Source organism: Nuphar pumila, chromosome 2 (assembly GCF_984573655.1).
Source record: "Nuphar pumila chromosome 2, dmNupPumi1.hap1.1, whole genome shotgun sequence".
Classification (NCBI taxonomy): Eukaryota; Viridiplantae; Streptophyta; class Magnoliopsida; order Nymphaeales; family Nymphaeaceae; genus Nuphar; species Nuphar pumila.
Window position 1 is genome coordinate 66256042 of NC_143250.1, and position 72089 is coordinate 66328130.

At 36.8% G+C, this 72089-nt stretch overlaps 1 protein-coding gene and 1 pseudogene across 1 annotated transcript; one reads left to right on the top strand and one right to left on the bottom strand.

The window, feature by feature from the left end:
- Positions 1-515: 515 nt before the first annotated feature.
- Positions 516-16034, top strand: LOC149845627 (ferredoxin--NADP reductase, embryo isozyme, chloroplastic-like; annotated as a pseudogene).
- An 8932-nt stretch (positions 16035-24966) lies between these two features.
- On the bottom strand, positions 24967-35998 carry LOC149845628 (malate dehydrogenase [NADP], chloroplastic-like). Its single transcript, XM_089995872.1, has 14 exons — positions 35712-35998; positions 35363-35477; positions 30029-30115; positions 29096-29180; positions 27529-27710; positions 27355-27425; positions 27191-27281; positions 27019-27093; positions 26780-26881; positions 26513-26635; positions 25721-25789; positions 25558-25626; positions 25409-25462; positions 24967-25311 (listed from the first exon to the last, which is right to left on the bottom strand). Exons 1-14 carry the CDS (start codon positions 35915-35917, stop codon positions 25258-25260), a joined length of 1383 nt encoding a protein of 460 aa, XP_089851998.1. The 5' UTR covers positions 35918-35998; the 3' UTR covers positions 24967-25257.
- Positions 35999-72089: the final 36091 nt, after the last annotated feature.

Consider the following 72089-nt stretch of genomic DNA (forward strand, 5'->3'; position numbering starts at 1 on the left):
ACGGAAACGGGGCGGTCCCTTTAATTTTTGGGTTTTAGCGTGATTTTCTGGTTAGATCGATTTTTCTTTTGGTTTTTGGCATGATTTTTCGGTTAGATCGATTTTGGTTTTCGATTCCTCTAAGGTTCAAGTATTTGTTCACGATATTTATTTTTTGCCCATTGTTTCTATTTAGCTTGAGTTCGATTTTTAGTTGAAAATTTTTATTGTCCTCATGTTTCATCGTGTTCATTGATCTTCTTGCCTGCGTTAATATTTCCTTTTTTATTTTAATTTACAGTAGAGAATTTATCGCATATATATAACTTTGAAGTTTACTTCATTCTCTTCTATTCCTACTATTTTTGCCTTTTTAGCCTTTTCGATTTCTGTTGGAGCTTTTAAGGTGGATTGGATTTTTAGTTCGTTTCATTCGCTTTTTTATGTTGCATTTTTCTTTTTGAATGTTTCTTTATGTCTGTTGTTTCCGATTGATCATCTATTTGTAGGCTGTCTATTGTGGACAGTTTACTAATGATGCAGCTGTGAGGAGATCAGGATTTAAGGTATTATACGATTTTTTTATCAATTCCCTCTATTTCTTTATTCAAAAGTTTGAATAATGATGATACAACCATATCGGAAGTGTAGTTTTGTTATGTTTATGCGATCGGTTTGTGTAGCCAAAAGGCTTAGTTTAACAAATGGTTGAATGTGGAATGGCTCTAAGCTGACACTCTATAATACTTGTTAGTGTTGTACTAGTTAATTAATGTAAGATATAGAATCAGATAAGTTTTATGCACAATGCATTATCACTTGTGCAATTTGATGTGTATGAATTGATCCTTTCGATCTGCCTGTCTAGAATTAAGTATTGTATGCGAGCGCACCAAGAATGGCTTTCTTTATTTATACTGTTGAGATGCAAGTGTACCTTTAATGAGTCTTTTCTTGTATAAAATGCTATGTTATCATCAAATGGATCTGAAAAATGATCAGATCATATCAACTAAAGGCCATACTAGTTGCTGAATTGGTTCTCGGAGGTAGCTTGACACGTACTAAGACTTCTTATGCCAAGTCATAAGGAGAATTAACCAAGACTCAAAGAGTTGAATATTTGGTATCTTGACGTGCACGTTGAACGCTCAGGGAGATGCCTGAGGACTTAGTTAATGGAGTCTCAGTTTGTCTTACCAAAGACCTTAAACAAATTTCATGTTAAGCTGTGTTATGAAGTGAACAGAAACTGTTAAATCTGTGAAACCATGCAGAATAATAAATAGAAGGACAATAAGAATCGTGCATATGAAAATCTTTGTTCCAATCATGTGGGGTTGGGTTTTTTGTATTTATGTACTTGCTAAGAAAGCTTTTCATTTTATAAAACTGTAAAAGTTCTTGATTTCGATATCTGTTTTCTCTCTGTTTTAGAATTTTTTGTTCATTTTATCTTTGAATTGAAAATTTCTGTTAATGTTTAGTTCATCCCTTTTGTGAATGTAGGCACATGATCTGAATTTTCGAGGCAAAGCATGTCTTCTTGTCTTCTCTGTGAGTTTGAAATCCAAGAAATCACTTTCAGCAAATGGGTATCGAGATTGCATGTCTGTGCAACAAGCAAGTGAGGTCAAAGTCTCAGTCTCACCCTTAGAGCTCGAGAATACGAAAGAACCTCCTCTAAATGTTTAGAGACCCAAGGAGCCTTATACTGCTACTATAGTTTCAGTTGAGAGGCTTGTTGGTCCAAAATCTCCTGGTGAAACTGTTAAAACATATGTAATAATACCATAATACCCGATAGGGGTATTATGGTCATTTCATAAAGTACCCCATAGGGGTACTTATTTTGTTTCTCGTATTTCACTATTTTTTATTTTTCTTTTTATTTTTATTTTTGTATTTTTTGGATACCGAAAAGGGGCCCCACAATGGAGTCGTTGGGGCCCCCAACGGTCACATATGTGACCGTTGGGGGCTCCCAATGACTCTATTGGGAGCCCCTTTGGTCTCCTCTTCTTATAAATAGGGGGAACCCCCCATGTATGTTGCATTGCTCTTGAGAGCTCCTCTTCAATAATAGTGATATTATTTTTCATGTGTGTAGCCTTTTTATAAGGCCCTTTGTATATCCCTTAGTGGATTTTCTCTCTTGTGCTTGTTGCATTTGTCCGTGTGGGACATAGTGAATGCTTTAGCATTCTTGGTTTCTTCCGCTTATTTCATTACATGGTATCAGAGCCAATTGATCTTCTAAAGGTAAAATCTTGTCTCTCTCTACTTCCTTTCTTTCTCACATCTTCCTTGTGTAGCAATGGAAGTCAAGATCGATCTATCATTCAAACTCAATGGAAAAAATTACATGATGTGGGCATCCGCAATGGAGAATAATCTCAAAGGCAAGAAACTTTGGGGTTATGTAATGGGAACCATTCCGGAACCCCAACTTAAGCTCACAAAGATGGAAGGAGATCAAGAGAAAGCACTTGAAGGCGATGCTCGTCTCAAAGCCATTGAAGATTATAATCATCAAATGGAAGATTGGGAGAGCAACCATGCAAAAATCCTTGCATGGTTTATGAATAATGTCGAACTTAAGGTATGTGCAAATATTGCAAAATTCCGCCGGGCAAATGAAGCTTGGTTTTTTATGAAGGGTATGTTTACCCAAAAGGATCTTGCAAGAGCTTATTTCTTGCAAGAAAAAGTAAGAACCACAAAACAAGGCGACATGAGCATACAAGATTACTATAGTGCTCTAAATCCTTTGTGGGATGAATTGGCTCTTTTAGAGCCTAAATGGGTATCTATGGAGGATGTGGTTCTAAGACAAAAACAAATGGAACAAGATAGATTGTTCCAATTTTTATTTGGGCTTCGTCCCGAATTTGAACAAGTGAGATCCTCACTTCTCCATAGATCCACGTTTCCTCCCTTAGAAGAAGCTATTGCCGAGATTACTCAAGAAGAGACTAGGCATAGCATGGGTAAAAGCATAGAGGAAGTTCTTGCCGTATCTAAACCCGGCAATCATGTTAAAACATACAAACCACCTCATTTTGGTAAGCAAGGGAGTGGTGGAAGAAAAATGATTATATGTCACCATTGTTATGAGCCGGGACATATTAAACCCGTTTGCCCAAAGCTAAATGGGGCATTCAAGCCAAAGGTGGCTTCCGTTGAAGAATCCACCACCAAAGAAGATGACGGCAAGAACGGGGATCTCAAAGACACTCTTGGACAAATCTCCTTGGCTCTTCAACAAATCTTAAAGGTTACTTCTTCCACCTCCGGTGCCGCCATTGCCTCATCATCACCTCCCGGTACGTACTCTTGGATTTTAGATTCCGGAGCTTCTTTTCACATGACCCCTCATGAAAATGCATTAACCAATGTGCACACCAATTCAAAAATGTCTTGTGTCTCTACGGCCGATGGAACTTTTCTCAAAATAAATGGTGTTGGAACTCTTGATTCTAAAAATGTTCAAAATTTCCTTGTTCCAAAAGTTAGAATAGTTCCAAAATTAAATCTTAACCTCTTTTCCGTTTCTCAAATAGCCGACCATGGATGTGAAATATCTTTCTCATCCCAAGGGTGCTTTGTGCAGGATCTCCGGTCCGGGAAGCGGATTGGGCAAGGCCATAGGAAGGGAGACCTTTATTTTATGGATAATTTAATGCTTCCAAATACCTCATTTTGTACTTATGTCCAAGACAAAAATATTGAAACTTGGCATAAAAGGCTTGGACATCCAAGTTACTCTAAAATGTATCTTTTTCCTTTTGGAAACAAGTTTTGTAAAGAAAAAGATATCAATTGCAAAGATTGCATTTTTGGCAAAATGAAGTCTACTCCTTTTCCTATTAGATCCTTTGTGACAACAAGACCTTTTGAATTGGTGCATTCCGATGTTTGGGGGCCATCTCCGGTTCTATCTAAAGGTGGTTATTCATATTATGTTACTTTTATTGATGATTATACTAGATATGTATGGATTTATTTTCTTAACTTTAAATCGGAAGTTTTTAACTTTTTTAAAGAATTCCATGCAAAAATTCAAAATCAATTTCAAAGTCAAATATCCATTCTTAGATCCGATTCGGGTGGAGAATACTTATCAAATGATTTTCAAGCATATCTAAAACAACATGGCATTTGTCATCAAAAATCTTGCCCAAGAACTCCTCAACAAAACGGTCTAGCGAAAAGAAAACATAGGCATATTTTGGAAACCACTAGATCCTTACTCATTTCTAAAAATATTCCTAAAAATTTTTGGGCCGAAGCCGTGTTAACCTCCACCTATTTAATCAATAGGATGCCATCTTCAAAATTGAATAATATCTCTCCTTATGAAAAACTTTTTAATATGACACCCGACTACAATCGTCTTCGGATTTTTGGGTGTAAATGCTTTGTTCTTTTACATAAAAGAGATAAATTGTCACCTAAAGCAATAGAATGTGTATTTTTAGGATATGGTGAAAATCAAAAAGGCTATAGATGCTTTGATCATAAAAACAATAAGTTATTTGTCTCCAAAGATGTAACCTTTTTAGAAGATGAAAATGGATTTGACATATTGGAAAAATCAAATGAAATTGATTATATGTTTATCAATGATCTTTTAGAAGATTCAAATGATGACTCTTTGAGTCATCCGGAAATTTTAGAAAATACTCATGATTCTCATGATGATGATGTATCACCAACTAATGGTGACAATCTCCAAGTATACACTCGGCGTGAGGAAGCCCAACCTATTAGTGCTTTAGAAAAATTCTTGCGGCTTAATGAACCCCTAGAAGAAACCTCCCTTAGGCGTTCTTCTAGAGAATCAATCCCACCTAATAGGTTTGTCTCATATGAAATTCTTTCACCTAAATATAGAGCTTGTCTAATAGCCTTGCATTCTTACTATGAACCCTCCCATTATAATCAAGCAAAAAGTATACCTCATTGGGTTGAAGCAATGAAAGTTGAACTAGATGCTTTAAATAAAGCTAAAACTTGGGAAATAGTTCACCTTCCTCCAAATAAGAAAGCTATAGGATGTCGATGGGTCTACAAAGTCAAAACAAAAAGTGATGGTTTCCTAGAGCGCTATAAAGCTAGATTAGTTGCTAAGGGATACTCACAAGAATATGGCATCGATTATGAGGAGACTTTTGCTCCCGTGGCTCGCATGACAAGCGTTAGAACTTTAATTGCGGTAGCATCATCTAAGAAATGGCCTATATTCCAATTAGATGTTAAAAATGCCTTTCTTAATGGTCAGTTGAATGAAGAAGTATATATGGATCCTCCGCCGGGAATCAATGTTAACCAAGGTCAAACCCTTCGGTTATTAAAAGCCTTATATGGTCTTAAACAAGCCCCTAAGGCTTGGTATGATAGATTTAGTGCTATCATGTTACAATTGGGATTTCGCTCATGTTATACTGACACTGCTCTTTTTGTTAAAAATGCAGGTAATAGTATCATCATCCTTTTGCTTTATGTTGATGATATGATCATCACTGGCAATGATGAAAGCGGTATTCTTAAAGTTAAAAATATGTTAAAACATAATTTTGATATGTCTGATCTGGGTTTTCTCAGGTACTTTCTTGGCATAGAAGTTGCATACTCTCCTCGAGGGTATATATTGTCACAGATGAAGCTTGCTGCAGACATATGCTCCAAATCTGGGATTTCAGATGATAAAAAGGTGGAGACTCCCGAGGTTATCAATGCTAAACTACGACTGGAGGATGGAGTTCTGCTGGACGATCCTACGCCCTACAGGCAACTCATAGGCTCCCTCACCTATCTGACTATCACCAGGCCCGATATTGCTCATGCTGTGCACTCTGCAAGCCAATTTCAGCATGCTCCTACATCTGTGCATATGAGTGCTGTGCTCCGGATCATTCGATATATTAAAAATACTTTGACTAAAGGGCTATTCATATCCTCAATCTCTTCCTTAGATTTACTAGCTTATACTGATGCTGACTGGGGAGGAAACCCAAATGATCGAATCTCAACTACTGGCTTTTGTGTATTCCTAGGAGATTCGCTAATTGCTTGGAGGTGCAAGAAGCAGCAGAAAGTCTCATTGTCTTCTACTGAAGCAGAATACAGGGCTATGGCAACCACTACAATGGAGCTGGTGTGGCTTCGAAGTCTTCTTCAAGATATGGGAGTCGAAATTACCGGGGCTTCGAAGCTTTGTTGTGACAACAAAAGTGCTATCTACATTGCCAGCAACCACACTTTCCATGAGAGGACGAAACATATTGAAATGGATTGTCATTATGTACGTGATGAATATCTTCGTGGGACAGTAACACTGCCATATGTCACTTCAGAATATCAACTTGCTGATTTCTTCACCAAAGCCCTGCCTGCTCCTCGCTTCTTGTTCCTCCTTGGCAAACTTTCGGTCATTCCCCCGTAAAGTTTGAGGGGGGGTGTTAAAACATATGTAATAATACCATAATACCCGATAGGGGTATTATGGTCATTTCACAAAGTACCCCATAGGGGTACTTATTTTGTTTCTCGTATTTCACTATTTTTTCTTTTTCTTTTTATTTTTGTATTTTTTGGATACCGAAAAGGGGCCCCACAATGGAGTCGTTGGGGCCCCCAACGGTCACATATGTGACCGTTGGGGGCTCCCAACGACTCTATTGGGAGCCCCTTTGGTCTCCTCTTCTTATAAATAGGGGGAACCCCCCATGTATGTTGCATTGCTCTTGAGAGCTCCTCTTCAATAATAGTGATATTATTTTTCATGTGTGTAGCCTTTTTATAAGGCCCTTTGTATATCCCTTAGTGGATTTTCTCTCTTGTGCTTGTTGCATTTGTCCGTGTGGGACATAGTGAATGCTTTAGCATTCTTGGTTTCTTCCGCTTATTTCATTACAGAAACATCCCATATTGTTATCGAGAATGGTGGGAATGTGCTATACAGGGAAGGACAAAGCTATGGTGTTATTCCTCTTACATATAAAATGCAGGCTTGTTAGAGATGTTATTGAATGTGAGATAGCAAGGTTAATTATGCCTAAAGAATAGAGAATCAGCTACTCATCCTGAGTTGATGGGGAACCAAGACTTGTACCCTAATCTGGCTACAGCTGCAGGAGATTTTGTGCTTTCTGAGTTCACTGAATCCATCAGTAACTTGCCTTCGCTTGCCAGTTCTGAGATCAATCTTCTTTTTTTCTATACTGGTCAGACATGTCCACGGATAAACTTTGCCATATAATGGGACATTTTAGGTCTATCATCTTAATGTTTGATGTTCTATAAGCATGCAAATATGTTTAAGAGGATTTGTGACCATGATGTAACAAATTTATTTGCCAAAGGGGAAACTTGTTAATCTGTTTGCTTCTTTTGCAAATGAAAGACCCCTGTAATTCTAGAAATGTGAATTTTCCAGAATTGGCAATACAGGTTAAGAATTGGTTTTATGCATCGTTTTCTTAAATGGCCAAAATACTGATTGTTTAGAAAGCTGCGTTGCTTTCAATTTTATGTTTTTTTTTCAGTTTGTGTGAACAAGCCATCAACTTTTCTAGTCAATGTGCCTTTGAATTACTGATTGCTTGGTCTTTCTCATCTGGTTGGGTGGCTCTGTTATGTTGTACTTTCCTGAAACTATCTACTATGTCTCTTTGCAGGGCGAAAATCCTAAGAAACCTGGTAGTTCCCATGCAGTCTGGCTCTACTCAATTGCCTCAACCCGCTATGGGGATGCTTTTGATGGAAAAACAGCTAGTCTGTGTGATCCCGAGACCGGAAAGGAAGACCCTTCAAAGAATGGAGTTTGCAGCAATTTTCCTTGTAACTCCAATCCAGGCGACAAAATCAAGCTCACTGGTACAAGCTGACTTCTGTTCAAGTAGCAAGATGTCTTGCTTTGCATTCTCAAACTTTTTCATTACTATAATGCACCCAAAGCCATGCCTTTTGTTTATATTACTAAACAAATTTGAATTATGAAAAAATTTTGCATCACGATACATAGACTACTCACTGTGCTTGAATAGTCCAAAACCGAAATATTATTTTTGAAAAGAATGGAGTTTGTAGCAATTTTCCTATAACGGTTGGGTTACATCAAGGATCTGCTTTAAGCCCTTTCCTATTTGCTATAGTGATGGATGAGCTTACGAGATCAATTCAAGAAAATGTGCCTATGTTGTTTGCTGATGATATTGTTTTGATTGATGAGTCTAGAGCTAGGGTTAATGCTAAGTTAGAATTATGGAGTCAGACATTGGAAGCAAGTGGTTTTAAGTTGAGTAAGAGTAGGACAAAATATATGGAATGTCAGTTTAGTAAGCAACGAAGTAGTGATGGGAGTGTAGTGAAGCTTGGTGAGCAAGAAATACCGGTGGATGATTGTTTCAAATATTTGGGATCTATCATTCAAAAGTATGGAGAAATTGATTGAGATGTAAATCATAGGATAAATGTTGGGTGAATGAAATGGAAAAGTGCAATTGGAGTGTTGTGCGATCGTAGAATGCCATTGCGGTTGAAGGGAAAGTTTTATAGGACTACTATTAGGCCCGCTTTACTATATTGTACGAAATGTCGGGCTGCCAAGAGACATCATATTCAAAAAATGAGTGTAGCTGAGATGCGTATGCTTAGATGAATGTGTGGAAATACCATAAAAGATAAGATTCAGAACGAGGAGATACGTAGGAAGGTAGGCGTTGCACCCATTGAAAATAAGATGAGATAGAATCGTTTACGGTGTTTGGACATATTCGACGAAGGCCTAATGATGCTTCAGTTAGAAGGATGGAGAAATGGGAAAATATATTAGTTAAAAGAGGTTGGGGTAAGCCTAGGAAGACTTGGATGGAGATGATAGGAAAGAATATGAATGCTTTGAACCTCACCGAGGACATGGCATTGGATAGAAATGATTGGAGGAGAAGGATTCATGTGGAAGACCCAGAATGATTTTCTTTGTTGGTTCATATTGCCGACCCCAATTGTTTTGGGATGAAGGCGTAGTTGTTGTTGTTGTTTGTTGTGGGCTTTAAAATACTTGGTTCTGGCAAAGTGATCCTATTACCTGAGGATGATCCAAATGCCACCCACATCATGATTGCCACTGGAACTGGTGTGGCGCCTTAGAGAGGATACCTTAGGTGCATGTTCATGGAGTCTATCTCCTCCTTTAGATTCACCGGTCTCGCATGGCTTTTCCTTGGTGTGGCAAACACCGACAACCTTCTCTATGATGATGTGCTCAAGAAGTATCTACTCGAGTATCCTAATAATTTTAGGTACGAGTTAGCATTGAGTAGGGTGCAAAAGAACAAAAAATGGTGGGAAGATGTATATATACAGGATAAAATCGAGAAGTACAATGTCTTCAAGCTTTTGGATCAAGGGGCACACATTTATTTCTGTGGGTTGAAGGGTATGTGTGAGATTAAAAGTCCATCAAAAACTAAAAGTGGATTGAATCCATGCCCTTGTTAAATCGTTAAGATAAAAAATAAAATAAAACTTAATGCGGAAGCGATACCTGAATCCATAGTGCTTCAGTTGATCGTTGATGATATGATCTTTTAGAACTTATATGTTTGGCCATTTTCCTTTCTCTAGACTTAATGAGAGAGAGACTGAATTCTCTTTCTGATTTATGGAGAATCTGAAGAGATGACCTTTATATATGGTTTGGAGACCATGACTTAATGTATTTAAAAGTTTGTCTCAAATTCGACTCATTACAGAATTGTAGACAGAGCATGTTTCTTCATATAGTGTACCATACCATATGAGAGCCCATCTGGATTAGATCACATAAACCGGGCCTGAACCTTAGATAGTTTTACGTGTGGTTCAACGTATATAGGCCCACACGATTTTTTAACAGTCTTTCACTTGGGTCACGTGCGTAACCTTATAATCACATGTTGTAACCTTATGAGCTCAAAAATATTATCTTATCCTCTACCAATTCGGTCCATTGATCATGTCAACATAAAACTAAAGCAATCTTCATTACAAATAACGTAATTGGACCCCATCAATGATCATATATATCGATTCAACTAAATGATATGGATCAAGTATGGATGTGAAGTATGAAAATTACATGCAATATGATCAAACATGCCTATTTTCAATTGGTCCTTTCTGAAAACTTTTGTGAGATTACAACATAATGAGTACAAAATGAAACTAAAACTTTAACTTTATACCAAAGTGGCAAAATAAGACTTTATTATATCATAGAATGTCCAAATACAAACTCTCACTAAACTAGTATATTATAAAATGATAAAACACCCATGTGAGCAGTAAGCTCATGAAAGACCTTAGGTGGTAAACCTTTAGTAAGCGGATCTACAATCATAGAGTTTGTGCTAATATGTTCTATTGATATTTGACCATTCTGCACTCTTTCTTTAACAAGGAATTTAATGTCAATATGTTTTGACTTCGATGAGTTCCTGTTATTGAAATATAACACTGTTGAATTATTGTCACAAAATAACTTTAGTGGTCTTTCAACATTATTCAAAATATACAGCCTTATGACAAAATTACGTAGCAATATCTCATGGTTGGATGCCTCATAACAAGCCACGAATTCTTCTGTCATGGTGGAAGATTCCTCCAGGAAATAGCTCTCCCAACCAACAAAAAAATATAGTCTGACGTGGATATGCGACTATCTTGACATCCCACAAAGTTAGAATCAGAATACCCAACGATCCCCAATTGATCTTACTTTCTATATGTGAGCATGTAACCTTTTGTTCTTTGCAAATACTGCATAACCCATTTGACTGTTTTTCAATGATCTATACCTGGGTTACTAAGATATCTGCCCAACATCTCAATAATGTACGCAAAATTCAGATGCGTACATACTTGAACATACATAAGACTCTCTATAACATATGCATATAAAATCTTTTTCATAGCCTTAACTTTAAACTGGTGTTTGAGGCACTAAGTCTCCTTTAGCAACAAGGGTGTCACCTGGTTTACAATCCTTCATGCCAAATCTATCCAGAATCTTTTTTGATATATTTCTTTGGTGATAATCCAAGAATACCTCAAGAATGATCTCGATGTATCTAGATCCCTAATACAAAAGAGACATCCCCAGGATTTTTTATTTCAAATTTTTTTGTCAAAAATCTCTTGGTTTCATGCAGTATGCCTATATCATTACTAGCAAGCAATATATCATCTATGTGCAAAACTAGAAAAATGAATTTACTCTCACTGAACTTATGATATATGCATTCATTCACCACATGCATCTCAAAACCAAACGAGAGGACAACTTGATAAAATTTATGATACCACTGACGAGAAGCTTGCTTAAGTCCATAGATGAATTTCTTTAGTTTGCAAACCAACTTCTTGGCATCGCCTGAGGCAAAATATTCTAGTTGGATCATGCATATTATCTCATCAATGTCTCTATTAAGGAATGCAGTCTTAACATCCATTTGATGTAGCTCTAAGTCATAATGAGTCATAAGTGTCATCATAATCTTGAAAGAGTCTTTCGTAGAAACCAGAGAGAAAGTCTTTGTGTAGTCAATGCCTTTCTTTTGAGTAAACCATTTTGCAACAAGACAAACCTTATATCTTTCCATATTACCCTTTGAATCCTTTTCGGTTTTAAATATCTATTTGCAACCAATGTTTTTACACTTTCAGGTAATGAGACAAGTTCTCACACGTCATTGTCCCTCATGGATTTAATCTCCTTATGTATTGCTTTAATCCATTTTTGAGGGTTAGAACTTTATGTGACTTGATGGAGGTTGATTGGATCATATTTCATTAAGCTAGTATTATCCTCATGTTCTTGTAGAAAGACAATATAATCATATGAAATTGCTCTTATTCTCTCTCTAGTAGATTTTCTTAATGACACTGGTTCTTGAGGTGTTTATTGAGTTTGTTGAGTTTGAACTCCAGGAGTAAAAGCATGATTTTGGATAGGGAGATCTAAAGCATTATCTTGATCCGAATTTGTGAGAACAATGTTAGGAATAAAAATATGATCATTGTGATCTATAATTGTAGGAAGAGAAATAGACTATTCTTCAAAAACAATGTCTTTTACTTTATCACTCCTCTCAAACTCAGCACCCTCAAAGAAACAAGTGTTTTCCGTTTCGAAAAAAAAACTTATTCGCAGTGTTATAAAACTTATAGCCCTTGGACCTTTCATAATACCCAACAAAATAGCAGCTAATCGTTCTAGAATTCAGTTTTGTTTCATGTGGCCTATAGGGCCTAGCATCAGCTGAATACCTCCAAATATGAAAATATTTCAAACTAGGTTTTTGACCTATCTACAATTCATATGGAGTCTTGGTTACTGCTTTAGAGGGTACCTTGTTCAAAACATAGGTTGTAGTCTTTAATGCTTCTCCCTATAGAGACTTTAGTAAGGTAGAATGAGAAATCATACTCATTACCATATCCTTAAGAGTCATGTTTCGTCTTTCAGCAACATCATTCATGTTAGGGTGCCTGACATGATATATTGAGGGACGATCCTAAATTTCGCTAGGAATTTGGCAAAAAGCTCTTGACGTTGTTCATCTAATTCATCATATCTACCATAGTACTCACCACCATGGTCAGATTTGACGACCTGAATTCTTTTATCAAGTTGATTTTCAACTTCGGCCTTATACGATTTAAATACATCCATGGGCTGAGACTTTTTATGAATCAAATATAGGTACTCATAACGAGAATAGTCGTCTTTGAATGTAATAAAATATTGTTGACTATTCCAAGAAGCTATAGGGAAGGGGTCCACAAATATCTGTATGGATTAGTTCTAAGACATGTATTCTTTTTTTAACACCTAATTTTCTTATGTTTGTTCGTTTATCTTTTATACACTCAATATAAACCTGAAAGTCAGTGAAATCAAGAATCTCATTTGACACAAGCATTTCAATTCTTTGTTTAAAAATATGATCTAAGCGCTTATGCCATAATAAAGCAGAATTCTTATTTGTCAATTTTCGTTTTGTACCACGAGAACTTAATTGCAATATTTCATTAAATGAGACAATAGTATCAAGCATATAAAGGTTATCAACCGTAGATAAAGAACCGGTCTCAATAAGATTTGAATCAATAAACAATTTAAATTCATTATTTTCAAATAAACAAGAAAAAACGTATTTATCTAAAATGAAAATAAAAACCAAATTCTGCCTAAAAGATGACACAATAAATGTTTCTTTTAAATCTAAATAATTTTTGGTCTTTAAAAGTAACATAAAAGTTTCTATTGCTTCAACTTCAACTATTTCGCTATCGTCCACATAGATGAATATTTCAGCATCAATTGGTGGTCAACAATTTACGCAACCCTGCATGGACACACTTGTGTGAGTGATAGCACCAAAATCCATCCACCAAGTGTGTTTGGGCACATAAGTCAAATTAACTTCAGAACAAACCAAAGTAAGGAGTGCACCTTTTTTCTCACGCCAAACATGATACTTGGTACAGTTCTTCTTCACGTGACCCTCCCCTTTGCAAAAGAAACAACTAGACTTTGGGTCTTGATGTCTTTTCTGTTTCTTCTGCGATTGAGGGTCAACTGCAGCTTTCTTAGTCATTTTTTTTTCTTAAACATATCCTTAGAGGTTACTGCTAAATGAGCACTCTCAGTCTTCTCTTGTTTTATCCTATCCTCTTCTCGCACACAGCGTGAAATGAGTTCATTAAGAGTCTATTTTTTCTTCTGACAGTTATAACCGACCTTAAATTGGTTGTACTGTGCAGGAAGGGATATCAAAACCAAGTGCACGAGTAAGTCCTCGGACAACTCTAACCTTAATGCCTTGAGTTTTAAAGCAAGATGAGACATCTCCATGACGTACTTCCGAATGTTTCATTTGCCCTTATACTTCATTGAGACAAGACTCGAAAGAAGAGTACTTGTCTCAGCCTTTTCGTTTTTCATAAAATGTTTTTTAATTTCTTCAAGAAAATGTTTGACATTTGCCTTTTCGAATATGGTGCCTTTCAAGGGTTCAAGAATTGCATGTTTGAAGATCATGAGACTCATGCAATTAGATCGATCCCACTGCTCGGAGTTCTTTTTATCCTCAGTAGAACTCTTATCCGTAAGAGAAGGTGGTTGATCTTCTCGTAGTGCAAGATCCAGATCCATACATTCAAGCACAATCATAACATTTTCTTTTCAATTCTTAAAATTAGAACAACTCAAAACAATGATGAAATTAATGTTTACAGATATCATATAAGTAGAGATATTAACTGAATAAAGAACAAACAAACTCACTATTAATATTTATATTTACATGCAATAACATAAAATAACATATTTAAACAATGGTGAACCCCATTACAAGATACCCAATACAACATTAACACTTAGACTTTGGACAGAAGTGTCAACTTGTAAGTTGTACTATCAATACAGTAATCAAAACATGGACAATCAGTCCTGTTAAACAACGAGTTTTTCTTTGTACCGACTCATTATTCACATGAAAAACTGAATGATTATCCCATATTCATTACTAAAAGTATACATTTGGGCTCGGTCTGTCATCGCCTAAAAGGCTGGATTCAGCCTGTCACCATTGAGGAGGCCGAAAAATTGGTATGGCACTACCCTAAAGGCCGAATTCGGCCTGACACCACTCATAAGGCCGAACTGAGTCCCACTCATAAGGCCGAACTGAGTCTGACAACTCCTGTGGAGCCCGAATACCTCCTGACGCCTCCTAACGGCAGAATATGGCTCGACACCACCTGTCAAAGACGCACACAGTCACAACCCAAACTGGATCCCGGACTGAGCATGGGTTGAAGGTGAATGCCGAGATGCTCCCTAATCGCCTAACAGTGTCTTGGCTAACCAGATGCCCAGACCGTCGGTGTCGAGCACCGTTTGACGTTCGGGGAGGATGATCAGGTATTAATTGATGGCCATTCTGTAAAATAAACAACATGAAGGGCCAATATGGCCCTTCCCCTTCATTACGACAGCTATCAGGTGCAAACCGGGCAATGCCGATTTCGAACCACCTGGCAACTGTTGCTGGGGTGAACCACTGCCTCCAGACGCAATCGACCTGAAAAAGTCACTGGCGATGGCTGGGGAGATACAGGTGCCCCAGGCCATCATCCATTCGATCGTCGTTAACAGAGAAGGGCCCAATTGCCCTTCCTACAGAGCGGTCAGGAAAAGAGAAAGGGCCCAATAACCCTTCTTGTCCAGCGATCTGAATAGGGGCAAGCCCCTTCATCGCCCAATGATGATCCGACAAGCAGAAGGAGAGGCTGATTGACCCTCCTCCGCCTACATCCTAAAATCCAACGTGATGGATCGTCACCACAAAAAATGTGAAATATTCAATAAGATCGTATCTTTCAACGATTCAACGAGAACATGATGGCTTTTATACCAATTGTGGGATTAAAAGTCCACCAAAAACTAAAAGAGGATCAAATCCATGTTCTCGTTAAATCATTAAGATAAAAAACAAAACAAAACAAAACTTAATGCGGAAACGATACTTGAATCCATAATTGATCGTTAATGGTATGATCTTCCAGTACCTGTATATTTGGTCATTTTTCTTTCTCTAGACTTAATGAGAGAGAAACTGAATTCTCTTTCTGACTTATGGGGAATCTAAAGAAAGAACCATTATATAAGGTTTGGGGACCATAACCTAATGTATTTAGGAGTCTGTTCTCAATTCAACCCATTACAGAATTATAGACAGAGCAGGTCTCTCCACATAGTGTACCATACCATATGAAATACCACATGACCCATCTCGATTAGGTCACATGAACCGGCCCTGAACCTGAGACAGTTTTATAACGTGTGGTTCAACATATGTAGGCTCACCCAATTTTCTAACAGTATGATGCTTGAAATTCAGGAAACACTGAAGAAAGTTGCTGAGGAGAGGGGAGAGAACAAGGACTAGAAGCTTTCTTAGCTTAAGAAGAACAAGCAATGTCATGTTGAGGTGTATTAAAAGATTGAAGATGGTGTCATGTTGAGGTGTATTAAAAGATTGAAGATGGAGCTAATTGGTAGCTCAGCAATCTTGAGTAGTTCTTTCCCAATTGTTCGAAGGAAATAGTCATTCCGCTTGCTTTAAATTACTATTGTAATGACATTATTTATCTATGTTATTGCTTTGGGATGAATAAGGCTGTTTTTTTTTTCTGGTTTTTGCATTTCATTTAATATGCTTATCAGTAGGTATTCCATTTTGATCCCCTTGTATACTAGTTACACTGAAAACTTCATAAAATGGCTGTATCCTCTATCTTCAGTCATATCCATAACATAGATGTCAAGTCCCCCTTTAGGTAACTCCTACTAATGAGCCAGTAAAGAAATGAAGTAAACAATAAGCAACCTTATCTGTTTATGTTGTCGAATTTGAAAATCATGTTCCAGGTAAAAGCGGGGTTGGAAAATGGTAATACCAAATTCAGATCGGCCGTCTAATTGGATAAACTTTATTTCTGATCGAATTCAGGTTACTCATTAATAGATTTAGATTCGAAAGTAAGACTGCAAAGCCAATCCGAATCTGAATATTAATTAGATGTTATTTGATCTGCTGAATCTAGTTAATCCTCTGTCAATTCCCTTTATATCCATTTCTCTCGTCTTGGAATCCTTTCAGAACATTTTTATCAGTTCCTCCCATTTCTGACAAGCCAAACCTATTGTTTTTCAAATAAAAAATAAAAGAGAAAAATGGCTTGGGTTAAAACCCATTCCGACCCCAAGCCAACTATATATTTTTATCGGATTCCAATCTCAATTGAACAGGCCCAAATGTATTTGTTCTGGATCCAACCCAGATTTTTGATATACACTGTCTGGAACTGAATATGAATAAAATTCAATTCGGATTCGGGTCAAAAACTCCAGCACGTTTGCACCCCTGGTCAGCATTCGGCCCTAGTGGGTCAGTAGGTCAGATTTCCGACCCATCATGGTGCAACCAAACCTGCCCAAATAACTAGATGCCAGATTCAGGATTTCCTAAAGTGTGATTTTGGTAATGACCAGGTAGCTATGAAAATCTGCTGAAAGAAAGAGCATTCCCAAGACAGATGGAATGAGTCTTCATCTTGGGAATAACATAAGATACAGCGGCTTGCCAAAAGTATCTGGTCCCCAGATCCAAGGGGGATGGTGTAGTGGGATGGGGCCAGACTGTTTGATGGGCAGCCTAGGTTCCAATCCCATGGGCGTCACTCCCTGCGTAAGCCAAAGCTTGGTGACTCCCTTGGGATCGAGGGGTAAGCCCTTGGAGTTTTAGGCTGACTGGGATAGCGACCATAGGCTCAGCCAGCTTGACTAGGTTTCTGCACCTGCGGCGGTTTCTCCGAGTAGAACTCAAAAAAAAGAGAAGCATCCGGGTCCCCATTTCTGCATATTCAAGTGGGTTTGGATCTTGTCAAGAGATATGATCCAAACAAAAACTTGTGCCCTTTTAGCTGGTCCGGAGCCATTTCAGGTCTGCATTTTTATGCCCATACCCAGAAATTCAGGTTTGGGGTGTTGGGTACCCGGTACGGACCTGGTCCATTGACAGCCGTAATCCAAACCTACCCAAATAGCTACTTGCCGGATTTGGAACCTAGATCCGATGGAGTGGTATTGGATTCGCTCTTAGTCCCTCCCTACGCACTTCTCCCGTTCAAGAAACCACCAACTGGTCCAACTCTCCTCCAAATCCCGACACAAGAACGCCAAGAGCCGTTTCTCTTGTCTGAATCTTCGCACCGTCGAACCATCGAGGAATTCGAATCATAGTTCATGACCATCCTCTCCGGTACGAAGTTTCTTGCTGAAATCCTCCTGTTGTTAGTCTCTGTTCGATGGTGATGGCAATTTTCTGTGACAAATTTTCATCGATCTTATTGTAGAAGATGCAGTTCTTGTTTGGTAGATTTGTTGTACCCACACTTTCTAGATGAATACCAACGTTAGAATTATCGCCAAGATGTTAATGCGCGAGTTTTTCATCCCCATTGGTGTTGAAAAGGATGAGCTTCTTGATTCAGCAGCTACTGATCCTGGTACCATGTAATCTTATAGGATTTAGAAGTATCGTTTTTCGTTGTCTAACACTATTTTTACGGTCTACTGCTAGGATTTCTCCGATTTTCACTTGATGGGCATTGCCCAATTCGTATCTTGATTACCCAACAGAGAAAAATCAAGAATTCGAGTTAAAGAAGTAGCAAATTGATGTTGGAAGGGACTAGTCGGGTGCGTTCTGATTGAATTTGGGAGTTTCAGGATGTGCCCAACGCGCTTGCCTCCACTCCCAAATTGCCAACCTAATGTGAACCACAGGATCCAATTTTCAGAAAACTGTGTGAGAGCCAATGTGTCTATATTGGTGCGAGACAGATCGATGCCATCGTGCTTCTATATTGATTTTTCTCTAGATTCTGTTGTTTTACGCGATAGAAACATATTCTTTGTCTGGGTAACTAATCAAGCGGGTCTCTGTGTCTTTTTGTTTTTCAGTATTTATATTCAATATCCTTTAAGCAATTTCATGCTGCCATGTTCCTGCACAATTTTGAATATGGTTTTTATCTAGTATTTTTCATGATTGTGTGTAAATGAGCCTCATATATCCTAGAATATCTCTCTCTCTCTCTCTCTCTCTCTCCTGGGATGGTTTGCTTTGGCAACATTCTCTTATCATAAAACATGATCTCTAATGAAAAGGAAGCCGTCGTGATAGCTACGCTTCTATGATTTGCCATTTTGTTTTGCAATATTTATACTTAATACAACATAAGTAATTTCATGCTGCCATGTTCCTGTGCAATTTTGAATATTTATCTTTATTTATCATAATTGTGCGTAAGTGAGCCTGGTGGTGTATTTCTGCATTGCATCAGCAGTAGCTATGTTGAAATAAGGGACTATGGAAGCATTTCAACCGTCGATACCACATGACCAGTGGACACGACTCCCCACATCTGGTTCTCGTCCATCTGCTTGTTACAAGGTTTGATCATAACCAAGTGAAGTTCCATTGTGGTTTCAGCTTTAAGTTTGGTGCTGACTTCTCATGCATCATATTGAGTTTGTGCTATTACTCTTGATTAATGACTTTTGCAATTTTGGTTCTCTTTCTTGTTCTTTTATGCGTCCTTGCACACTGGTGGATTCGGTTGTATGTCAAATGTACAGCACGCAGAAGAAATTGTGCAGGAAAAACTATATGTGATTGGTGGCAGTCAAAATGGGAGATATTTGTCTGATGTACAGGTAGAGTAAAAGGATTGATGCTATATTACATTAACGTATCCGTCCCTTTGTGTCTTATGATAATGCAACTTTGTGCAGGTTCTTGGTTTCAAGACTTTGACATGGTCTGCAGTGAAACCAACTCTTGATCAAGATGACTACCTCAATGGTCGTATTCTTGAACCACTCCCTGCTTCCTCATGCCATCGTGTTGTTAGTAGCATAATGGATCTACAACATCTCAAATGCAGAAAATTCATTGTCAATGCTTCTTCAATTGACAGCGCTGACCTATATCAGATGGATACCAGGATACAGCCATTTTTATGAAGTTTTCAATATAACTAGTATATGACGGGACAAGATACTGGGGCCAAAATGGAGTATCCATGTGACATAGGTGTTGACAGCCTCTGTGTATTTTGGAGTTCCATTCTAGCAGTCTTATGTGTTTCCATGTCTCCCGCACAGGTGAAATGTGGAAATAAACTTCTAGTTATAGGAGAATATATGAAACGGTGACAGGTTTGTTTTTCTTAAAATAGAGAAAGTTGAAAGTTGAATAGGCATCCAGTAATTCTGCAAGGAGCCTCATTCTCTTCTTTTAGTTCCCATGATCCAGTTGATATTTCCTTCTAATAGATATGTCATTTCAATTACTTTTCTAGTTGCTTGACCATCTTATGCATACAGCAGTTCGATCAATTGATGTGGATACTCACTGCTGGAACATTGTTCAGAGATCTGGAAAAATCCCGGTAAAGTCATAAACTGTCTTTTTTTCGGTTTGGTTTAGTTGAATGATATACAAATGACACTTTTGCCTTGTATTATGCAATCTGAAATTGATCCAGTTTCCTGTTCATTTCTGGATGTACAGATGGACTTGTTTCATTTAAGGTCCTTTATCCATTCTTAAGTTTTGTTTTTCTCAATTTTTGTGTCATCGTTACGTTCTTGCGAAAATCTATGAATCCTACTCGTCTTAAGGAGAAAAGTAGAACCTCTGAATCTCAGACACAGTCACACACACACACACACGTGTGCATGCACATTGCACACTCTTATTTTAGGGTTTAAATCTAGGTTTTTTGCATGATTATTTTTTTCTTTGATTTTATGAATTATTTTATGGTTTATTTATGTTTTTTATTTTATGATTTATTTTTCTTGCAGTTTAGGGTTTTATGGTTTATTTTTTCTTTAAATTTATAGTTTATTTATGATTTCTTTGATTTTATGGTTTATTTATGATTTATTTTTCTTGCAATTTAAGGTTTTATGGTTTATTTTTTATTTAATTTTGTGGTTTATTTATGATTTCTTTGATTTTATGGTTTATTTATGATTTATTTTTCTTGCAGTTTAGGGTTTTATAATTTATTTATGGTTTTTGCATTTGTATATCAAAAACTATGAATTCCTATTTTTTTCTCAAATTATCCAAAATTTAAACATTTTTTGGTACTTAGATCCAGTTTGAGATCGATATTCAAGGCTAAAATCCATAATTGTTTGATAAACTTTCATAATTAGATCTAATATGATTCGGATTAAAGCATATATATATATATATATATATATATATATATATATATATATATATATATATATATATATATATAATATCAATTCTTAACTCCGCCTGCTGCCGGTCCCAAGCCCGGATAAAGGAGGGTTGCGGTAGGCCAGTGACAGCCAACATAAAAACTTAGTCATACCCTATGAATATGAATCAATATGAGAATTTCGTTGGGGCGTTCCCTACTAAGCGACGCGCTGTACTCTATATGCCCGGAGGCAGTGATAAATGGGCAAGGGTTGCTAGGTCGTCGCCCAGAAGCGACGCGTCACACCGACGCCCGGGTGTGGTGTCAAATAGGCAAGGGTTCCCTCACTTTGTTGGACGGGTGGGGGTAAAGAAGTTAGTCCAAGACCATAAAATTAGGTTAGCCACTTGAAACATAGGGTCTTTAACTGATAAGTTTGTAGAGTTAGTAGATGTTATGTGTAGGAGAAAGATTGATATTTTATGTCTACAAAAGACCAAATGGGTAGGTGAAAAAGCGAAAGTGATAGAACCTTGGGGATATAAGATTTGGTATACAAGAATAAATAAGGATAAGAAGGGAGTAGGGATTGTTATGAGTTGTGAGTTTATAGATAATGTAGTTGAGGTCCGTAGGAAGGGTGATAGGATTTTACTTATTAAATTAGTATTAGGTACGGATATTATTAATATTATTAGTGTTTATGCACCTCAAGTAGGTTTAGATGATTCCATTAAGCGTCAATTTTTGGGAAGATTTAGATGGAGTAGTACAAGGGATATCTTATGGAGAAAAGCTTTTCATCGGCGGTGACCTTAATGGGCATGTAGGCATTAGTAGGGATGGATTTGAGAGTATCCATGGAGGCTATGGTATAGGAGAAAGAAACGATAGTGGATAAAAGATTTTAGATTTTGGTTTGTCCTATGATATGATCTTAGCAAACACTTGGTTTAGGAAGAGGGAGTCTCACCTAGTAACATTTAAAAGTGGGGTTAATACGAGTCAGATAGATTTTTTCCTACTTAGAAAGAGAGATAGGGGTTGTTGCATCGATTGTAAGGTTATACCGGGAGAAAGTGTAGCTATACAACATAAAGTCTTAATTTTAGATCTTAGAATTAGACAATGCCGCAAAAGGGATAGACATAGGATAAATCCTAGAATTAAGTGGTGGGCACTGAAAGGAGCTAAACAAGGAATGTTTGTAGAGCAGGTAGTTAAGGAAGTTGATTGGTGTCTCGAGGATGATTCAAAATCAATGTGGAATAAGATAGCGGGTGGCATGAGAAAGGTGGCTAAGGAGGTATTGGGTGAGTCTAAAGGCGGTGCACCGCTAGGTAATGATACATCATGGTGGAACAAGGATGTCAAATTAGCTATTAAGGTTAAAATAGAGTGTTATAGAAATCTAAGTAAAAGTCGTGATAATGAGAATTTGAAGAAGTATATGATAACAAATAAGGAAGCTAAAAAAGTAGTTCGAAATGCTAGGGATAAGGTATATAAGGAGGTTTATGACAAGTTGGATACCAAAGAGGGTGAGAAGGATATTTATAAGCTTGCAAAGATGAGAGATAAGAAATCGAGGGATCTGGGTATGGTTAGATGTATCAAAGATGAAACACAAATGGTTTTAGTCAAAGATGAGGAGATTAAGGAGAGATGAAAAGATTATTTTGATAAGCTGTTTAATGGAAGTCATGCTCAGGATCTTGGATACTTCTCCATTCCTTTTCATGAGATGAATCGTGACTTCATGCACAAGATTCAAAAGAAAGAAATTACAGAGGCTTTGAAGAAAATGAAATCAAGAAGGGCAGTTGGCCTAGATGATATACCTATCGAGACTTGAAAATGCTTGGGAGAGAAATGTTTACAATGGTTGACAAATCTTTTTAACAAGATTTGGCGGACAAATAAGATGCCTGATGAGCAGAGGAAGAGTACTTTGGTGCCTCTATATAAGAATAAGGGTGATATAAAAGATTGCACAAACTATCGTGGTATAAAACTCATGAGTCATACTATGAAACTTTGGGAGAGGGTGATTCAGTCTAAGTTGAGGAAGGTTGTTATGATATCAGAGAATCAATTTGGTTTTATGCATGGAAGATCAACTATGTAAGCTATACATCTGCTTAGACAACTTATTGAGAGATATACAGAGAGGAACAAAGATTTGCATATGGTTTTTATTGATTTGGAGAAGGCATACGATAGAGTACCTAGGGACGTTCTCTGATGGACAATGATGAAGAAATGTGTTTCTCTCAAGTACATTAGTATAATTAAAGATATGTATGAATGAGTAGTAACCAATGTCCGCACTTGTGGAGGGGTGACAACCAATTTTCCTATAACGGTTGAGTTACATCAATGATCTGCTTTAAGCCCTTTCCTATTTGCTATAGTGATGGATGAACTTACGAGATCAATTCAAGAAAATGTGTCGTGGTGTATGTTATTTGCTGATGATATTGTTTTGATTGATGAGTCTAGAGTTGGGGTTAATGCTAAGTTAGAATTATGGAGACAGACATTGGAAGCAAGATGTTTTAAGTTGAGTAAGAGTAAGACAAAATATATGGAATGTCGGTTTAGTAAGCAACGAAATAGTGATGGGAGTGTAGTGAAGCTTGGTGAGCAAGAAATACCGGTGGATGATTGTTTCAAATATTTGGGATCTATCATTCAAAAATATAGAGAAATTGATGGAGATGTAAATCATAGGATAAAGGTTGGGTGGATGAAATGGAAAAGTGCAATTGGAGTGTTGTGCGATCGTAGAATGCCATTGCGGTTGAAGAAAAAGTTTTATAGGATGACTATTAGGCCCGCTTTATTATATGGTACAGAATGTTGGGCTGCCAAGAGACATTATATTAAAAAAATGAGTGTAGCTGAGATGCGTATGCTTAGATGGATGTGTGAAAATACCATAAAAGATAAGATTCGGAACGAGGAGATACGTAAGAAGGTAGGCGTTGCACCCATTGAAAATAAGATGAGAGAGAATCGTTTACGGTGGTTTGGACATATTCGGCGAAGGCCTAATGATGCTCCAGTTAGAAGGATGGAGAAATGAGAAAATATATTAGTTAAAAGAGGTCGGGGTAGGCCTAGGAAAACTTGGATGGAGATGATAGGAAAGGATATGAATGCTTTGAACCTCACCGAGGACATGGCATTGGATAGAAATGATTGGAGAAAGATTCATGTCGAAGACCCAAAATGATTTTCTTTTTTGGTTCATATCGCCGACCCCAATTGTTTTTGGATGAAGGTGTAGTTGTTGTTGTTGTCGTTGTTATAAAATATTAATTCTTATTTTTTTCTGAAATTACCCAAATTTTAAACATTTTTTGATATTTGGATCCAATTTGAGATCCATATTCGAGGCTAAAATCCATAATAAACATGTTAAAACACTCATGTAGTGAAGTGGATTGGGTCGTACGATCCCAAAACAAAGAGACCCATTATCCATGTGTCCAAGTTGTTCACACAACAATCAATCAAACATCGGACACAAGGAATACATGCCTTTATCTGGTCTAAACAAACGCTGAACAAGTACAATTGTTCATGTTCTGGACAAAACATGTGTTCTGTCTGTTCTTTTCAACTGTTCTGTCCAAGCTTGGACAAGCAATCAAACAGTCCCTAAAATCTTGGAGGATGAATAGATGATATTTAGCTTCCAAGAAAAAAGAAAAGCACAGAAAAGACCACTACGGATGTGTTTTCATGTTTTCTTCGGTGCAATATTTCTCGGCACGGTCTTTTCAGAAAGAAACACATGATATTTTCCCATGTTTTTTCTTTAGCTTATGGGGTGATTTTTCATGTGTTTTTTTCATTAACGATACTGTAATGGCACACGAATAAGTGGCTGTTGATCAAGGCACCAAATATTGGTAAGGTTTGCTAGTTGGTGCAATTGAGATTATGGAGGTTGGCGTGGCTGCAGTTGCGACTACTAAAAATAATGAGTGAATTAGGCGTGCATATCTGTTGTTCAAGTGATAGTGACATGCTTGTACGGTTGTACCTGAGTTTCATGAGTCACGTGAATCTTTTGGTGTTGCTGCTGCTGCTGCTTGGCCAGAATGCTTGAACAAATGCCAGTCTCAAGGAAGACCGACATAGTTTCCGGTTCTGCACTGCCACACAAGACTCCTAACACCAACATCCTGGTCCGGGTTTAATAGATGATACACAAGAATTATAATATTACAACAAATTTCACACCTTTTGGGATACCATGACCTCAATACATGATAAGTGAGGCTACAACTTCTCTCTGACTGTCTGTATCGATTTGATATTTCTGCTTGATGGGGTTTGCTGAATATTGCAATTATGTGTGGCTGTGAGCTTTGAAATAAGAGCCACCATCGGTCTGGCTTATTGTTCTCCAGGAAGCATGGTATCCTCAGGCAGATCGCAGTATGCATTGCCCTGAAAGTTATTCACTTCTTAATACTAAGGATATCTTATCCTGAATCATACACCGATTACCGATACAATTGAACTGAGACAACTCTAAGTGGTATACCTCTCCTGTTAGATGTGCAACACATCTTTTTTCAGCAAGCAGCTCCGCCTCAGTCTGTTGCAGCAGCTCAATGTCAGGCCATACAGCTTATATGGATACAGATCACCAATTCACGTGATTGGTACCCAATGAAAAAAGAAGAAACAGACCTTTTTTATTCGTTGTCGGAGGTAATCATCAATAATTACATCGTCGACTAGCTCATAATCACCATCACCCTGAACATTACAAAGGAGGGCTTTGAGATTTTCCACACTTGACAGCAAACAAAATATTTGGGTACAGATGGATCTCTGAATGCAAATTATGGACCTTTGATCTGCAAGGCATACTGAAAACAATATCCTCTGCTATACCGTACGGGTTACCATTGGTATAAACCTGGAGAAGTAGACAGGAAAATGTGAGATATAACTGATGTTGCAGACTCTATGAGTATGCACTGGCCATTAAAACATGAACAGCTATTTGGATGGAAGGACCGATGATGATGCCATAAAAGTAGATCCACTGCAAAAGACGAGGTCGTTAGTTGTATGATAGGTTCATCAATAGGCAGCAGCTAAGGATATTTGATATCATTGATTAAAGCTTTCATTTATGTAGCTAGTTATGTGGGTCTGACTGATAAAATAACCAAGCACAAATATGAATAGGAAAATCAACTGAGACTTAAAAGATTTGATTTGTATAACAGACACATAAATGTGGACAAGACCACAATCTGTTAGTAATCAGCTATTTAGACCAAGTACATGATAAAAAAAACAGCACGCCAAAATAGAGTAGAAACATTCTTTGCGTATATATATGTGCATGCCTCTTGTATCATATAAGATTCATCCAAGAATTACATCATCCAATAACTTAAAAAAGAGAAATGGAACATAAAATACACACACTTTTTCCTTCTTTTTCCTAATATGCAATATCATAACTTAGTTGAACAGATATAGTGATCATAATTGATGGGCATATAGCTATTCATGAACATGCTTCACTATAATTTCCAAGAAGCTATTGATAGGAAAAGATTAGATTCCCACTAAACATCATAGAACATCCTAATACTGGAAACAGATGACGCCTGTTAGTGAAACATACCGCTGAAGAAAACCAGTCTCCTTCGGGTGTAGGGATAACGAGAGACCTTATAGCATCAACAGTGGATACAGCTGTTGATGCTGCTGAAGATCTCCCCCATTTCTTGATAAGTTCACCTCCTCTCTGCCAATAAGTTTCATAATTCACCAAAAAATCATTGAGGTTGGTCGGCTAAAAAACAAGGGGTAGGAAAAGGTGGGATCGTCCACCATATTGAAAAAAAAGAAAGATCTTGTAATCATTCTCAGAAGTGGTCAATTTATATACCTTCTGAACCTTTTGAGTGAATTCTTCCTCTAACCATTTGGTATCAGTAATAACTTCCTTCACTGGCAGGCCCAGGATTCTAGCATTTAAAAAATCTGGAACCTGTTATTTTCTATAAACTGATTAATCCTCAACATATATAGTACAAATGGATTTCACATCCAATCTGGAAATAAGATATGAAAAAAGAATTATGACATGCAAGATGAGTACAATGATATGCAACTGAATTCAGCTACCTGAGTTGTTGAGTGGTTTCCCCAAATGGTCATGTTTGAAACCTTATCGTAAAATACACCAGCTTTCAGGGCTAACTGCAAGTTTCCAAAACATAATTCACAATGCAACAGACAAACTTAAGGAGCTAAATGGTTGTTATAGTAAAAAAAGGTTTATAAGCAGGAAGCATACTTGGCATTTGGCTCTATTCTCATCCAACCTTGTTAAAGCATGAAAGTTCTTTGCAGGAATATTTGGAGCATTCTTCAAACAAATCAGCGCACTAGCACAAGAAAGTAGTGAGTACTAGAGTTCATCCAGACTCATTCAAGATACTAAATAGACGCTCATCTTACTTTGTGTTGCATGGGTTACCGACAACTATCACCTTGACATTAGGATATGCAACTGCATTGAGAGCTCTACCCTGCCAGATATAACACATGTTTATGTCATACCAAATATACGTTCTTCTAAGAATAAGTAGTTTCATGACTGTAAAAAATCAAGAATGAGCACTGGCATAAAACCTGTTCAGCAAAAATCTGTCCATTTATATCTAGCAAGCCTGCACGCTCCATTCCTGGGCCTCGAGGCTTTGCCCCAATCAAAAGTGCCCATTCAGCATCCATGAATACGTCATAAGGATCTATACCTATGCTAACCTCTCTCAACAAAGGATACAAGGAGTCCTCCAACTCCATTGCAACCCCTGCGTGATCAGAAAGCTTAGGTCAGCTAAATAAATACAGTCATAGACCATGCATCCAACAAACAAGACTGTAAACCTTTTATGCGACTATGTCATCCAGTTCTACATGCAGCCAAACAGTACTATCTTATGGACATGTTGAAGGCATTGAAGTGCATTAAAGAGATGGCGATCTAGTGGAATCCCTTCTCCAAGGATAAATGAGTGTGGGTTCAAATCATGTTTCCTTATTCCTTCATCAAGGGAAGGATTTTTTCTCAGATGAATGAAATGGAGACCAAGCTGGATCTTGCTTGAGCTCCATCTAGCTGTTCAAGCTCGAGATCTGGATATATGTACTGACTGAAGCTCAAACAGCTCATGCACAGTCTTACCAATGAGTGCTTGCTTAATTAATAATAAATGGTTAAGAGACACAATTCTACAAAGAAAACTTTGTATTAGATGTAAACAATCCAGAGTTGAAAAATATTACATTTAAGCCCTCCCTCCCAAAAAAGAATTAGAGGCTTCCCTTCATATGCAGGTGCCATATAAGGCATCTAAAAAAAAAACGTGTTGTTCAAACCCGAGGCGAAGTGTATGCTGTTACTAAAATACAATGCCAATTCTAGAAGAAGAATTTAGAATTGCATAAAAGATCTGGCAACAGAAACTTTTTCTGGGAGAAGAGGCATGCACCTCATCATGAAGTGTATGCCTCTCGCTGTTATTGGCTCAGGTACATGAATCACAGAAATCTCAATGGAATCCCTCCTCCAAGGATAAATGAGCGTGGGTTCAAATCATGTTTCCTTATTCCTTCATCAAGGGAAGAAGGATATTTTCTCAGATGAATGAAATGGAGACCAAGCTGGATCTTTCTTGAGCTCCATCTAGCTGTTCAAGCTCGAGCTCTACATATATGTACTGACTGGAGCTCAAACAGCTCATGCACAGTCTTACCAATGAGTGCTTGTTTAATTAATAATAAATGGTTAAGAGACACAAATCTACGAAGAAAACTTTGTATTAGATGTAAAGAAGCCACAGAGTTGAAAAATATTACATTTAAGCCCTCCCCTCCCCCAAAAGAATTAAAGGCTTCCCTTCATATGCAGGTGCCATATAAGGCATCTAGAAAACAAAACGTGTTGTTCAAACCCGAGGCGATGTGTATGCTGTTACTAAAATACAATGCCAATTCTAGAAGAAGAATTTAGAATTGCATAAAAGATCTGGCAACAGAAACTTTTTCTGGGAGAAGAGGCATGCACCTCGTCATGAAGTGTATGCCTCTCGTTGTTATTGGCTCAGGTACATGAATCACAGAAATCTCACTGAAATCTGTCCAGTGAAGTACATTAAGATTTATGATAACTGATCTATTTCCTAATTCAACATACCTTCAAGAGCTTGAAATGATCTTTCAGATCCCAACAATCTCAATGCAATTGGTTGATCTGGACCAAAAACCTCACCAGATGCAAGCTGAAGAAGAATAAAGTAGTTATAACCACATTTTACTACACATTACAATGAGACTAAAATTTATAAGAGTTCAAATGGAAGAAAATGATGTTTAACTAATCTGAATTACAAAATGAAAAGAAAAATGACACGTGGAAGTTAAAGAGGAATTGCAAGTGATCTCTTCATAGCATCCCAGTAGCACTCTTCTAATCAGCTAATTTGCGTATGTAGAACTTATGGTTCTTCAAACAAAAATCCTCTTGGAAATAGACAATGCAGATTAACAGTTAAATTAGCACATTTTATTTTTCACAGGAACAAGTATTTCTTGCTACACCTTTACAGATGGTCAGGAGACAGCAGCAGCACTACTGAATAGAAAAAGGTATAGAGCAGGGATACGGTGATCCCTGGATTGAACTGAACTAAAATTAAAACTAGTGTAAGGGATGCTTAACAAACATATGTTGTAGTTCAGGAACTTTAGCTGCTGGACTTTTTGCAAGTGTAGGTTTACCATATGGCAGCACTTTAAAGTGAAAGATGACACTTAAAGCATAAGCACAATTTCAGACTCTCCAATATTCGAAGATTTGCAACATATAATTTCACTGCCATGAGTTCATTATTAGAGATTCCATTTATTTGTCAATATATATATTTTTTCTAAACGAACATCAAACTTTTCTCAGCAGTGCAGGCAGCCATAATCTGAAATATCTTTGATTCAGATGTGCTATTTGCTATGTTATCTATGTGGACATTGGTGTATATATATGTTCCCACATAAAAAATAAGAAAAAACCACTAAATTTCCAAAACTTCCTCTGACCTCAAATCTTATAAGAAACTAAAGTGCTCATTACCTTGAAGAGCAGGTGGTTAGAAATCATTCCAGCAGCACCTGAAACTGCAACTCTTATCAGTTTTTTCCATGCCCGTGTCTCCTCTTCCTGTGAAATAGAAATTTAATAAAAGAGGTTTCTAAAGAGAACATCATGCTAAAGCTATTGAGACAAAAAGGAAAAGTGCAATTCATAAACATGGATGCACATTCACACACAGTGAGTTTTTATTAATGTTATCATATGCTAAACATGTAGAAAAGTTTTGAACATTTTCCTTTTTCTAATGATGTCACATAGGGAACTGAATTCCAATTTCTAGGACCTATTTAAATCATAAGAAAAAAACCCTCTACCTAAGTTATTGATGCTCTGAAGTGTTTAAAGCATGCAGTAAGTTACTAAAAAGAATCAAATGCTTTGATGCAGAATATTGAAATTTTGCTCATTAAGCACAAGCAACCAACACATGGTCAAATCCAAAATATTTACATGATAAAGACAATCATGAATCAATGAGATCAACCATGGGTGGCATAATTGTTGGCTCAATATGTTTTCAATATAACTTCTCATTTATGTAGAAATCTGCAAAAAATGAAGCATTTGAGCGACAAAAAAAGGAAGGTAGCTCTCTTTGTATATAAATTAATGAAAAGGTGACAACCAGATACTATACTTCTGAGAATAGATGCACAGATAATGATGATCTGAAACATTTCTTCGACAAGCAGTCAATGCTGTGTCTAATATCTTGTTTTCTGCATGCATATGTCTTCACTCCACACAAGGAAGCAGAAAGTTATCTGAAATCTCTTTCCAATTGTATGAGTTATGTCTTCACTCAACACAAGGAAGCAGAAAGTTTATTATGTGAAATCTCTAACCAATTATATGAATTTTGAAGTTCCATGCTGAAATTTCTTAGGACATCAGTCTGCTACCCATGTATCAGAAAGAACTATGTTAAATATGAAAATGCACTTGAGAAACTTGTTTGTGAAGTAGCATACTTTTCATCTATTCAGTGCAATGATATGCAAACAAGGCATGCTACAAGGATAGTTTACTATTCACTTCCCCTGATCTTGTACAGAACTTATTTTTCCATTTTTACCTAAAACTTCTAATTTTCCAGCTTTCTGTTTGTCAATCTTTTCCATTCCCTTCTTCTCTTTCTGTGTTAAAAAGTTGTTGGTATGAAGCTTACACTTCATCCCAATGAATTACTTAACCATTTTACTTAATGACGTGACTAGATCGTATTTGTTACATGGCAACAAAGCAGACAACTTCCATTGCAATATAAACTCTAACAAACCAAGATACAAGGATTCCAGTATGCCTCCTAAAGCTCTCAGGCAAGGATGTGCAGATAAACATTTTCCTATATCCTAGACAAATGTAAAACTATAGCCAAGACACTGCCACTAATATAAAATCACAAGATACCAATGAGAAGTTAATTAGCAATCACATATCTCAAAACCTAGCTTTTAGTAGACTCTAGTTTCTAACACTACAATGCTAACTTGTTTTAACATTGTCCTATGTCCATTGCATTCACACAGAGGTGCAATGAAGATCCAACAGCATCAGTTTGAACTTTGAAGCATGCTTTGCAACCAACAACTCTCATCGCTTCTCTCACTAATTCTTGACATTAATTAAGAATTTACTCTAACTTCAAAATAAAAATTTAAAGATCATGGACTTTTCATGGAAGAAAGTAACAAGCAGAAAGGTTTAAAAAAAAAAAAAATCTTCTCAATGATGTCTCACACGCATAGTAGAAGAACCCACAACAAATTGTATGATACAAACACTTGAAAAAGATTTCATGTACACCAAGAGAAGCTACTCAAAAGGAGACCACTGAAACTAATCTCTCAAATAGGTTCCCCTCTTAAGACTTTCTAAAACTTTACACATTATATAGCATGGGGTTTGCCTTTCCCCAATCTTTTCAACGTTTCCCCTTTCAATACAGAAAGGTACTTCACTGCAATCATAATTAGGAAACATAATCTATAAATGACATCTATAAAGTAAGGCCTGTTTCTCATTACCAAAAACTTTACTGAAATCATAATTAAGAAGCGTAATCTATACATGACATCTATAAAGTAAGGCCTGTTTCTCAAAACAACAACAACAACAACAACAACAACTACGCCTTCATCCCAAAACAATTGGGGTCGGCGATATGAACCAACAAAGAAAATCATTCTGGGTCTTCCACATGAATCCTTCTCCTCCATTCATTTCTATCCAATCCCATGTCCTCGGTGAGGTTCAAAGCATTCATATCCTTTCCTATCACCTCCATCCATGTCTTCCTAGGCCTACCCCGACCTCTTTTAACTAATATATTTTCCCATTTCTCCATCCTTCTAACTGGAGCATCATTAGGCCTTCGTCGAATATGTCCAAACCACCGTAAACGATTCTCTCTCATCTTATTTTCAATGGGTGCAATGCCTACCTTCTTACGTATCTTCTCGTTCTGAATCTTATCTTTTATTGTATTTCCACACATCCATCTCATCATACGCATCTCAGCTACACTCATTTTTTGAATATGATGTCTCTTGGCAGCCCAACATTCTCTATCATATAGTAAAGCGGGCCTAATAGTCGTCCTATAAAACTTTTCCTTCAACCGCAATGGCATTCTACGATCGCACAACACTCCAGTTGAACTCTTCCATTTCATCCACCCAACCTTTATCCTATGATTTACATCTCCATCAATTTCTCTGTACTTTTGAATGATAGATCCCAAATATTTGAAAGAATCATCCACCAGTATTTCTTGCTCACCAAGCTTCACTACACTCCCATCACTACTTCGTTGCTTACTAAATCGACATTCCATGTATTCTGTCTTACTCTTACTCAACTTAAAACCTCTTGCTTCCAATGTGTGCCTCCATAATTCTAACTTAGCATTAACCCCAGCTCTAGACTCATCAATCAAAACAATATCATCAGCAAACAACATACACCACGGCACATTTTCTTGAATTGATCTCGTAAGCTCATCCATCACTATAGCAAATAGGAAAGGGCTTAAAGCAGATCCTTGATGTAACCCAACCGTTATAGGAAAATTGGTTGTCACCCCTCCACAAGTGCGGACATTGGGTACTACTCCTTCATACATATCTTTAATTATACTAATGTACTTGAGAGAAACACCTTTCTTCATCATTGTCCACCAGAGAACGTCCCTAGGTACTCTATCGTAAGCCTTCTCCAAATCAATAAAAACCATATCCAAATCTTTGTTCCTCTCTCTATTTCTTTCAATAAGTTGTCTAAGAAGATGTATAGCTTCCATAGTAGATCTTCCAGGCATAAAACCAAATTGATTCTCCGATATCATGACAACCTTCCTCAACCTAGACTCAATCACCTTCTCCCAAAGTTTCATAGTATGACTCATGAGTTTTATACCACGATAGTTTGTGCAATCTTGTATATCACCCTTATTCTTATATAGAGGCACCAAAGTACTCTTCCTCCACTCATTAGGCATTTTATTTGTTCGCCAAATCTTGTTAAAAAGATTTGTCATCCATTCTAAACCTTTCTCTCCCAAGCATTTCCAAGCCTCGATAGGTATACCATCTGGGCCAACTGCCCTTCTTGATTTCATTTTCTTCAAAGCCTCTGCAATTTCTTTCTTTTGAATCTTGCGCATGAAGTCACGATTCATCTCATGAAAAGGAATGGAAAAGTCTCCAAGCTCCTGAGCATGACTTTCATCATTAAATAGCTTATCAAAATAATCTTTCCATCTCTCCTTAATCTCCTCATCTTTGACTAAAACCCTTTGCGTTTCATCTTTGATACATCTAACCATACCCAGATCCCTCGATTTCCTATCTCTCATTTTTGCAATCCTATAAATATCCTTCTCACCCTCTTTGGTATCCAACTTGTCATAAACCTCCTTATATACCTTATCCCTCGCGTTCCGAACTACTTTTTTAACTTCCTTCTTTCCTATCATATACTTCTCCAAATTCTCATTATCACGACTTTTACTTAGATTTCTATAACACTCTCTTTTAACCTTAATAGCTAATTTGACATCCTCGTTCCACCACGATGTATCCTTACCTAGCGGTGCACCGCCTTTAGACTCACCCAATACCTCCTTAGCCACCTTTCTCATGCCACCCGCTATCTTATTCCACATAGATTTTGAATCCTCCTTGAGACACCAATCAACTTCCTTAACTACCCGCTCTACAAACATTCCTTGTTTAGCTCCTTTCAGTGCCCACCACTTAATTCTAGGATCTATCCTATGTCTATTCCTTTTGCGACATTGTCTAATTCTAAGATCTAAAATTAAGACTCTATGTTGTGTAGCTACACTTTCTCTCGGTATAACCTTACAATCGATGCAACAACCCCTATCTCTCTTTCTAAGTAGGAAAAAATCTATCTGACTCGTATTAACCCCACTTTTAAATGTTACTAGGTGAGACTCCCTCTTCCTAAACCAAGTGTTTGCTAAAATCATATCATAGGACAAACCAAAATCTAAAATCCTTTCTCCACTATCGTTTCTTTCTCCTATACCATAGCCTCCATGGATACTCTAAAATCCATCCCTACTAATGCCTACATGCACATTAAGGTCACCGCCGATGAAAAGCCTTTCTCCATAAGATATCCCTTGTACTACTCCATCTAAATCTTCCCAAAATTGACGCTTAGTGGAATCATCTAAACCTACTTGAGGTGCATAAACACTAATAATATTAATAATAGCCGTACCTAATACTACTTTAATAAGTAAAATCCTATCACCCTTCCTACGGACCTCAACTACATTATCTATAAATTCACGACTCATAACAATCCCTACTCCATTCCTATTCCTATTTATTCCTGTATACCAAATCTTATATCCCCAAGGTTCTATCACTTTTGCTTTCTCACCTACCCATTTGGTCTCTTGTAGACATAAAATATCAATATTTCTCCTACACATAACATCTACTAACTCTACCAACTTACCAGTTAAAGACCCTATGTTCCAAGTGGCTAACCTAAGGCCTGTTTCTCATTAGCAAAAAATTCGGAAGCTATCCCATGGTTTTTTATATCTTACAAAAAACACCCCATGGTTATACAAATTTTTATGTAGTTCCAATGACTATGCAATTGCAGAGCAAAACAAAACAAAACAAATAACAAAATAATTCGTCAAAACCACCTAATTGTTAGAAATAAAACAGAGCAACATGGTTAGAACGATTGAACAAAAGCAGACAAACGCTCCTACTAAGATACAACTATAAAGAAGAAAGCTACAAGAGAGGAGGGTGCATTTACCGCCTTCAGGTCGTATGTGAGGCAGAACACACCGTAGCACTCCGATTTATCCGATTTTGGTTTGCCGTTCTGCAAAACGGCCACCGGTGCAGCTGGAGATTGTGCTTGCACTTGGCTACCAACACAGAAAAAACACAAGAAAAATGCTCAACGATTCTAAACCACTCACTAATTTGACTAAACAAAACGAAGACCTCAGAAACTAAAAAAAACAACCAAACCCCAACTCGCGAACAACCGTACATCCAATACCAAGTAACTGAAAACAACAGAAACCAAACAGAGAGAGAGAGAGAGAGAGAGAGAGAGAGAGAGAGAGAGAGAGAGAGAGAGAGAGAGTTTTTCTTACTTGGGTGCAGAAGAGCAAACCAATTTGAGTGGATGGTGGTGTTGACGAGGCTTAAACTGTGAGCCATGAAGATGGGATGGCAACACAAACGATGATGCTCTGTAAAGCTTGGAAGGAAGAAATGAGGAGCATTGGTTGTTGTTGTTGGTGGTGGTGGTGGAGGAGGGGGGCAGGTAGCCATGGCAGGATAACTCAACCACCGCCATTCTCACCGCAAGCAACTCTCAACAATCAGAGAGAGAGAGAGAGTTATGGATTCTGTGGTCGTATCCAAGTGGGAGGAAAGAGCATAGTAGTAGACAAAACCAACGGTGAGGCCCCAAGACATCTGATACAAGATTTTATAGGGCTCACGTCTTGCCAAGTGGCAGATAGAAGGTCATCCGAAGGACCACCGATCTAACATTACCTGGACCAATCTAACGGTCACGAGGTTTAACTGCTTAATCCAGGTAACTTAGTGTCCTTAACACCCTATCTTTTGTCAGCTGAACTCCAAAGTTCTTGGACACTTGAAAGGGACCTCACCGTTGGTTTTTCAGTTTGGACTTGTGTAATCAGGTTCTGTTTGAGAGCCTTGAATTGGAGGTGTGTTGCGCTTTCCCCAGTACTTTCTTTCATGCTATCCGTTGTTTGGGAGCAGTGGCGTTGCCAAAACACTACGTTAGGAAACAAGCTGAGCTGCTCATGGCTCTGCTCATAAAGAGCTCGTTCAAAACTCGTAAAATAGGCTTGGCAAACTGAATATGAACAATAGGTACTTGGCTCGGCTTGACTCATATAAACTTGTTAGGTAGTAAGAAATATATTTTACATATAATTTTTGTAATCTTATTTCTTCTCTAAAACAATGTATTTTTTCTATAAAGAAGCCAAGCTCGAACTCGGTTCATTTAACTCAGGCTGATTATGAGCTTGAACTCAGTTTGGCTCGCAACAATAATGAGCCAAGCTTGAACACTTCAAGCTCATCTCATTCAGCTCGCATGGAATTGGCAGCCCCAACATCATATTTCAACACCATTCACAAGAGAATGATTTTGGCAACTCCATCCTCAACACCACATTTTGGCAACATAGAAATGGTGTTTTCGTATCAATGCAAGGCTCCTAAACATATCCCATGTCTCGATTAGCAAACCACATCTTAAATCCGGGATAATATATAGTTAGGTTCCATGATGTCTAAATGAGTTTATTTTTTTATTTTTAGTTTGTTTGTTGTTTTTGCATGAAATTCACCTTACAGATATGCTCTGCATGGTTTGGTTATTGTGGATTGGCTTTTGGATTGTCCAGTTACAACACAGGCACCATTTTATGAACCTAGAAAAAATCAACGGCATGCAATTTGCAATATTTTCTTGACATAAAATCATGTTCTTTGGTTGAAAATTAAAATACTTTCCAAGAGCTGGTTCCTAACATTTGGACTGTTGAATCTATCTATGAACAATTGGGGTCGACATGCCCATGCATATGATTTCTTAACTCATTTGGATGGTCAGATCGACATGACCAAATACTAACCCCTTTAATCCGAATGTTTTTTGACATCCACATGTGGGTATTAGCAGTTAGGTATGCTAGGATAGTTGAAAAAGACGAGTAAAAAAAAGGATAATGATACTTGGCATCATGGAAATTGTGCCATAGCTCATGAAGTGCCTGTTTATTTTTCATTTGGCCATAAAGATAGACCGATAATGCATATATAAGTTTTATCTTTGGTATCTACCATTAAGTTTTTCTGAAGTGCATGTTTGGATATTCAAGTTCATGAGCCTTAGTCACGTATCCATACCGCATGCTTTGTGAGTTAGAAATAATTGTTATGTAACTTGATACTTTTAGAAAGTTCAACTTCATAAGCTTGGCCAAGTTTCATCGGTAAAGATGGCAAGTGCATTTCATGTTAAAAACTCTTATCATATGTGTTCTTGTCTCTTTAATGAGATTTATTAACCTTTTGTATCTGAAGTGTTTAGTGGACTTCTTGTCCGTGGATTTATGATTTTTTGAAGAATTCTAAAACATCATGTATTGCATATAATTGTATTAATTGACATATTATTGTGCACATCATTGTATTATTTTTATGCTAAGGTTTTTACCTAACTTTATTAGATTTGATTTGAATAAGTATGTATTGCCTTTTTATGGCATTTGGATTGTCCATCACTCAATTTTATATAATGCACCATTTGTTTGTCCTTATCGAGGGGAGTTGTACACACCTCGATGTTGTGGAGTTAAGGTTAGTCATTGAGGTGAGTTACGTGTGTACCTCATGTCATCTTATCAATCTAGATTTTTAAGGGTTACGAGTGATGTGTTGTCATTTGCTTTTGATAGTTGATTGCCTCTGAACTAATTGTTGTTGGAAATTCGAGCAAGTCATTGGTGTGAGTTGTATGTATCGCATGTCATATCTTCTGAGTATAAGCGGGTGATTGACCTTGGTTTCTATGAATGTGTTTTAACATTCATTTGTTTATATGATCATTGAAAGCTTGATATCTTGTGATGGCCCAACTCAAGCTTGGACAAATATTGAAGTTCAGTTAACTCCAAATATTTCTAAGGCTTAATGGGCTATTAGCAGTACCCACTTAGGAACAGTTTGCAACTAGACCCATTCTATTTGCCAAGCATTGTTCAACAGGGGATACAGAGACATAACTGAGCATATCCAAGTTGCTTAAATTTTGCCAAATAATTTGGTCAAGTTGGCTGAGTTGATTACTTTCATTTAAGCCTTTGGCAAGTCTTGCAGTGCCACCAACTCTTCACAAATTCTCAACCAGCCAACATCCTGTCACCAGAAGGTCCTCATGAGTTTGCACAGTGAACATACCTTCAATAACAAATACAAACTGAATGGTTGGGACTGACACCATGTTGTTAGGTGAGCACGTGCAAGAGGTTCCATTTTTTACCAGATGAATACAAATCCGGAGGGAAAACTTTGTTGATTAACAATTGTTCACACAAGGTGGTCTATCCACTACTAATAGTTGGGCTCCACTTTTCATGACTTTGAAATGCTTGATTTTCATACTGAAACTGCGACTTGTTTAGAATGTGCATTATCTTACGCAGCTATTGCACATTGGAAATCCATAAAACCAACATTCCGTGCTCGTGGTTTTGAAGGAAACAGATGGCATGGATGGGGGTTCAATCTTCATGGTTTGGTGGCTATGGTAGGATTAAGTTAACGGGACTGTAAGGTATATCTGCACTCCAACCCAAAAGATTTCTCCTGATTAAGAAAGATATCTTAACTATTTCAATGAGATTTGGCACAACATCACCTTTGACTTGCCATGGCTAAATCGTTGGTGGAGAGACTTTTCAGAGCCATATGGAAAATTTCTCGTCGATGCTTGTCCATTTGTTTGTTGGTTAACTGTCAATTGTCTGTGGGTCAAAGTCTAATGTGGTATGATGGACCCCCAGACTGGTCTGTAACTCTTGAATGTACTTTATAGTTTTATATATTAGAGGGAGCCTAATCCCCCAGCTTGATTATCGAAAAAAAGACCATCTCAATGTGATAAGAATTTCATATCCTTTGCCGCAAGGCGAAAGCAGCAAGCTCCATAATGGACGAAGAGGGTGGCTAAGGAGTTTTAATCACTTGGGAGTGGGCTATACAACAAGATGTCATGCTCGCCCAGACCGGAGCAGATCCAGTGATCGGACCAGAGTACTTCGTAAGGTACTCAGGCCACAGAAAACAAAATTGCCGTGCGTGTAGCAATTTTCCGTGTTTTGTATCACACGGTAAATCGCTGCATGGCGTAGCAATTTTCTGTGTTTGTGTTTTACATACGAAATCACTGTATGCGTGCGTTAGCGATTTTCAGTGTTTTGTGTGGCCCGAGTGAGTATTCAGGCCCAATCACCTAACTACGCACCACCTGACACCTGAAACCCATCACCTGAACCGTAGTTTCCCCTCGTTAAACATAAAAAGGAAAAAGATTCATTTGGTTGTCACTCAACTCTCTCAAAGCGTGCTCTCTCATTAATTTAATCTTAATCATGCTTGGTAATAACCACCAAAATTCGAGGGCAGATCAGGTGCTAAGTGATTGTTGCTGCACCTGATTGCAGCAGCACAATAAAAGTGTGCAATCACATTTCACCTGATCCTTTCTCCCAAAATTCATGCTACCCTCAAGCATGAATTGCATAGAAGGGCAGTTGTGCAGGATATTCAACAAATAAGACAACAATATCAAGAACGATTTCCTTGATGGTGTGCCTACTTAAGGCTCTGTATAAGAAAACCAGGAGTTTCTCAAAGTGAAATGGTCACATCCATTTGTTTTACCCATTTTATTTTGGTAAAAGATCATGCAAATGTAAGAGAAAAAGTCTTGACTATTCAGTAGGGGATGGTTGGTTTGGACTTTGAACTTTAAATAAAAAAAAAAGTAAAGTTGGTATGAACTTTAAACTTTTGTTTTTTTATTTATTTGTAACCCGAAGAAACCACACCCAACACAAAAACCAGGTCTTACTAGCTCAGCCTGCCATACCTATGGTCATCATGATGGCAGCTTAAAACTCTGAGTCTAGGACGCTGCCCCTAGGGCCTATGCTGGGCATTGGCTTGTTCAGAGGGGTGATGACCATGAGAATCGATTCTTAAAAATATTAACACCCCGATCTGGGACCTTGAGAGTTCGAGCTTGGTTGGTATTACTTTTCAGAGGAAAAGTGTACATAATTCACACAGAGAAAACATAACTTCATTTTTTTTTCATTATCTTTCAATAACTCACTTTCTTTACATTGTTCATCATTCATAACAAAAGAAGATAACAATTATATAAATGTTCAATGATAAGAAAATAAAAACTACCAAGTGCTCTGTCAAAGAAGAAGTCGATCAAGTTTTGTCTGTGCTAATGTGCCTAGAACCTACAGTTGTAATTAAACATGGGGGTGAGTTTGCAACTTAGTAAGAAATATTTATAAGTAATTAAATACTTAAACTTACAGCTGTATTGAGCTCTATGCTCCTAGTTTGACTTTAGTTTTCGATACACCACACATGTTTATATGTTTTAATTACCCCTAATATACTCTTAAACACTCTATCACAACACACTACTCTTAGGTTGGCTATACTGGTCATAGTTGTCTATGGGTGTAGCAACCCACGTAGAATACCCAAATTCTACATGTTGACAAGACAATGAACCATACACTCTCAGCAGTTCCCAAACCACTAAGCATTGTAGTGAAAAAAAAGAGACCCCACAGGTAGCTAGTCTGGAGGTCAGACTCAATCTCAATCTCGGTATAGTTCATGCTAGATCCTAACAATGATGGTTCTCAATCATTCATGGTCGTCTAGAGTCCCCAAACACTGTATGAGTGTAACCCATAGTCATAGACTAAGTTCAACACATAAACTCATATTCTCAAGCTCATATTTAACTCATTCTCTCACGAGTGATATCGTAAAATGATCATGGCAGATCACATTCTTTAATCTCAGGATGACATTAAGACTCATACTCATCTCATAATAAGCATGCAACGATGTAGGGTTTCCACATCGTTAAATCACCGGTGGCCTACTCTCCATGGTGGTTGCACTCTGGCCGTGAACCAGGTAGCCCTTACCACATGCCACCATTTCTGAGATTTAAAGAGGTTATGCATGTTAATCTCAATATATTCATTCATACAATATGAATAGAATAAAATGAGACTCAAGTCTAAACACAATCTCATCATAATGCATGTCATAAGCAGTTTATCACATAGATATGCTATCACAAAATAATCTTTCTAACATGCATGATATACAACAACTAACATATATTCTATAATTAACATGTGCATGCAATCATCTCATAATATCATGCCTGGTCAATTTATGCATACAATTTTCACACTTAAAAGCTATTATGTTAATTCATAACAACATGCAACGTAAAAAAGTTTATTCACATCTAAAATTACTTATAATATCCCGTACCTCGAGTGCAAATAACATACTCTAGTCGCAATCGAGTCTCAAAATTTTCTAATAGTAGGATCGGGCCATTACACAATTATATTCATATTAATGCACAAAACTTCTTATATTCTAACAAAATTATCAAAATACTCCTCTCAAATTGACTCGTGAGAACTCAATTTTTGTGTTCCTGATTTGAATAAAACCAGTGAACAGGCAGATTTTTCTCTACTATACGAGTCTAACACACCAAACCTCACTCGATTCTTAGTTTAAAATGATAAGTTATGTCCAATTTACCAAAATAGATTTTGGATACCTACAAGGGCATTTTGGTCATTCCAAAATTATTTTTATAACTCAAAAATAACTCACAACCTTATTCAAATCCATTTCTGATCTACATCCAAAACTGTCTAACTGGATCCAGATCCCTTTCTAATCTGGATCCAAAACAGATCCAATCATATTCAAATCTAGAATTGATGTGAACCAGATCCAGTTCTGTTCTGGATCAAGAATTGTGAGTTCAGATCCAAACCCATATCTCTCTAGATCCAGTTCTAGTTGGATCTGACCAGATCAGTCTAAATTCGACTGGATCCAGATTTGGTATGGTCCAGATCAAATCAAAATGGATATGAGACCTTGTCAGACCGAACCGGTTTGATCTGACCCGGTTTGATCCAAACAGGTTCTGTTTAGACTAGTTTGGTCTGAATCGACTCAACCTGAACTGATTCGGCTAGAACCGGTTTGGTCTGAACCGGTTCAACCAGAACCGTTTCGGTCTAAACTGGTTCAACCAACATTTTTTTTGAACCATGTGGTTTGGTTTGGGTCGCACCCAAGCCAAACCGGCCTCTCATATATATATATATATATATATATATATATATATATATATATATATATATATATATATATATATATATTATGGGCTCGGTCTGGGCGCGACCCAGACCTGTAGGTTCGGTCTGGGTCACATTCGAACCGACCATTTATTTTTTTAAAACCCTAAGGGGCAGGTGATAGGGGGTACCCTTTTGCCTTCCCCTTCTTCTCAAATACAGAGGAGTCAACCCTTTCTGTCTTTCTCTTTGGCAGAGGGGCCGACTGACCCCCTCCTTCTCTCTCTCTCTCTCATAATTCTCTGTTTTTTTTTTTCTGTATTTTTATTGGCATCCATGGTTGTTGGCCCCCTTTGCCCAAAAAAGAAAAGAGAAAACGAAGAAGAAGAAGAAGAAGAAGAAGAAGAAGAAGATAGAGATGGAGAAGAAGGTTACCTCATCGTCGCCGACCGGATTCTGGTAAGCTCTGAAATTTGCTTTTTGATTTCTTTCTCTCTCTCGCTATTTGCCACTCTCTCTCCCTCTTGCTCGGTTGTTGGGGAAAGAGGCGCACTGTGAGGGCTATTTATAGCCCTCAATCACCCCCCGCCGATCATGGGGGGTGAGATTTATCTTCATCCTCCACCCTCTTCGCAGATGGAGAAAGTGGTTTCCCAATTTTGGGGGAACTGTCTTCCCCCCACCTTTTTTTTTTAATGGTTATCCCCTCTGACGATTTTGTCGAAGGTCTCAAATCTTACCTGAAAATAATTATAGAAATTATTTATGGATGTTTGTTTCGCGTTTCCATGTAGCCTCCTTTTTGTTGTGATAACTCCATCTAATTGATACCAGAGGTATCTCTTTGTTTTTTAGTTTATGTACTTTCGCATCCAAGATTTTTATAGGCTTCTCACTCATGCTTAAGTCATCTTGTATCTCCAATACTAACTCAACAATATCTAGTATGTGGGAGGGATCAGGCACATAGTTCTGCAACACAGAAATGTGAAACACGTTGTGAATTCGAGACAAGAAAGGTAGCAAAGTCAGTCTGTGTGTTGTCTAACAAAATCTCGCGAGTATCTCAAAGGGTTCAATATATCTTGAATTTAATTTTTCTCTTCGACCAAAATGCTTCACTCTCTTAAAAAGAGATATCTTAAAAAATCATGATCACCTTGCTTAAATTCTAACTCGCGACTTCTTTAGTTTGCATAACTTTTCTTTTGACTTTACGCTGTCAGAAGACGCTCTCGAATAAATCTCATCTGGTCTGCTGCACCAAATCAGGCCCTAACAATCTTTTTTATTTGACCTCATTCCAACACAATGGTGTTCGACACCGTTGATCGTACAGTACATCAAATGGAGCCATACCTATACTTACTTGAAAACTATTATTGTAGGCAAACTCTATCAGAGGTAGGATGTCATTCTATGAGTCACTATACTCTAAAGTACACACTCACAACATGTTTTCTAGGGTCTAAATGGTTCGCTCCGACCGTCTGACTGGGGGTGAAATGTCGTACTCATTTTTAGCTGCGTCCTCATAACTTTCTGAAAACTCAACCATAATCACAATGTGAACTTCGAGTCTCTATCTGAGACAATCGAATCAGGTACTCCATGAAGTCTGACAATCTCTTTAATGAACAATTGGACCAACTGGTCACAAGAGTGAGTTGTCTTACAAGCCAAAAAGTGAGCTGACTTAATTAGCCTGTCAACAATCACTCATATTGAATCTATCACATTCTTGGTCTTTAGAAGTCCTGAAACAAAATCCATAGTGACATCTGCCCATTTCTATTCAGGTATGGGTAGTGGTTGCAGTAATTCACTGGGTCATTAGTGCTCAATCTTCACTTGCTGGCACACTAGACACTTGCTTACAAACTGAGCAATATCGCTCTTCATTTCGCTTTACCAAAATGTATCTTTCAAATCTCGATACATTTTGGTGCTGCCAAGGTGAATGCCATATCTGGAGTGGTAAGCCTTGCCCAATAACTGATGCCTGAGCTGGTTATCCTTAGAAATGCACACTCTATTATAAAATTTGAGAAGTCTTTGATCATCAACTTTGAAGTCTGACTCCTCACTTTCTGAAATCTTCTGTCTCACTTAATCTAACTATGGATCTAAGGGTTGCTTTTTCTTAATTTGCTCATACAATTCTGACCTCAATGTGGTTTGCACAAATAATAATCGACCTAGTAAGCATTGAGCTTCTGCTTTCTGGTGCGCGATCGAATAAAATAAATCTCAATATGCGAGTCTGGCTAATATTCCTGACTTTCTGTTAAGAGCATCAACAACTACATTCAGTTTTCCCAGATGATACTTCAACTCAAAATCATAATCTTTTAAAAATTTTAGCCATCTTCTCTGCCTCAAATTCAAGTCTCTTTGCAAAAATAAATATTTGAGGCTTTGGTGGTCAATACAAACTTCAAATTGTTCGCCGCATGAGTAGTGTCTCCATATCTTGAAGGTGAAAATGACGGTTGCAAGCTTCAAGTCATACATCGGATAATTAACTTCATGTGTTTTAAGTTGGCGAGATGCATAAGCTATCACCTTACTATGCTGCATCAGAACACAACTCAATCCCTTATGAGAAGCATCACTATAAATAGTGAAACCTCTGGATCCAGAAGGTAAGACCAACACTGGAGCAGTGGTCAAACACTTCTTTATCTTTTGAAAACTCCCTAACACTTGTCATTCCACTCGAACTTTACATCTTTCTTAGTGAGTTTTGTCATTGAAGCTACCAATATAGAGAACTCTTCCATAAATCACCGATAGTACCCAGCCAATTCCAAGAAGATACAAATCTTTGTAGGATTCTTGGGTTTAGCCCAATTGGTGACTATTTCAATCTTCGTAGGGTCTACCATAATTCTATCTTAAGAAATAATATATCCAAGGAATGACACTTGTTCCAACTAGAAGGCACACTTAGAGAATTTAGTATAAAGTTGATGTTCTCTGAGTGTTTACAAGACTATCCTCAGGTGTTCTTCATGTTGCTCCCTTATGGTGGAATAAATAAGGATGTCATCAATAAATACCACTACGAACTTATCCAAATATGGTCTAAAAATCATATCCATCATATCCATAAAAGTTGTTGGTGCATTAGTCAAACCAAAAGGCATGACCAAGAATTCATAATGGCCATATCATGATTTGAATGCCATCTTAGCCACAACTTCTTTTATAATCTTCAGCTGATGATAATCCGATCTCAGATCTAATTTCAAGGAATTTTGAGAAACATACAGCTCCTTGATGTTGATCGAACAAATCATCAATCCACAATAATGGATATTTATTCTTGATGGTCACTACATTCAGTTGCCGATAATCTATACACATTCATAGTAATCCATCATTCTTCTTAACGAACAGAATTGAAGCACCCCAAGGAGATACTGACAGTCGAATAAAACCTTTCTCCAACAATTCTTACAGTTGCTTCTTGAGTTTCTTAAGTTTTGCAGGTGCCATCCGATAAGGAGCCTTCTTCTAGGACAAGGTCGATCTGGAATTTGATTTCTCGATCGGGAGGGAGTCCTGGAAGTTCTTCTAAAAAATTATCAGCATATTCACAAACTATGTCCACATCAGATAAGGTGAGACCCTCTCTCTCTCTTTGATCTTCATGTAGGCCAGAAATGTCATGTATCCTTCTTGAATGTATTTATTGGCCTTTAGACAAGATATGATCGTTGGTTTCAGTAGTTTCCTAACACCCTGATATGTAAAAGTTGGAGTCTGGGAGGTTTAGAAACTGACACACTTCTTTCTACAATTAATAGTGACATGATGGTCCAACAACCAATCTATGCCGAGAACAATGTCTATATCTTTGAAATCGAGTAGCAATAAGTTCACAGGCAACTCACAGTTTTTTATTTTCACTATACAATTATTATATATCGTGTCCACAATGGTGGACTTGCATACAGGTGGTTTTATCAAGTAGAAAACACTTAATCATGAAGGTAAAACATGCAACTATTTCTTAAAAGTTGAGGTAGTGAAACTATGTGTAGCTATAGAGTCAAACAACCCATGTGCTACATTGAAATTATCACATAATAGGCTTATCATTATTTGATTCATTTATACTCGTATAAAATTCTATCACATGTTAGCAATCATGACACTCATTTACTCAAAATATCATATTTTATTTCATTAATCATTTGAGTACGCATAAATAAAATATTACTAAGCAAACAAAAAAAAAATAAAGTAAAACAAGGAATAATCGAACAAAACTAAATAAAGCTAAGTATTCCTAAATGTGTCATCATGTTACTCTTCGATTCATCCGAAGCTTGGTTCTCTCTTTAAACTCCTTCGTGTCTGTTGAGGGTGGGTCATAAGATAGGAGTAAAGTCGGATCAATTGTGGGATCTTCAGGCATAAAAAGGATATCTATATTATATGAGAGTGAAGTGGGAGTGTAGGTAGGTGAGGCGAGATCAACAGTGGAATCTTCATACTCGCCTCTCTCCCATAAATTTCTTGATGCTGCTCATTTCTGAACTAGTCCTCGACTGCTTTCATTCGCTTATGCAGCGAGCCATACTGCCTCTACGACCTAAATTACTACTCTCCTGGTTTTTTCAGCAAGAAACTCCTCGATTGGATTTAAAACTCTTTGATTGGCTGCACTCATGGAAGTCACATAACTGGCTCAGGACATATGTCATCCTCGTGCACTGGTCATAAGAGACCCTCCTCGAGATACAAAGTTTATGCTAGGGGATGCTCTCCTTACGACTCCTCCTTGAGCCGCTATTCAATCTCTTGTCATACGGCCACGTACTAACCGAGCTCTCTGACGGTAGGACTAGTGAGTTCCTCGCCCGTAAGACTGTGGCTGCCGCCCCCGAGTAGTGTTGGGGTAGTCCTGTCGGTAAGCGTCTCTCTTAGGCTATGATATAAATCGATGGGGGTCATGATGTAAAACCTCTAACTATTTGAGTCATACTTGCCATGACTATAATCGTCATCGTCATTGCAGCGATAAACTCCTCTCTTCCTACGACAGGTGACGCCGAAGGGTTTTGTGCTCTAGAGTCTTCGAGATTGTTGAGCTCGCTAGTCATTTCCTAATCACAAAACAACCTAGTTACTAACGTATCTTTTTTAGCAGAGACTTATATCATATTCTATGTTATTGAACTTGTTATGAATGATAAACTTCTTTGTGTGAGTCTGACTTTGATACCATTTTGTAACACCTTGATCTGGGACCTCAAGAGTCCGAGTTTGGTTGGTATTACTTTCCAGAGGAAAAGTGTATAGAGTTCACATAGAGAAAACATAACTTTAAATTATTTTCATTCATTTTCCTTTATCTTTCAATAACTCACTTTCTTTACATTGTTCATCATTCATAACAAAATAAGATAACAATTATATAAATGTTGAATGATAAGAAATGAAAAACTATCAAGTGCTCTGCCGAAGAAGAAGTCAATTAAGTATTGTCTGTGCTAGTGTGCCTAAAACCTACAATTGTAATTAAACAAAGAGGGTGAATCTACAACCGAGTAATAAATAAGTATAAGCAAATAAACACTTAAACTTACAATTGTAGTGGGCTCTAAGCCCCTAGTCTGATTTTAGTTTTTGACACACCGCACATGTTTGTATGTTTTAATTACCCCCAATATACTCTTAAACACTCAATCACACCACACTACTCCTAGGTCGGCTATACTGATTATAACCATCTATGGACGTAGCAACCCATGTAGAACACCTCAATTCTACATATTGGCCAAACAATGAACCATAAACTCCATGGTGGCTGCACTCTGGCCGTGAACCAGGTAACCCTTACCACAGGCCGCCACTTCTGAGATTTAAGGAGTTATGCATACTAATCTCAATATATTCATTCATACAACATGAATAGAATAAAATGAGACTCAAGTCTAAACACAATCTCATCATAATGCATGTCATAAACAGTTTATCACATACATATACTATCACAAAATAATCTTTCTAACATGCATGATATACAACAACTAACATGTATTCCATAATTAACATGTGTATGCAATCATCTCATAATATCATGCATGGTCAATTTATGCATACAATTTTTACACTTAAAAGCTATCATGCTAATCATGTTAATTCATAACAACAATATACAATGTAAAAAAGTTTATTCATATCTAAAATTACTTACAATATTTCTTACTGAAATTCCACTAGAGGGGGGGTGAATAGTGAAATAGTATATAGATCGATAAATTAAAAATATAAAGCAATAAAGGCACAACACATAAACACAAAATTTATACTGGTTCGGTCAAAACCCTGACCTACATCCAGTCCCCAAGCAAACCACTTGAGCTTTCCACTATAACATCCGAGTCACCGGATAAATAGTACAACACCCTCTTCCTCAGAGGTCTTCTTCTCTCAACAGAGAAGGGGCACACCCTCTTCCACAGAGGTATTCTTCTCTCAACAGAGAAGGACAACACCCTCTTTCACAGAGGTTTTCTTCTCTCAACAGAGAAGGGTAACACCCTCTTTCTCAGAGGTATACTTCTTTCAACAAAGAAGGAAAACAGTGAATAACAGAAAGTTACAATACTTCCTATAGAACCTTCAGAATGATATGAATGCACGAATGAAGGATTCTCAGAATGTTCTGTTCTTTTCACTCAGAAGATACTCTTTGTCAAAGAGTTATTCTTGACTTTTTCTCTTTCTTTTTCTAGGCTCTTTTTCAGATATCGAATAGGAATTTTTCTCGTTGTAAGCTCACATGTCCATTCCCCTTGTTGAATAGTTTATTTGAGTGTGTTTATATAGCTTAAAAAAGTAGTCGTTACCTTTTTGAAATCATAGTCTTTTTGAGATGTGAAATGTCATGTCATTTCAAAAAACATCTTTAGAGAAATTCGAGAAAGTCTTCTTTCCATAAAAGTAAAATATAGGGTACACTAGTCGTTGTAATGTTCTAGGTAATATATATATTTTATGTAAAAAGTCTATTTCTTACAATAGTACATTGAACGTTGGATTGCAGGCTGTCATATAGTTTTATCTTTATCCTAATTAATGATTTGTGGTATATAAGTACTTCTTTACTTTAAATGAGTGTAAGTACAATAAATGTTTTGAGATATTTATTTGTACATAGTCATAGCAAGAGTTTTCTTTATGATGTGTTTTTCAATGTCTACAGAGAGAATGAAGACTTTGAACAAGTCGACATTCTTGAGAAGGATATTAACAAGGATTTCTTACAGGAGGTATTTAATGCTATACAAAGAGAATGATGACTTCAAGTAAGTCGACATTCTATGGGTTTGTAAAAAGGTAACTAGAGTCTTTTCAACAAGTATTATATTTGTTTTTCTTTGTGTAGCCGATTTCCATGTTTTGTCTTTTTCCTACACATTTGAAATCATTTCTTTAAAAAGGTAACTAAAGTCTTTTCAACAAGTATTATATTTGTTTTTCTTTGTGTAGCCGATTTTCATGTTTTGTCTTTTTCCTATACATTTGAAATCATTTCTTTAAAAAGGTAACTAAAGTCTTTTCAACAAGTATTATATTTGTTTTTCTTTGTGTAACCGATTTCTATGTTTTGTCTTTTTCCTACTTTTGAAATCATTACTTTTCAAGTTGTCTTGTATATGATAGAAGGTACAATTATTGCTTTTTGAAATCATGAATTATATCATGTCAAAATACCTTTTCCATAAAGGTTTGTAAGAAGGTACAATTATTGGTTTTCAAAAGAAAGGAGCCTTTTTGAAACTATCGTATACTTTTATGAAATAGCTTTTATGAATGGGTATGTAATATGCAATATGCATGCTTCTGAAGGTTCTGTTACATATGACTCTAAAGAAGAAAAAAATCTTCAACTTGAGGTAGCTGATCTCTTTAGATGGACTTTAGAAATGCATGGCTCAACAAGCTTTTTCTTCAAGGAGTATGATTGCACCATAGTTGTACTTGAACAAGAGGTCTCCATCTTTTTTGAGTGAGATATCCTTGCATCAAATACTCGTTAGATATCTGACAAAACATATACAGTCATAATATAACATTTTTTCAAGAAGACATATTATCATATCATATGAAATCAAATAAGACAGTGTATCATATTATGTGACATCAAAACAGAGTTTCTCAACATTCTCCCCCTTTTTGATGATGACAAAATATGCTCCCTCTGTCAAAAAGACATTATGCATAGAAATAATAACAACATAAAACTATTAAAAAAATGTTAGAGTATTTTTCTCCAATAATGGGTATTTTTCTCCAATAATTGAGACATGTTTTTCTCCTCCTTTGTCATGGACAAAAAGGAAGAGATCAGAGTAAGCAGAGTTATTACAGACAAAAAAAAATAAAGTTATTACAGTCCAAAAAAAAGTTAATTTTGAGCAGGAGGAAGGGTGAAACTTTCGGAATAATGCATCTTGGCCGAGTTGTAGTAAAGCTTGATTCTTCAGAAGGAGATCCTGGGTGTTCTGGACATTGACAAGAGCTGAGAAGATGTCAAGGTCAGAAGTTGCTGCTTGATCTGCTTCTTGAGGGCCTTCGTCGTTAGAGTTTAGGTGAGAGGACTCTTCTTTATGGAGAGAGGAGTCATCGATGATATTGTTTGAGTAGTAGACGACATCTGTTGCAAGAAGAATCTGGAAGAATTCAAGAATGAGTGTGATGAAATATCCGAAGGGAAGAGATTTAAAAGAACGAAAGTTGATCATGTTGTGGAAGATGACACTGGACCAGTTGATGGGAAAGGCAGAGAAGATGGCATAAAGAAGAAGGAAGACTTCATTTGCAATAAATCCCCTAGAGGGCGACTTGGGGACGAGATTGGAGGAAAGAATTTTGGACAACAATAGAGCATGAGGTTGGAGATTGCTCTTATGCCATGGGAAGTGAGTGGAGCGAGTGAAGAGGAGGATTTTCTGAAACACAGAGTGGTCGAGAGGAACAATGTTGGGAAGCTCAATATCGTAAGAAGAAATATTCAAAATGTTTCCTAACTGAGATATGTCAAAGGAGAAAAATTTTCCATGTACCATGGAAGTGATAGAAGAGTGATCATGGTCGATAGAAAGGTTGGTGTAGAAAATTTTGATAAGGTGAGGATAAATGGGCATTTGTTTTGGAGAGGCTAGAACATGAATAAGTTCAGAAAGAGAAGTTTGTAAGTCAAACGCTGGAAAGGCTTCAAGGTGAACCAAGCTGCCTGGTAGGATTGTCAAAGATTTTATGGAGTTAGGCGTGAAATGAAGTTTTTCTAAAGGACATGGTTTTAAAGAATCTCGATTGGAGAGAGAGATATAAAATATATGAGGAGGTCATGGTCACGGATGGAGAGTCACTTCATATGAGATAGAGAGAGAGAGAAGAAAAGTGTAAGTTGTCAAAAAGGAGATTTTATAATATTTTTCATAAAGGGTGTGAAAAGTGAAAGGACGATAGTTGATTGTTCTTAAGCAATGATATAATAGATGATATAGTAAAAAATTTACGTGAAATATAACAACTTAAAAGGTGGTAAAACAAATAGGAAGGATAATCACTCGAATTTGATATAAAAGGTATGAAGATTTTAGTGAAGTGTATATTTTTTTTGAGAGGAAAGTTTATGAAAGAGAGTATATTGCATGAATATGAAAAATAGAATAAGTGAGGAATACAATATCATGTTTGAAGATAGGCTAGCTTTTCGTAAGAGAGGTTTTCACTAGAAGACAAAAAGTAATAAAATGTGTTATGAGATGAGTGATGTGAACAATGTCATGATAGCTTTTACTTAATATAATTAGTTCTTATGGATATGAGTGAAAGGAAATAGGACAAGGAGTCATTAAAGAAGTGTACTTGAAAGATGACAAGTTAAAAGACATAAAGAATGTGTCATGATGAATGTGTTTTTATAAGTGTTTAGAGTATACGTGAATATAGAGACATAGTTTGACCTTTTTTTAAAAAAAAAAAACATAAATATGAGAAATCGATAAGAATGAAACCGAATAAAATAAAATTTTAATAGAACTCATAAGATGTTTTAGTCTTAGTAGGTGAGGTTAATTATAAGTCACTTAGTTTGCATATTCCTAAATCTCTTCGAATTCGTGTAAAGTCTTCATGTTTTAATGGTTTAGTAAAGATGTCTGCTAACTGTTGATTAGTGGGTATGAATTCGAGTTTAATTATGTTGTTTAAGACTTGTTCTCTTAAGAAGTGGTGTCTTATTTGAATATGCTTAGTTCGTGAGTGTAAAATAGGATTTTTAGATAGGTTTATAGCACTAGTATTATCACAGAAAATAGTTGTATTTTCAAAATTTAAACCAAAATTTTTCAAAGTTTGTTTCATCCAGATAACTTGTGTACAAGCTAGGCTAGCAACAATGTATTCAGCTTCAGTAGTTGATAAGGATACACAATTTTGTTTCTTACTGAACCATGAAACTAGTGAGTGCCCTAGCATATGACATGTTCCACTTGTGCTTTTTCTATCAGATTTACTTCCATCAGAGTCAGCATCGCTGTATGAGATTAGATCAAATGTAGAGGATTTTGAATAGAATAATCCAAAATCAACTGTGTCTTTTAAATATATCATTATTCTTTTTACAGCTTTAAGATGTTATTCTTTTGGATTTGACTGAAATCTAGCACACAAGCAAACACTGAACATAATATCTGGACGACTAGCAGTTAAATACAGAAGTGATCCTATCATACCTCGGTATACCTTTGTATCAATAGACTTACCATCTTCATCTTTGTCCAAAACAGTGGTTGTGCTCATAGGAGTGGTTTTTGAAGCAGTTGAGTTCATGTTGAACCTCTTCAGAAGTTCACGAGCATATTTAGATTGATTGATGAAAACTCTATCCTTGGTTTGCATAATATGCAGTCCAAGAAAGTAGGTGAGTTCTCCCATCATACTCATTTCAAATTCTTTCTGCATGGACTTAGAAAATTCTTCACAGAGAGTGTTGTTAGTAGATCCAAAGATGATATCGTCCACATATATTTGAACAATTAGGGTATGATTATTCACTATTTTTACAAATAAAGTAGAGTCTGCTTTGCCTACAGAAAAACCAGTTTTTACTAAAAAGGTTTTGAGTCTGTCATACCAAGCACGAGGTGCTTGTTTTAAACCATATAAATCACGTTTTAGTTTGAAGACATAATCTGGATATTATTCATTTTCAAATCCTAGAGGTTGTTTTACATAAACTTCTTCATTTATAAAACCATTTAGAAAAGCACTTTTAACATCCATTTGATATAGTTTAAAATCCATATAGCTTGCATATGCTAAAAACATCCTAATAGATTGAAGTCTAGCAACAGGAGCAAATGTTTCATCAAAATCAATACCTTCCTCCTGGTTGTATCCTTGAGCTACTAGTCTTGCCTTGTTTCTTATAACATTACCTGTTTCATCTAGCTTGTTTCTGAAGATCCATCTTGTCCCAATGATCTGATGATCCTTTGGTCTTGGTACAAGATCCCAAACATCATTTCTTTGGAATTGATTCAGTTCTTCAGTCATGACTAGCATTCAGAACTCATCGATGATGGCTTCATCAATCTTCTTCGGTTCAAGTTGAGAAATGAATGCCATGTTTGCAATCCGTTCTAGCTGAGCTCTAGTTTGAACCCCCTTTGTCAGGTCTCCCAAAATCTGCTTTTGATGATGATCTCTGATTTCGGCAAATGTTCTTTGATGATCATCTTCATTAGACTTAGCTGTGTTATCTAAAAATAAATTTGTACTTTCAACATCATCATCGTTAGTTTGCTTATGAACAGATTGATCAATAGATTCACAGAAACTAACATGCATAGATTCTTCAATAGTATTAGAACTCTTATTGAAAACTCTGTATGCTTTACTATGACTTGAATATCCTAAAAATATGCCTTCAATAGATTTAGCATCAAATTTATCTAGGCTATCTTTTGTGTTTAGGATAAAGCATTTACATCCAAAGACTTTAAAATAGTCTATTCTTGGAGTCCTGTCATAGAATAATTCATAAGGAGTTTTATTTAATAAGGGTCTAATGAGAACTCTATTTGTTATATAGCATGCAGTATTAACAGCTTCTGCTCAAAAAGATTTAGCAAGATTATTGTGTTGGAGCATAGTTCTAGCAGATTCCTGAAGGGTTCTATTCTTTCTTTCTACTACACCATTTTGAGGTGCGGCTCTAGGAAAGGCAAAGTTATGAGATATACCATGCAAGTTACAAAAATTTATGAAAAGTTCATTTTCAAATTCTCCTCCATGGTCACTACGGATTTTAACAATAGAACAAGATTTTTCATTTTGTAATTTTCTACATAAAATTTCAAATTGACAAAACGTATCACTTTTGTTTTTCAAAAATATTACCCAAGTAAATCGTGAGTAATCATCTACAATGACAAAAGCATATTTATTATGATTCAGACTAGCTACTCTAGAAGGACCAAAAAGATCCAGGTGGAGAAGCTCTAAAGGTCTTTTACTTGAAATGATATTTTTTGATTTGAAAGATGATTTAGACAGTTTTCCTAATTGACATGCATCACAAAAATAATCCTTTTTAAAAGATATTTTGGGTAACCCATGTACTAACTTATCTTTAGCTAATTTAGACATGTATTTGGAGTTGACATGACCCATTCTCATGTGCCATAAATGTTGAGTGTCATTATTAGCTATAAGGCAATGTTCAGTGATGTTTTCTAGGTATAGTTCATATATATTATTTCTTCTTATACCTTTTAAGATGATATTCTCGTTGGTGTCTGCTATAAGACAAGCATCATGATTAAAACTAATATTATAACCTGTGTCACACATTTGACTAATTCTTAGAAGGTTATGTTTTAAGCCTTTAACCAGGAGAACGTCTTTGATAAGAGGTTTATCTATATTGCCAATATTACCAATACCAATTATCAAACCTTGTTGTTATCTCCAAAGGTGACAGTTCCTCCTTCTTTATGATGAAGAACAACAAAAAGGTCTGGATGTCCAGTCATGTGTTTTGAACATCCACTGTCTAGTATTCATCTGTTCTTCTTGTTTGGAGCCTGTAAAACATTAAGTAAAACTTCTTTTTGGTACCCAGTCGGGTCCTTTTTTGTTAGACTTTGGAACCCATATCCATTTAGATTTGGGTTTGTCTACAGTTTTAGAGGAGTTCAAGAAGTTAAAATTATAATACTCCTTTTTAAGTTCAGAAGAACCTTTCACAAAAGTGGTCTTTTGATTCATACAAGAAGGCTTGTTGAAATGAGAGTAGACAATACCATTCTTGTAGAAAGAGATTTTTTGAGAGGATAAGAGTTTATCCAAGTTCTCTTTTCCTTTAGTAAACTTGAAAACCATTTTCATAAGGTTCTCAGTTTTACTTTTTAATTCTGAAATTTCTACTTGCAGATTTTTAGTCTTGGAGCTAGTAGAAGAGATTTCAGAAGTAATAAGAAGATTTTTCTTTTGTAACTCAGAATTTTCAATACTGAGTTTTTCATTTTTCAGAGTGAGCTCTAGATTCTCAGATTTCAAATGTCTATTTTTGAGAATCGTTTTCCTTGATTCTTCAAAAAGTTCCTGAAAAGCATTTTGAAGTTCTTCAAAGGAGAAATCAAGGGATTCACTTACAGAGCTTTCTGCCATGAAGCACATGTTGGCGGTTTCTGCTTCATTATCATTTGACTCTTCACTTGTGGATGGTTCTGAATCATCCCATTGAGCATGCAGAGCCTTTTTCTTGAAGAACCTTTTCTTTGGTTCCTCAGTCTTGGATTTTCTTTTGAGAAGAGGACAGTCACGTCTCAAGTGACCTGGCTTATTACACTGGTAGCACATAGAATCTTCCTTTGGGTCTTTTCTTTCTTTGTGCTTATTTGGAAGCCGGTTCCTTCTCATAAAGCGCTGGAATTTTCTGGTGAGTAGCGCAATCTCAATTTCTTTTTCTGAGTCCTCATCCTCAGATAGGGCTGGGAAGGCTAGAGTTTTCTTTAACGGTTGTTCATCTTCCCTTCTTTCCTTCATGTGGACTTCATAGGCCATAAGATTGCCTATTAAATCGTCCATGGTAAGCTTGGACAAATCTTGAGCTTCTTCAATAGCAGTAGTCTTTTTCTCCCAATCAGTTGTGAGAGATCTCAAGATTTTCTTCACCTTTTCTGTTTGAGAGTGGGTTACACCCAGAGATTTCAGATCGTTGGTGATGTTGGTGAATCTGGTGAACATCTCTGCGATGGGTTCATCTTTGTTCATTTTGAACAACTCATATTTTCTGACAAGAGATGAGATTTTGGCTTCTTTCACTTTGTTGGTTCCTTCATGAATAACCTTCAAAGAATGCCAAATATCATATGCAGATTCACATATAAATATTCTATTGAATTCATTCTGATCAATGGCACAATATAAGGCATTCATAGCCTTTGCATTTAGGTTTGCCATTTTCTTTTCTTCATCAGACCATAAGTTATAGTCTGCGGATGGAGATGTGTATGGATGCTCAACAATTTTCCATACAGCAAAATCTATGGATTTGAGAAATATAGCCATTCTGCACTTCCAGTATCCATAGTTGGAGTCGTTGAAGAAAGGAGGACGAGATGCGTGTTGACCTTCAATATCACGAGCATAAGAGGTAGATGCCATTTGTGCTGGAAGACTTGTTATGTCGAAACCAGCAAACCTGCTCTGATACCAAATGAAATTCCACTAGAGGGGGCGGTGAATAGTAAAATAGTATATAGATCGATAAATTAAAAATATAAAGAAATAAAGGCACAACACATAAACACAAAATTTATACTGGTTCAGTCAAAACCCTGACCTACATCCAGTCCCCAAGCAAACCACTTGAGCTTTCCACTATAACATCCGAGTCACCGGATAAATAGTACAACACCCTCTTCCTCAGAGGTCTTCTTCTCTCAACAGAGAAGGGGCACACCCTCTTCCACAGAGGTCTTCTTCTCTCAACAGAGAAGGACAACACCCTCTTTCACAGAGGTCTTCTTCTCTCAACAGAGAAGGGAAACACCCTCTTTCTCAGAGGTCTACTTCTTTCAACAAAGAAGGAAAATAGTGAATAACAGAAAGTTACAATACTTCCTATAGAACCTTCAGAATGATATGAATGCACGAATGAAGGATTCTCAAAATGTTCTGTTTTTTTCACTCAGAAGATACTCTTTGTCAAAGAGCTATTCTTGACTTTTTCTCTTTCTTTTCTCTTTCTTTTTCTAGGCTCTCTTTCAGATATCGAATAGGAATTTTTCTCATTGTAATCTCACATGTCCATTCCCCTTGTTGAATAGTTTATTTGAGTGTGTTTATATAGCTTAAAAAAGTAGTCGTTACCTTTTTTGAAATCGTAGTCTTTTTGAGATGTGAAATGTCATGTCATTTCAAAAAACATCTTTAGAGAAATTCGAAAAAGTCTTCTTTCCATAAAAGTAAAATATAGGGTACACTAGTCGTTGTAATGTTCTAGGTAATATATATATTTTATGTAAAAAGTCTATTTCTTACAATAGTACATTGAACGTTGAATTGTAGGTTGTCATATAGTTTTGTCTTTATCTTAATTAATGATTTGCGGTACATAAGTACTTCTTTACTTTAAATGAGTGTAAGTACAATAAATGCTTTGAGATATTTATTTGTACATAGTCATAGCAAGAGTTTTCTTTATGATGTGTTTTTCAATGTCTACAGAGAGAATGAAGACTTTGAACAAGTCGACATTCTTGAGAAGGATATTAACAAGGATTTCTTACAGGAGGTATTTAATGCTATACAAAGAGAATGATGACTTCAAGTAAGTCGACATTCTATGGGTTTGTAAAAAGGTAACTAGAGTCTTTTCAACAAGTATTATATTTGTTTTTCTTTGTGTAGCCGATTTCCATGTTGTCTTTTTCCTACACATTTGAAATCATTTCTTTAAAAAGGTAACTAAAGTCTTTTCAACAAGTATTATATTTGTTTTTCTTTGTGTAGCTGATTTCCATGTTTTGTCTTTTTCCTACACATTTGAAATCATTTCTTTAAAAAGGTAACTAAAGTCTTTTCAACAAGTATTATATTTGTTTTTCTTTGTGTAGCCGATTTCCATGTTTTGTCTTTTTCCTACTTTTGAAATCATTACTTTTCAAGTTGTCTTGTATATGATAGAAGATACAATTATTGCTTTTTGAAATCATGAATTATATCATGTCAAAATACCTTTTCCATAAAGGTTTGTAAGAAGGTACAATTATTGGTTTTCAAAAGAAAGGAGCCTTTTTGAAACTATCGTATACTTTTATGAAATAGCTTTTATGAATGAGTATGTAATATGCAATATGCATGCTTCTGAAGGTTCTGTTACATATGACTCTAAAGAAGAAGAAAATCTTCAACTTGAGGTAGCCGATCTCTTTAGATGGTCTTTAGAAATGCATGGCTCAACAAGCTTTTTCTTCGAGGAGTATGATTGCACCATAGTTGTACTTGAACATGAGGTCTCCATCTTTTTTGAGTGAGATATCCTTGCATCAAATACTCGTTAGATATCTGGCAAAACATATCCAGTCATAATATAACATTTTTTCAAGAAGACATATTATCATATCATATGAAATCAAATAAGACAGTGTATCATATTATGTGACATCAAAACAGAGTTTCTCAACACTTACCTCAAGTGCGAATACCGTGCTCTAGTCGTAATTGAGTCTCAAGATGCTCTAATAGTAGGATCTGGCCATTACATAATTATATTCGTATTAATACACAAAACTTCTTATATTCTAATAAAATTACCAAAATACCTCTCCTGAATTGACTTGTGAGACCTCAATTTTTGTGTCCCTGATTTGAATAAAACCAGTGAATATGCATATTCTCCTGAATGATATGAGTCCAACACACCAAACCTCACTTGATTTTGAGTTTAGAGTGCAAAGTTATGTCCAATTTACCAAAATGGATTTTGGATACCTAATAGGGCATTTTGATCATTTCAAAAATATTTCATAATTCAAAAATAACTCATAACCCTATCAAAATCCATTTTTAATCTGGATCTAAAACTGTCTAACTGAATCCAGACCCCTTTCTTATCTGGATCCAAAATTGATCCAATTTGATCCATAATTGATATGAACCATATCCAATTCTAATTCAGATCCAAAACTGATTTGAACCAGATCCAGTTTTATTCTGGATCCAGAATAGTGAGTTCAGATCAAAACCTATATCTCTCTAGATCCAGTTTTGGTTGGATCTGACCAGATTGACTATATCGAATTGGATCTAGGTTTGGTCTGATCCAGATCAATTCAAAATGGATATGAGACCCTGTCAGATCAAATCGGTTCAGTCTTACCTGGTTTGATCCAAACCGGTTTGGTTCATACCGATTTGGTCTAAACCAACTCAATCTGAACTGGTTCGGTCTGAATCGATTCGGCCAGAACTGTTTCGGTCTGAACCAGTTAGACCAATAAATTTTTTTTGAACCATGTGGTTCAGTCTGGGTGAGACCAGCTGTGATCATCGCAAAATTTTTCCCCTCGTAATATTCTCTCTCTTCTTTCTCTTTTCCTTTCCAACCTCTTATTTTCCTCCTTTTTAAAGGGAAGAAGATAAAAGACGGAAAGAAAAAAGAGAAGAGAAGAGAAAGAAGAGAAGAGAAGATGAATTCTTTTGCGGGTCTCACTTGACCTTAATTTTTGAAAATATTTGAAATAACTCGCCTCCGTTTTTGAAATATTTGCGGAAAAACTGGGAGACGGGATCCGCTCGTCGGTACGAGGTTCGACCGTTCCTGGCGCCTTTACCAGGGGTAATCGAACCAAGGGTCGAATTTTATGCCTTTTGCTTTGCAAAGAATTTATCTAAGTATTTATCCTAAGTCTAAATGCACAAAGAATCATGCTTGTGCAAATGCAAAGATGTATGCTCTTTTCGAAAATGATTTGAAAAATTCCCAAGTATTGATGATAGTAGTGAAGAAATGGTTTCTAACTTAGAACTTATGATTTAAAGTTCTAAGTTTTTGGAAATAATCAAGAGCTTGGAAAAATAAATGAGAAAGAATGACTTGGAGCTTTGAAATGAAAGAAAATGAAGTTTCATTGTCAGAAATGGACTTTGAATTTAGGAGTTTGAACTTGGATGAATACTTGGAATTGAATTGAATTCTAATTTTGAAGTTTTGAAATTAGAAAAAAATGCAGGAAATCTAAAGAAATTGAGAAATGGGATTTGCAAAAGTTGCAATTTCAAGATGAAATCTGAATCCAAGATCCGGATTCTGAACAGAGTTCAAAGTTGAGTTTTGAATTTAAGATGAGAACTTGATTTGAAATCTGGAATGAAATGGAATTGGTTTTGAAATTTAAAGTGGGATTTGGATTTGGAATTTTGAGGGGAATTGGATTCAAGACTTGGAATCCAAGATGGTATTTGGATCTGAAATCTGAGATCCCAGATAGAGCTGAACTCTGGATCTTAAGATGGAATTGGATCTGAGGTCCAAAGTAGAATTGGATTCTGGATCCTAAAAATTGGAATTTGGATCTGAATCTGAATCTGAGATGCGATGGTAGAATGAGGATCTGGATCCTAAAAGAAATTTGGATCTATGATTGGAGATCCAAAGTGGAATAAGGGTTTGGATCCTAAATGGAATTTGGATTTGTGATGGGAGATCCAAAGTAGAATAAGGATTTGGATCCTAAATGGAATTTGGATCCATGATGGGAGATCCAAGGTGGGATAAGGATTTTGATCCTAAATGGAATTTGGATCTGTGATGGGAGATCTAGAATGGAATGGGGTTTATACTTGGAAATCTGGATCCAAGTTGAGACTAGGATTTGTCTTTGGATTTGGGTTTTGAGAAGTCCGAATAGGACCTTTAAAGATGGATCTGGGTTTTAGAAACCCAAACTTAAACTTGAGACTCAAATCCAAACCTTGATTGAAGATAAGGGGATGAACTTGGTTTTGAAATCAGAAGATAACTTCAAAGTTAAAATTGAACTTTGAATTTGAATTTTGATTTGAGTTGGAAATTTGAATATAAAAGTGATTTTGGAATTTCAAAGTCAAATTGGACTTTGAAATTGGATTCTTGAATCTTAAAATGAAATAGAATTGGATTGGAACAAGATCTGATCTGAGAAATGAAGAAGAAGAATCACTTGGAATTTTGAAAAATAAATTTTGAAAATATGATGCAATTCTATCCTATATGATGAATGAATTTGAATAAGTTTGAAATTGGATTTTGAAAAGCTATTTCATTCTTTAAGTGAATTAAGAATGGGGTTGAAGGTATAATATATCCCTGACTATGGTCATTGGATATATTATATAATAACCACATTTAAATTCAAGTGAGAAATAAAATACATTTTTTTGTGCTTTTATAGAATTTAAAATGAAATTAACCCTCAATATACCCTGACTATGGCCATTGGTATATATTTTGAGTTAATTTTAAATTAAATTCTGATAAAAGAAGAAAGTATTTTAGGAAAATATGATGAATTTTGAAAAATGGATCCAGTGTTATTTTGTAAAAGATAAAAATGCTAATTTTTGTCCACACCCTGACTATGGCCATTGATGTGGATCATCAACTTAGTATCAATTACCTCTTACGAAATGGTGGACGTGCCATTCGTGTTCCCATTTTGTGAGAATTTGAGAAATAAAGGACAAAATGCATGAAAAATAAGTCATTTATGATATTTACAATGCTCATTCATTCTACCTAAAGCAGGAAATGTAAATTCTCATTAAAGTCTAGCTATTACAACTCATAACATTAAATTTACAACTTTAAATAAGAACTTTATCCACATATTTCCTGCAAAACAAACGGGTTAGTACAATCACAAGGAAAGATGATTTATGGAATCAAGAAAGCAAGTAGTAAAATGGATTTTTAAGATATATGTATATACAAAGAGGAACATACATGCTGAAAGACAAGACTTTAGGCCTAATGAAGAAGGACACATGATCATGCTTACTCTATGATGGAGATACCCAGATTAATGATGATGTCCAGATTTTAAAACCCATTGCAAAGATTGAACTCACACATATTTATCTAAATATGATATCTAAAGTTTGATGGAGGAGCTAAAAGTGACTGGAAAATATAACAACAGTAGATATACAAGCAGCAAGTTAAAGTGACTGGTAAGTAGGCAGATTTGATCACTGTAGCTCATAGGCATTGTGAAATGGAGATATCCTACCTTAGGTTATACACAAAACCTCACAAAGGTAAAGGTAACAGTTTGGCATCCTCATTCAATTCCATCATTTGAACTATATACATCTGCTCTGATTTTAACAAACTGATTGACCCAGGAGGTTTATAATGGTCGATGATGAAGAAAGCGGTGTGGAGGTTTCAGCAGGTGATGATATGTTTGCAACCTGAGCTGCAAAAGGTACTATTACAATGGATAGTACCATTTGCAGAAGATATGGATGAGTGAGGTGGGTGTTTGCAGAAAAGATATACAGGGGTCAATAGTGCTGGAGGGACATAGCCACAGGGGGGGCTGTAAACTGAAGATGAGATAAAATGTGAGCAATTGTGTGTGCTACAAGGGCTAAGCCTAAATGCAGCAGGAGGCTGTGGGAACAGCATAATGGGGCTGTTGTGCTGCCAATGACAGCAGAGATACTATGAATGTCAGCAGAAGCTTCGGTGGGATCTTGCTGCTGAGTGGAAATTGTCACTGGAGAGGGTATACATGATGCAAAATGGGCATTCATCTGAGTTGACAACCAGGTGACTGTAAATGATTACAGGAAGGGGCAGATATGAATGAAATGTGATATGGAAGTGGATAGTGTATGCCAACTTATTGATGGCATAGAGGAAGTCTGGCACTACAGGGAGGACATTGCTATGGGTAGCTGGCCCAAAGTTTGAGTCGGAAAGAAGAGGCCTTTCCTGCATTTTCTGATGCATAGCTTGGGACGAGTAGCAGAAATAACTATTGCAGCTTCTATCTAGAAGTTCATGCTTATAGAACTACCCTTAAAACTCCCATTTACCTTGGACATAAAGAGCAAGCTAGGTTGTCAATCTACCCACAGCCGAGGAAACATTGAGGGCTCAAAAAAAAAATTCAATCCTATGCCTTTGAAATAGCCTTAGTAACAGGGGATAAACCCAATTTGGAACGCTACATTCCGCGATCCCGTTGTTGGTCGTGATATCTTGTCTAAAAGTAAACTCAGAATCCATCCATGATAAACAGTGATATCTACGTGTCTTCTCTATTTAGAAATGTAAGTAGCTCTGATCACGCTCCTGAGTCTTCATTTTGGCATCATAATCAGTTCAGGGGGCGAGGAAACTAAACAGAACTAACAATCCTGGTCAATGAGAAATAATAAAAATAACAACCATAATAGTACTGAAAAGAGGTTACATCATAATGTATGCAGGGCATCCAAAAAAAAAATGAATAACGAATGAATGAAGAGTGCAGGCAATGGCTGGAGATCGTGACAGAACCACCTGTCGAAATTTGTTGATGTTTAGGAAAGGAACTTGGACACAGCTATCATAGGAAGGGGAGCAGCCAGAACTGTTGAGACAGCAACGATGCTTATCTTAATCATGGTAACCTCATTCAAAAATAGACCTGGGCCAGCCTTTATTCAGGATTTAACAGACCTGAGCCAATCTTAGAACAAGTAAGCTAAGAACAAGTAAGCTAACAGGTGAGTTAATAAGAACAAGTAAACTTCTTCCCGCCATGAGATTGCAGAAATGCTCAGGGTTTACTGCTGATTGCAGTTACTTTGACACGAAACCCTCTTTTAAACATGCTGTCTCTCAAGGTTTCCTTGCTTGTTGACCAGTGTATATAACATTTCAGCACATAATCTTCATAAAAAAAAAACATGAATCGTGAACCCTTGACAGCATCATTGGATAGCCACTTAGATCCTTAGTTTAGATGATGTTAGTCAGAAAGTAAAAAAAAAAAGAACACTCTGCTACAGCATGCCACACGAGCATTTGCTTATCATGATGCCAAAAATCGATCTAAACTCTTTTTGAATCACCTTTGCAGGGAATTAGTCCACTGAATCAACGTCACCTTGACACTCAAGATCATCAATAAAAGAAAAATTACAAATCTCTCTATCTGGACATGGTCTATCACGTAACATCATCTTGAAGAAAGCCTTTTGCTAAATATGTTTGATATCATTTGCAAAGTCTATTTATGATCATCCTGTATTTAGCAATCAATGGTTCTTACTGCAGTGAAAGATAAGAAAAAAAAAATTTTGTAGCAAGTTGTGTTGCAGAAACTGAACATCTGATTGAAGAAAGTTCAGGACCTCATCCGATGCTAAATCTTCATCAAAAGTGATATTAATTTCCTGATCATCACCCAGATTCAGATTTCTGAGATCCATTTGTATTCTCAGAATCTCGAATATTGTTATGCAGGGAATTCCTAACTTGTGCCGCCTCTCTAACAAACTGGACAAATGGTCAGTAGATCCAATTGAGGTCAGATGAAGGGTATAGCGGGGATGCAGAGGACATGGTGCGATGTAGTAGAGGAAATGACCAATTGAAATCGCAACATATTGTAAATTTAATAATTAACCATAGATATACAAAATCCCCACCATTGAAATGCAAGAAAAGTATAAACATGAGATACCAGAGAGGAAAATGCGAGAGAGAAAGTGCTAAGCCACGGTCATGAAAATGAAGATGACAAAATGTAATCAGAGATATGAAAAATATAATGACATATGGGAAACTAAGCAATGCGGTGCTGTGGTATTAAAGCAGAAATTAAAAGAAAAGAAAAGGGGGAATTAACATAATACCAAGGATAGATTGTAAACAATAGAGAAAAAGTATAGAGGTAAGCATAAAAAAAAAATATCGGAATTGGATTATTCCATCACTGTTGCATTTGAGGTAATCTGATTTGCTCTATGCAAACCAGTGTTACCGTGGATGCGTTCATAAAAAAAGTGTGCTGGAAGATTTGGAGAACAGGAAAAAAAAAATACTCACTTGATGGAGATTCTGATTTAAAGGGGGAAGAGGAATGGCTTTTATATGAAGTCGACTTCCATTCACCAGGATGACGCTGGCTCCTGTTCTTCAGATGATTGTGGTATAGGAACCCGTGATGGAGGCTTTTGGTTTAAAGGGAAGAGGCATTGCTTCACTATGTTCAGGAGAAAAGCCGATCGTACTCAAAATGAAGCTGATATTAGAGGAAGAAGGTGATCGATGGTGGGAGCTTGATGCTTCAATGGAGGGAATTGATGGGTACTTGAAGTGAAAAACCGATCTCCAGAAAAAAAAAATGGGATCCTCAGAAGAGGCTTGGAGGCTTCTTCTTAAAGGTGAAATGGAATACTCGAGAAGGGCAATCCGTTGAGGATTGATGGTGGAGAAGAGAGCATGCGGTTTGCAGATGGAGGGTGGAAAGAGGAGGGGAAAACGCGCGGGAGGATTCTGTTGGAATTTTTGTAATATTTCCTAAAAGAGGCTCCCCTTAAAAAGAATTTTTTGTAAAATAGTTCAGAATTGAGGTTTTCAGCAAAAAGCTTTTTTTAAAACCTTGAGGATTATTTGTCTTCCTTGTAGTTTTTCTCATTTTTTTGGTTCTTTATGTTATTTTTCTATATATATATTTTTTTGTATTTTTAGAATAAAATCCTAAAGCTTTACGAGAAATCAAAGGTTTAAAACTAATTTTTTGTGTTTTTGCAAAAATATTTACAAAAAGGAATTTTTCTGAGAATTTAAAAACTATTTTGAGAAAATTTCCTCAGAAATGGGTTTTTGATTCGGATTTTGAGGAAATATGGATTTAAAGTACTGGATTCGGATCCAGAGTTGATTTTGAATATATCAATATGAATTTTAATTCGGAGAATCTGAAGAAATGACTTAATTTTCTCAGAAAATGGGGTTAGGGGCAAAAGGGTCATTTTTACAAAACTTTGAAATATTTAGGGTGTTTACAGATGCCCCTCTTTGCTACTAAGCCGGTTGAAAGCCGAGCTTAGTGGCAAAGACAACACTCCAAATTTTGAAAAATGCCCCAGTCAGCAGGTCTGAACTGGGTGTGGAAGAATTATTTTGAAAATATGATTTTTCAGGCTTTGAAACCTTATCCTGAATGGTTTTGGGGAGACGAAATCCTCGAAGATGATATGATTGAGTAGAAAATGAGGAAATCGTGATGGGACTTTAGATGGAAATTCTGAAATGGTGGGAAATGAAAATTTTGATCAGGTCTCATGGGTGAGACAAGATACTCTTATCGGAATGATTCAGGCTTAGCCCTTAACTTGGATGGGACGAAAATATATCAAGATGAATTTGAACTGAGGAAAGGGATACACGTGGACCTTGATGGGACATTTTAGAAAATACTTTGTGAAATGAAGCCCGAGTATGATCCTTTCTTTGGATGAATGTATGAAGTATGGGTTCCTTGATAGGAGGAGCCATGATGGGACTGGAAGAAATCATTTAACCCAAACCTGCAAGGAAGATACCTCGCGAAGCGAGGTTCGGGTTAACTCTTAATCTGGATAGAAAATCTACCATATGGGTTTCTCAAAAATGGAGAAAGCACGATGGGACCTTCGGAATTTGGACGAACAAATCCGAGAGGGGTTTTTGCGAAAGGAGGAAATATAGGGTCCCTAAAGCTTTTGAAAAAGGGAGAAGAAATTGGGCATCTCATTGCTGAGACTGAAATAGCTTTTGAAATTAAATGATCTTTCGCAAATGGTTCAGGTTTGACCCTTATCCTGAGTGGGGAAAATCCACCATACAGGTTTCTCGAAAATGGAGAAAGCACGATGGGACCTTCGGAATTTGGACGAACAAATCCAAGAGGGGTTTTTGCGAAAGGATGAAATATAGAGTCCCTAAAGCTTTTGAAAAAGGGAGAAGAAATTGGGCATCTCATTGCTGAGACTGAAATAGCTTTTGAAATTAAATGATCTTTCGCAAAAGGTTCAGGTTTGACCCTTATCTTGAGTGGGGGAAATCTACCATACAGGTTTCTCGAAAATGGAGAAAGCACGATGGGACCTTCGGAATTTAGACGAACAAATCCGAGAGGGGTTTTTGCGAATGGAGGAAATATAGAGTCCCTAAAGCTTTGAAAAGGGGAAGAAATTGGGCGTCTCATTGCTGAGACTGAAATAGCTTTTAAAATTAAATGATCTTTCGCAGAAATTTCAGGTTTGACCCTTATCCTGAGTGGGTAAAAAAAATCTACCATACGGAATTCTTGACTGAAGAAACCGCGATGGGACAGGAAGAGATACTTCAACTGAATGAGACAACTCTTCTGGAAGATATAGACAACGTTAAGTTGCATCAAAATGGATATTGAATGTTTATTTCATTTTTGGAATAGCTAGAAAATTCTGCCAACAAGATAAAATTATAGCTGATTCAAATGTTTGGGAACGTGCACGTATGTGCGAAGATATTCCCTCTTTTACCTAGAGTATTTCCTCCAATGAGGTTAACTCCTCAGCTTTAAGAGTCAAATTCAAAAGATTAATGCTGATGATTTTCTTCAAGGAAGCTATCCATTTCCCTGATATGAGAATAGAAGAAATATTCTTAATTTCATAAAAGCAGAAAATGAAGAGATATTGATAAAAGAATTTTGCATGAAAAGAGACGACTTCTGGCAGTTTGATATCTGGGTGTTTTCCCTACGATGATCTTTTTTTTTTTCACTCTTTTTGAGTTACTGAACTTTCTCGGTTTTTCTCATCATCCTTCATTTGGATGTGTTCTGACTTTTCTCTCTTTTTCGGGGAAGGGTACGTCACAAACTCCTTCATCTTGGAGATGCTCCGATCCTTCTTTTATCTCAGGGATTCTATATGATATTGGCTCAAAAAGGTCTTTAGATGTGGTTGGAATCAAATATCTTTTAGGGTTTGTCGGTAGGTTCATCGCACTCGCCTTCATCTTGACGGTGATCCGAACTTTCCCTGGAAGGATCTGTCACAAACTCCGTCATCTTGAAGATGTTTCAAATCTTCTTTGGCCCCGGGGGTCAACTCGCTTAATTCGCCTTCATCTTGACGACAATTGAGAGATCCCTTTTGCGGATATTTAATTGCAACTTTTAAACGAAAATGAGAAGATATGGGTTGAGTGGATTCTTTTTATAGCTCAAGATATTTCCACTGCCTGATTGCCAGAAAGTCGTTTTAAAACATGCATCATAACCATGATCAATAACAAATCACTTCTGGTTTTTCAACATCATTGAATATTTCTTTTACTGATCATATCGAGGTCATTTCTCACATCCTTTTGGTTGATCAACAAGAAAAGATTTGAATTTTACCTCTTTTTCGCAAAAAGTTTCACCTTTTGGAAGGAAATAGTAGAGGTAATCTGGGGAAATACTTTTTGTGTAGTCAGATTTTTAGAATCAACTAATGCTTTTAGCAAATTGGCAAAGTCTTCATGAATTTCTTGTGAAATAATCACTCAATATAGATTTTGATGAGACATTTAGCTGTAATTTTAAGAAATGGTGTAAGAATCAGACTTTAGAAAACTGAACTGATGAAATACATTAGGTTTTGGAAATCCCGACCAGTTTATGAGAAACTGGATTTTTGATAATCCCGACCAGTGAAAACACTGGATTTCAAATCCCGACCAGTGAAAAATACTGGATTTCAAATCCCGACCAGTTATGACAACTGGATTTCAAATCTCGACCAATTATGAAAACTGGATTTCAAATCTCGACCAGTTATGAAAACTGGATTTCAAATCCCGACCAGTGAAAAATACTGGATTTCAAATCCCGACCAGTTATGACAACTGGATTTCAAATCTCGACCAGTTATGAAAACTGGATTTTTGAAAATGAAGGATTTAATCTGATGGTTTGAAAGTAATTGAATTTGGGAGATTATAACCCGAGGGTTGAGAAAATGATAAGATTTTGAGGATATTACAACCAGAGGTTGGGAAACTGATAGAATTGTGAGATTGGAGAACTTGAAGGTTTTGGAAATGATAGAGTTGAGGAGTCTCACCCCAAGGTTTTGATATTTTGGAATACACGACCAACAGAAGCTGGATCTTTTGGAAATACATGACCAACGAGTGTTGAATCTTTTTGGAAATACATGACCAGCGAGATGCTGGATCCTTTGGGAATACATGACCAGCGAGATGCTGGATCTTTTGAAAATACATGACCAACAAGTGTTGGATCTTTTGGAAATTCATGAATTTTTGGGAGATTTAAGTCAGAACCTGAATTTAGAAGGAGAAAGGTCTTTGGTTAGAAGACTGATTTTTAGAAGGTTTACCGGTGTGAGAACCGGATTTTCCAAATGAGCTCAATTTTGAGAAATAACCAGTGAGAACTGAGTTTTGAAGATGAGCTAGATTTTCAAAATGAGTTTTTAGAAGATAATTCAGGATTCATCCCCTTATCCTGAACGGGGGAAAATAATAAAAAAAGAATATTTCATTAAAAGGAGGCATCAGGTTTATCCCTTATCCTGAAAGGGTACATTTTAAAGATAAAGGTAGATGAAATTTTAATAAGATTGAAAAATTTGTCAAAACTTGACAGGGATGAGCATTAGCTTGATGTAAATCTGATCAAACCAAAATGAATTAAATGAAACGAAAAATAAAGACCGCAAGACTAATTAAGATTTAACAAAATTTGAGGAAAAGAGCTTTCGTCTAATCCTGCCTGCATATGATAGAAGAAGACGATTATAAAAAATGAAATAAAAATGCCCCAGTATCATGGAGAAGAATGTAAGAATTGATAGAAGATTATTGTTTTATTGAAATGACTCTTTGAATAGTACAAAAGGCTTAGAATGAATATTTCAGGTATAGAACTTCTTCAAATGCAAAGCATTAATGGGATCTGACATTTCCACTCCATCTGCATTGATTAGACGATATGAATTGCGAGGAAGTGCTTCCTTAACCACATAAGGGCCTTCCCAATTGGGTGACCACTTGCCCCGTGGTCGATGCTTGAGATGAGTCGTTGATCTGAGTACCAAATCATTAACTCGAATTTTTTTCTCAATGATAGACTTGGCATAATGTCGAGCTATCTTCTGCCGATAAGCTTAAGCGTGCTCTGCTGCTTTGAGCCTCTTTTCATCCAGTAAATCTAGCTGCACCAATCTCTACTGCTGATACTGATCAAGTGGCAACTCTATAAGTGAAGCAAATTTGAGAGCGGGCTTCTGGATATGGAGAGGTAACACCACTTCAGTTCCGTAAACAAGTTCTGAAGGAGTGGCATTAGTCGGAGTCCGAATGGTGGTCCGGTATGCCCAAAGTGCGTCATGAATCTGCTCATGCCAATCTCGACCTGTCTTCATAGTCCTTTCCAAAATACGGATCAAGATCTTATTGGTAGCCTCTGCTTGGTCGTTCCCTTGAGGATAATAGGGAGCTGAGAAATGATGGTAAATTCTAAATTTAGAACAGAAGGTTTTCATCCTCTCATTTTTGAAATGGGTTCCATTGTCTGAAACAATGTCATGTGGTATGCCGAAGCGGCAAAGAATGTTCTTATGAATGAAAGAAACCACATGGCGGCCTTCTACTGTGCGTAGAGTAACAGCTTCAACCCATTTTGTGAAATACTCTGTTGCGGCCAGGAAGTATTTGTGGCCGTTGGAAGCAGAAGGGGTAATTGGGCCGACGACGTCAAAAGCCCACATGGAAAATGGCCAAGGGGAAACAACTGATTGTAGATATGCGACCGGAGCATGAATGTAAGGCGCGTGTAATTGGCACTTGACGCACTTCTTTACAAATCTATGACATTCCTGCTGCATGGTATTCCAATAGTACCCTGCTCGAACGATCTGCTTGACGAGAGTCTGATAGCCGACATGGCCACCACAAATCCCTTCATGCGCCTCTTGGATAACTTCCATAGCCTCTTCTTTATCTAAGCACCTTGAATACTCAGAACTGAACCCATGGCGGTAGAGGACATTGGCAAGAATGAAATATCTGGTAGACATGCGTTGAATCGCACGTTGCTCCCTTTTAGGAATTTCTAGTGGAAATTTACCCGTCTCAATAAATTTTTTGATGTTTTGGTACCAAGGCTTCTCCTTCTGATCGACCTGGTTTACTTGCATAATTGAATCGAAAGCAGGTTGCTCGAGTCTGCCAACTTCGAAAGAACGACATGACTCACCATCTTTAAAGGATAGAATGGAGCCCAGACTGGCTAAACCATCAGCTATTTGATTATGCTCTCTTCTGATATGACTGAGCTGAAATTCTTCGAAGCTGTCCACAAGAGCGAGGACGATCTTCTGATACAGAATCAATTTGGAATCTTTCACTTGCCATTCAGTGTTAACTGACAATAAGTAAGGAATCACCAAAGGCATGTACTCTCTTGATATTGA

Coding starts and splice junctions, on each gene's coding strand:
- LOC149845628 (XM_089995872.1), bottom strand. CDS start 35,917: ATGGCGGTGGTTGAGTTATCCTGCCATGGCTACCTGCCCCCCTCCTCC. Junction 30,116..35,362: donor TCACATACGACCTGAAGGCG/GTAAATGCACCC, acceptor TCTATTTCACAG/GAAGAGGAGACACGGGCATG. Junction 26,882..27,018: donor GAAACCACTCAACAACTCAG/GTAGCTGAATTC, acceptor AGAAAATAACAG/GTTCCAGATTTTTTAAATGC.